We start from the raw sequence: 72,089 nt of genomic DNA on the forward strand, positions 1-72,089 counted from the left end.
CTCACAAGGCAGGCAATACGCTCGACCTCATCTTTACTAGATGCTGTTCTTCCACTAACCCCATTGCAACTCCCCTCCAAGTCTCCGACCACTACCTTGTATCCTTTTCCCTCTCGCTCTCATCCAACACTTCCCACACTGCCCCTACTCGGATGGTATCGCGCCGTCCCAACCTTCGCTCTCTCTCCCCCGCTACTCTCTCCTCTTCCATCCTATCATCTCTTCCCTCTGCTCAAACCTTCTCCAAACTATCTCCTGATTCTGCCTCCTCAACCCTCCTCTCCTCCTATTCTGCATCCTTTGACTCTCTATGTCCCCTATCCTCCAGGCCGGCTCGGTCCTCCCCTCCCGCTCCGTGGCTCGACGACTCATTGCGAGCTCACAGAACAGGGCTCCGGGCAGCCGAGCGGAAATGGAGGAAAACTCGCCTCCCTGCGGATCTGGCATCCTTTCACTCCCTCCTCTCTACATTTTCCTCCTCTGTCTCTGCTGCTAAAGCCACTTTCTACCACTCTAAATTCCAAGCATCTGCCTCTAACCCTAGGAAGCTCTTTGCCACCTTCTCCTCCCTCCTGAATCCTCCTCCCCCTCCCCCCTCTCTGCAGATGACTTCGTCAATCATTTTGAAAAGAAGGTCGACGACATCCGATCCTCGTTTGCTAAGTCAAACGACACCGCTGGTTCTGCTCACACTGCCCTACCCTGTGCTCTGACCTCTTTCTCCCCTCTCTCTCCAGATGAAATCTCGCGTCTCGTGACGGCCGGCCGCCCAACAACCTGCCCGCTTGACCCTATCCCCTCCTCTCTTCTCCAGACCATTTCCGGAGACCTCCTCCCTTACCTCACCTCGCTCATCAACTCATCCCTGACCGCTGGCTACGTCCCTTCCGTCCTCAAGAGAGCGAGAGTTGCGCCCCTTCTGAAAAAACCTACACTCGATCCCTCCGATGTCAACAACTACAGACCAGTATCCCTTCTTTCTTTTCTCTCCAAAACTCTTGAACGTGCCGTCCTTGGCCAGCTCTACCGCTATCTCTCTCAGAATGACCTTCTTGATCCAAATCAGTCAGGTTTCAAGACTAGTCATTCAACTGAGACTGCTCTTCTCTGCATCACAGAGGCGCTCCGCACTGCTAAAGCTAACTCTCTCTCCTCTGCTCTCATCCTTCTAGACCTATCGGCTGCCTTCGATACTGTGAACCATCAGATCCTCCTCTCCACCCTCTCCGAGTTGGGCATCTCCGGCGCGGCCCACGCTTGGATTGCGTCCTACCTGACAGGTCGCTCCTACCAGGTGGCGTGGCGAGAATCTGTCTCCTCACCACGCGCTCTCACCACTGGTGTCCCCCAGGGCTCTGTTCTAGGCCCTCTCCTATTCTCGCTATACACCAAGTCACTTGGCTCTGTCATAACCTCACATGGTCTCTCCTATCATTGCTATGCAGACGACACACAATTAATCTTCTCCTTTCCCCCTTCTGATGACCAGGTGGCGAATCGCATCTCTGCATGTCTGGCAGACATATCAGTGTGGATGACGGATCACCACCTCAAGCTGAACCTCGTCAAGACGGAGCTGCTCTTCCTCCCGGGAAGGACTGCCCGTTCCATGATCTCGCCATCACGGTTGACAACTCCATTGTGTCCTCCTCCCAGAGCGCTAAGAACCTTGGCGTGATCCTGGACAACACCCTGTCGTTCTCAACTAACGTCAAGGCGGTGGCCCGTTCCTGTAGGTTCATGCTCTACAACATCCGCAGAGTACGACCCTGCCTCACACAGGAAGCGGCGCAGGTCCTAATCCAGGCACTTGTCATCTCCCGTCTGGATTACTGCAACTCGCTGTTGGCTGGGCTCCCTGCCTGTGCCATTAAACCCCTACAACTCATCCAGAACGCCGCAGCCCGTCTGGTGTTCAACCTTCCCAAGTTCTCTCACGTCACCCCGCTCCTCCGCTCTCTCCACTGGCTTCCAGTTGAAGCTCGCATCCGCTACAAGACCATGGTGCTTGCCTACGGAGCTGTGAGGGGAACGGCACCTCAGTACCTCCAGGCTCTGGTCAGGCCCTACACCCAAACAAGGGCACTGCGTTCATCCACCTCTGGCCTGCTCGCCTCCCTACCACTGAGGAAGTACAGTTCCCGCTCAGCCCAGTCAAAACTGTTCGCTGCTCTGGCCCCCCAATGGTGGAACAAACTCCCTCACGACGCCAGGACAGCGGAGTCAATCACCACCTTCCGGAGACACCTGAAACCCCACCTCTTTAAGGAATACCTAGGATAGGATAAGTAATCCTTCTCACTCCCCCCCCCCCTAAAAGATTTAGATGCACTATTGTAAAGTGGCTGTTCCACTGGATGTCATAAGGTAATGCACCAATTTGTAAGTCGCTCTGGATAAGAGCGTCTGCTAAATGACTTAAATGTAAATGTAATGTAAAATGTAATGAGTCAGAGGTTATGTAAATAGTGCTTGAAGATGAGGTTTTGTGTTTAATGTTTTCAGGAAATGGAGCAAGCTTTCAGAAATGGTGTTTTAGCAATTGAGAAAAACTGTATTACAATATTATTAGATGTCAGATATCCCTGTGGCAGAACCCATTTGGGTTCCAAGTTTAACCCTCTGTGGAAAGGGTTCTACATGGAACCCAAAATGGTTCAAGGGGTTCTCCCATGGGGATAGCCCAGTTGGGAACAGTGAGGCCTAAGGATTTATCTTTTCAATAATATTTCAATGATATTCTAATAATATTATTATTTTCAATGATATTCAGATTTAATCTCTTTAGTTTGTGTTGGAAAGGGTTAACACCGAAGAGAAAAAAAAGATCCAATCAGGATTTTTATTTGACGGTCTCCGGGGAGATAAAGTAAGTGATTTGAAGGAGACGGAGGTTCACTCCAAAAAACTCTGCAGATTGTGGCCTACTGCAGCCGCTAGCTAGCTCGACCGTGAGAAAACTGCTACTCGCTATTGCGCACAGACCTGTCGGCCTTCTAGAAGGCAGACGATTCCATACGTTTTTGTAAAAACGGTCCCACCCATAGGTCAAACTGTGATTGGTTGATTCCACTGTCACTCAGAAATCCTGTCCTAATAAAGTTGAATGTAGGATGCCTTCTATCGACAGTGTCTTCAGAAAGTATTGATACACCTTGACTTGTTCCACAATTTGTTGTGTTACAGCCTGATTTTTCTCTCTCACCCATCTACACACAATACCCCATAGTGACAAAATGAAAACATTTTTTGCAAATGTACTAATAATTGCTCAAATATTGCTAGACAGACATTTTCAAGCCTTGCCATAGGTTTTCAAGCGTCACCATGCTCAAAGGGATATTCAATGTCTGCTTTTTTTGCCCATTTACCAATAGGGGTCCTTCTTTGCGAGGTATTGGAAAACCTCCCTGGTCTTTGTGGTTGAATCTGTGTTTGAAATTCACTGCTCAACTGAGGGATCTTACAGATAATTGTATGTGTGGGGTACAGAGATGAGGTAGTCATTCAAAAATCATGGAAAACACTATTATTGCACACAGAGTGAGTCCATGCAGCTTATTATGTGACTTGTTAATCAAATATTTTCTCCTGATATTATTTAGACTTGCCATAACAAAGGGGTTGAAAACTTATTGACTCAAGACATTTCAGCTTTTCATTTTTTATTAATTAGCAAAAATGTCTAAAAACATAATTCCACTTTGACATTATGGGGCATTGTGTGTAGGCCAGTGACACAAAATCTCAACGTAATAAATGCTTTAATTCAGGCTGTAACATAACAACATGTGGAAAAGGTCAATACTATTTGAAGGCACTGTAGCTTCTGAGGCCCTAGCCAATGGCTGTTTTTGTATTCTTATGATTGGGACCTACTTGCTTTGGGTAGATTTTTTTTGTTTTGTTTGGTATTACGTGTTGGAAGATTTTTTTCCCACACTGAAGGCCTACGTCCAATAGCCATGGTTCGCCACTGCGTAAAACCCTTTTAGGTTTTAGGTATAACCTTTTTTCTAAGAGTGTACAGTCTGTCTTGATGTTATGTTGCTTCCAAGGTCTCTGCTAATGCTCTTCTACATTTGTACAAAATTACATTACATTTTGCCCATACAGCGCATTTAGCTCATTTAATTATGCTGCAGTAGTTTGTGTCGGGGGGCTAGGGTCAGTTTGTTATAACTGGAGTACTTCTCCTGTCTTATCCGGTGTCCTGTGCGAATTTAAGTATTCTCTCTTTATACTCTTGATACTCTTAATGATTGGCTATGAAAAGCCAACTGACATTTACTCCTGAGGTGCTGACTTGCTGCACCCTCAACAACTACTGTTATTATTATTATTTGACCATGCTGGTCATTTATGAACATTTGAACATCTTGGTCATGTTCTGTTATAATCTCCAAACGGCACAGCCAGAAGAGGACTGGCCACCCCTCATAGCCTGGTTCCTCTCTAGGTTTCTTCCTAGGTTTTGGCCTTTCTAGGGAGTTTTTCCTAGCCACCGTGCTTCTACACCTGCATTGCTTGCTGTTTGGGGTTTTAGGCTGGGTTTCTGTACAGCACTTTGAGGTATCAGCTGATGTACGAAGGCCTATATAAATACATTTGATTTGATTTGAATAGGAACCACCAAACTAGATCACAATGAAGCAGGCATAAATAATTAAGCAATTTATATTGCTGGCTAAAGGTTTCATTCTAACATGTCATATTAAATAGAAAAATACATATTCTGCTATATGTACAGTACCAGTAAAAAGTTTGGACACACCTACTCATTCAAAGGTTTTTCTTTATTTTTTACTATTTTCTACATTGAAGAATAACAGTGAAGACATCAAAACTATGAAATAACACATATGGAATCATGTAGTAACCAAAAAGTGTTAAACAAATCAAACTATATTTTCTATTTTAGATTCTTCAAAGTAGTCACCCTTTGCCTTGAAGACAGGTTTGCACACTCTTGGCATTCTCTCAACCAGCTTCATGAGGAATGCTTTTCCAACAGTCTTGAAGGAGTTCCCACATATGCTGAGCACTTGCTGGCTGCTTTTCCTTCACTCTGCGGTCCAACTCATCCACAACCATCCAAATTTGCTTGAGGTCGGGTGATTGTGGAAGCCAGGTCATCTGATGCAGCACACCATCACTCTCCTTCTTGTTCAATATCGCCCTTACACAGCCTGGAGGTGTGTTTTGGGTCATTGTCCTGTTGAAAAACAAATGATAGTCCCACTAAGCGCAAACCAGATAGGATGGCGTATCGTTGCAGAATGCTGTGGTAGCCATGCTGGTTGTGCTTTGACTTCTAAATAAATCACAGACAGTGTCACCAGCAAAGCCCCTCTACACCATCACACCTCCTCCATGCTTCACAGTGGGAACCAAACATACTCTGCGTCTCACAAAGACACAGAGGTTGGAACCAAAAAATCTCAAATTTGGACTCATCAGATCAAAGGATACATTTCCTCTGGTCTAATGTCCGTTGCTCGTGTTTCTTGGCCCAAGCAAGTATCTTTTTCTTATTGGTGTCACTTAATAGTGGTTTCTTTGCAGCAATTTGACCATGAAGGCCTGATACACACAGGCTCCTCTGAACAGTTGATGTTGAGATGTGTTTGTTACTTGAACTCTGTGAAGCATTTATTTGGGCTGCAATTTCTGAGGCTTGTAACACTAATGAACTTATCCTCTACAGCAGAGGTAACTTTGGGTCTTCCTTTCCTGTGGCGGTCCTCATGAGAGCCAGTTTCATCATAGCGCTTGATGATTTTTTGACTGCACTTGAAGAAACTTTCAAAGTTCTTGAAATGTTCTGCATTGACTGACCTTCATGTCTTGATGGACTGTCCTTCATGTAATGATGGACTGTCCTTTCTCTTTGCTTATTTGACCTGGTCTTGCCATAATATGGAGTTGTTTTTTATGCAAATAGAGCTATCTTCTGTATACCACCCCTACCTTGTCACAACACAACTAATAGGCTCAAACATTTTGAAGGAAATAAATTCCACAAATTAACTTTTAACAAGGCCCATCTGTTAATTGAAATACATTCCGGGTGACTACTTCATGAAGCTGGTTGAGATAATGCCAAGAGTGTGCAAAGCTGTCATCAAGGCAAAGGGTGGAGAATCTCAAATATAACAGATATTTTGATTTATTTAACACTTTTTTGGTTACTACATGATTCCATGTGTGTTATTACATCGTTTTGATGTCTTCTGTTATTCTACAATGTAGAAAATAGTACAAATAAAGAAAAACCCTGGAATGAGTAGGTGTATCCAAACTTTTGACTGGTACTGTGAATATTTTATACTTAAAATTATTCCACATTTCAGTTATGTAAAGAGAAGGTATTCTAGTTGGATATCAGATTTCATGGAATGGATATGAACATGAAACCTTCGATGAAATGAATGGACATCTGTTGAAAACAACAGTTTCCATAAATACGGGACTGTTATCTTTTGCCAGAATCCTCTCAACAGCACGTGTCAGGAACCAAAACTCTGGAGTATATTGATGTGTGAGACTCAAGCCACATTTTTGTTTTACAGAGGATACCACAAAATACTGTGGTAAAGAAGATGATGATTGTGTGAATGAAAACGCCAGCACAATGAGATAGTAATTACATAAGAGGTTATTTGTAGCTCTGCCTGAAAATTCACAGTATCACACGTCACTGCTTTCAATGTATTCACTGTGTATCATTGTGATAGAATAAACAGTATCTTACTGTACCATACAAATGAATGTGTTCATTTGGGTAAAAGCTTACAGTAATTTCAAGCTTGGGTTCATCAGCGAGTAATATAGTATACCAATGATCATTTGCATGACAATCCAATCCAATTTGCATGACAGTAGTAATGCACGAAAAAGGTCATTACTCACAGTGTTAGTTATTTCTGATTGGTGTAGGACAATTGGGGCACACTAACACCTTGTCTTATCACGGGGGATATCAATCAAACGAAATGCCTCGAGATAGTTTCTCTTATTTTGTGTCAGTGTCAAGCCAGTGATTTGGTTTGTGGGAAACGTCAGAGGAAATTTCAGTTCATAATGAACATGGGTTTATGATGCTAATGAATTAGCAAGGGAAAGCCTTGTTTCTGCAGTTTGTGTTTTATCTGTAGGTTGGCAGGATGTATTGGAGAGACCTGTTTTTGGTAAGATGCAGTGTGATTTGTTTCCGCAGATTCTTAGCGGTGCTCACTAAAGCAAAGTGTGGGCTGTCATGCTAAGATTACACAAGCGTAATAATGGAGAAAGGACTGTTTTGGTTACAGCATGGCCATTATTATATCTGATTAAGAGCCCTACGCCAACAGCAACAACAAACATCAGTGGGCTAGGGCTGTGATATTTCACTGGTCGTTCTTACCCAGAGTATTTCTGTGACAAGACCTCCTTCAGAAATAACATTTTCTACAGACTCCAGGCAAACCTAGTGTATGTCACTTGTTTAATCCTCCTCCTGAAGCTGCCACAATTAGGTGATTCAGAATCCATTTGAAGAAATAACTTCATCTAATTCAAATACTCATTCGTATTTCCATATTGTCATAACAAAGTAGGTCACGAGGCTCGCTTTAAATCCCTGAATATCAATGAAAACATAACCTGCCTCTCGGAGATAAGAAGCCCATTGTATTTGAACTATTGACCTTGATCCTTTCCATGTCATTGAGCAACAGCCTTAACCCATGGAGGCAGAGAGAGAGGCTGCAGATGGCCCCAATCTGATCTGGGAAACATTTTACAGGCAGAGCTGTGATCACATCTGATTAGGAATCTCACTGGCTCATTAGTGGTGATGAGGGTGATAGCTGCCTTGCCCTGCTTACTTTAAATAGGCACATCATGCAGGACTTGCAATGCCAATGTAGTGTGGACCCAGATCACACTGCACTGTTTTCATTGGGAGGAGTTGTCTCCCTGACATCTCAAGAACTACCACCCTGGAACAATGTGACAGTCCCATCGACACACCATCAATATCGTGGTCCGTCAGCCACAGGGCGGAGGGAAAACAATTACCCCCAGTGGAATTACCCATCATCCTCATTATCACATCAGTGAATGCTGTGATAAGCGGTGTGAAAGTCATTTGGAGTATTATGTCTGATTTTCGGATATGACAGACAAGACCCAAGAAATGTTGATGGGGACATTAATAAGTGTTTGTTATTCTATCTATTCAAATAGGCACCAACTGCAAGACAACCTACAGTAGTTTCAGTAGTATGACAATGAACATTGAAGATGGACACAACACTATTATCAGGTCCATGGTCAACACACTAATGCCTTTCACGGCAACACATCAACCATAAAGTTGACCCCCCTCGGTTTCCTGACATTATATTTGTTCAAAGTACTGTTACAGCAGACACAACACAATTGAAACAATGATATAATTTATTTCCCAGGGAAATTGTCGAACAAAACAAGTATTATTGTGCTTCACTCTCCGGCTGACAGAACACATTTGGGATTTTTGGAGCTGTTACGAGGCATCTGGAGCTCATTGAAAGAGAAATGTAAACATGTTGAATCCATGGTTAGATAACCTTGTCCCAACTAGAACACAAAACCTGCTATAGATAACGAGGAGGAGAAAGAAACCGTTTGATGGCAAACATCCTTTGTTTCACATTGCATCACATCTATGCAACTGAACATAGTATAGTCTTTCTTACGGTTGTCACAATGTGCCCATGGTCCATCTTGATTTGATTATATTTGTCTATATCAAACACATTTCAATCACAGTTTACCATATGAGGTACATAATATGAGGTGTCATCCCCAAAACTAATAAAACAGCTAAAACATTACACATAATAAAACCTCTCCCATTTTCTATGCAACATAAACTGACCCACTTCCTCATAGTCTTGGGTTTTTCTCATGGCGGATCAGGATGGCTGTTCATTTCTTAACACTGAGTATGGTCATCTGAAGACACTCCTCTTTGAGGGCCACCAGCTCTGTCTTGTAGGTGCTGGCCTTGACCTCGCTGTACAGGCCCAGCTGCTTTTTGGTGGACAGTGGTGTCTCCAAGGTGAAAGATCCGGCTGCCAGTGCATCAGCTGGCGCGGGCGAGTTCCGCTTGAAGACACCCAGCAGGGTGGTGAGCGCGTGACCGACGTCATGTCGTGCGCCCTCGTTAACAAAACAGTAGAGGATGGGGTCAGCCACACAGTTCAGACTGGTGAGCGCCAGCGCCACATGGTAGGCTGCAAACAGGTCCTCCTCTGCGCCACAGTCGCAGGGCTTCTGGAGGAAGAGGATGCTGCGACACAGCAGGAGCAAGTGGTATGGCCCGAAGCACAGCAACACGATCAGGATTAGACTCAGCGCCAGGCGCTTGATCTTCGCCTTCTCGTGACACTCCGTGGACACATTGCCGTGCACCGCCCGCAGAATGCCCCGGTACGCACCCAGCATGATCAGCCAGGGCACCAGGAAACCCAGAAAGGTCCGGTAAAGGTTCATGCCCGCAACCCAGTCTTGCATGGGGTACTTCTCAAAGCAGAAGGTGTGGTTGAAACGGTCCTGGAAGAGCTCGTCATGGAAGAGTGGTGCAGAATTGGCCACTATCTCGATGGTCCACACCACGGAACTGACCAGCACGGCAGTTTTCACCCGCCGGACCTTGGCGAACTTGAGTGGGTAGGCCACGGCCAGGTATCGGTCGATGGAAATGCAGCAGAGGAAGGCGATGCTGACGTAGATGTTGGTGTAGAAGATGAAGCCGAAGAGCTTGCAGGAATTCTGGCCATGAATCCAGTCGTCGTGCTGGAGGAAGTAGTCGATCCATAGGGGCAGCGTGCCGATGTAGAGGAGGTCAGCCAAGGAGAGGTTGATCAAGTAGATGCCCAGCTCGTTTTTCTGCTTCACCTGCAAGTAAGCTGCCCACAGAGCCATGCAGTTGGTCGGCAGGCCCAGGACAATGACAATGATGTACAGCGTAGGCTGGAAGTACTGGTCGATCTTCGAGTCCACATTACAGAAGGAAATGTTGCACATTGTCCTCATATTCTGTAGGTGCATTGTTTATTTTGTGACTAAGCGTTTAAAGGGACGGGACAATCCTACATGTTGTTGTTAATGAGAAGGAAAGAGGGAAAACGACATTCCGTTAAGTGACGTTTCCTTTTTGTTGTTGAGTAATTCCTTAAATCCAGGCCTGAAAGCACACTTTCTCTCCAGATGGGCTTCACATGTAAAACAGACGTTTCCCATTTCACGGCTGGTCCCACACCTTTTTCGAATGAGGAAGAAGATGAGAGAAAAAAAAAAGTGGTGAAATAAAACCCCTCTTATGAACAAAGAGCCAGGCCTCCACTCCGGCACAAGGACATCATAAATCTTGGAGAGATTATTGTCCAAGGTCTGTCGCTAGCTGTGGAGAGGGAGGTGGGGAGGTTGATGGGGTGTAGGGGGATGAGAGCTCTTCTGCTGGATGAGAGCTCTTCAAACGCCAAAGAACACACCCTTCCTCCAAGACTGTCACTGACGATCCGTGCCACGCACACAGCAGCAGCAGGCGATCTGTTAACAGGCCTCTTCGGCACTGCCCATCTAAAACAGAAGAAAGGAGAGTGTGTGAGAGTGTGTATTGCCCATTTCAATTCGTTTCAGTTTTCCAACCCAGTTAGTTGTTCCCATACAGTTGATGTTAATGCACTTGGATTGAATGGTCAGATCCTTACTCTATATCAGCTTTCTGTACCTACTGTTTCTGGTATGTACTCTAACCTTGAACTTACAATACTCCTCGCCTCTGCTTGTTTTCATGTTGAAGCCATAATTATTTATTCTTAGATCATTCCAGTCTGACCAACAGTCTCTCACACTCGTATGTTTTTACTCATAGTGTATGCATTACACAAGAGCATAAAAACACATTTGATACGAAAGTGTTTACTTTCCTATTGAAAACACAGCAATCACCGTAACCACAGTCCAAGGTTCTCCTTCTTGAACAGAAATACAGACGGACACAAGGGACAGCCCTTTCTAATCCACCTGTCATGATTGGTCCAATTAGTCCAAATTCTGATGGAAACTACACCAATCCCTAGTAGTATAATATTCAGTGGTTTTGAACAGTAATTACGACCATGAAAGATACCATGCTAGTGTTTGTTGTGAAAGGAAGGATGGGCCACTCCTATGGTGACCTTGTCAAATGCAGTTCAATGGGAACGACCCTTCTGATATTCAGCAGAATAACTGGGTTACAAAACACGTAGTCAGCAAGCCATAATAAAAAGTGCTTAGCGTTACGGCTCCTGTTAGTACCCACAGTAGGAGAGATCAAATGACACAGTCATGGTGGCGAGGGACCAATAATGTAAATCATTCTCATCGGTTCACAAGTACGCCCATGTGTACGTGTGTGTGTTTGTATGGGTCCTGGCAAGTCGAGATGCACCCAGAGGATCGTTGAAAAACTTATTTTGTGAAAGTACAAAGTGAGGGCTTTTTGAATTCCAGGACATGGGGTTTGGGTTGACAAATGCTCCAAGCAGCTTCCAGCGTCTCATGGACCTGGTGTTGTCTGACTTAGGGTGGACAACATGTTTGGTGTACTTAGATGACTTCATAGTGTTTGGTCGTACATTCCAAGAGCATGTGAAGCGTTTAGACAAGATTTTCAGCAGATTGGAGCAGGCAGGACTTAAGGGGAAGCCATCAAAGTGCCACATGTTCAGGTCGCAGGTGAGCTACCTGGGACACATCATCTCGGGCTGAGGGAGGGTCCACTGACCCCATGGAAAACAGAGACAGTCAGGTCATGGCCTAGCCTCAAGTCGCTGACAGAGGCAAGAAGTTTCTAGGCCTGGCATCATTCTACAAGAGGTTCATAACAGATTTTGCAGCTATGGCGGAGGCTTTGTACAGGTTAACAGACAAGGGGAAAAGTCCAAGCTTACCACATCCCCCATACTGGCTTTCCCGGGACACAAATCTAGATTTCATCATGGATACCAACACATGTGACACAGGCATAGGGGGCAGTCCTCTCCCAGAAATACAAGGGTAGAGAGAGAGAGAGTAGTAGCATATGCCAGTCGTGCACTGTCAAAACAGGAGATGAAGTATTCAAATACGAAGAAGGAGCTTCTTGCTGTGGCAGTGTTTCCAACACTTTTTTGCTGGAGAGGAAATTTCTACTGAAAATTGATCACAGCTCACTGAGGTTGGCTCGGGACAGTTGGCGAGATGGTTGGAGAAACTGGGTCAGTTTGACTATGATATTGTCAACAGGCCAGGGAGACTGCACAGTAATGCTGATGGTGTGTCACGCCGACACACACAGACAGAGTGTGGACACAGCTGTCTCACAGGAGGCCACTGTCAATCTGAGAGCCATCGTAAACAAGCCTCAGGATGTCACCATTGAGCCTGTAGCTGGAGCTCAAACAAGCCAGGCAGGATTCAGAAATGCAGCTTTCCTTTTGGAAGCACAGGATAGAGACCCAGTGGTCTCCCAGTTAAAGACATGGAAAAAAAGAAGGTAGAGCAAAGCTCCCTGTGGAGTTGCAATCGGAGCCAAAGTTTAGGCCTTTCAAACAAGTGTGGGGGGCATTACATGTGAATAATAAGGTGTTATGCCTTAAGAGTCAAAACTATGAGACAGATGACACCTGCCCGCCCATCCAACATCACTACTCTGGACGGTTCTGACTTAGAATATGTGGACAACTACAAATACCTAGGTCTCTGGTTAGACTGTAAACTCTCCTTCCAGACTCACATCAAACAACTCCAATCCAAAATGAAATCTAGAATTGGCTTCCTATTTCGCAACAAAGCATCCTTCACTCATGCTGCCAAACATACCCTTGTAAAACTGACCATCCTACCGATCCTCGACTTCGGCGATGTCATTACAAAATAGCCTCCAATACCCTACTCAACAAATTGGATGCAGTCTATCACAGTGCCATCCATTTTGTCACCAAAGCCCCATATACTACCCACCATTGCGACCTGTACGCTCTCGTTGGCTGGCCCTCGCTTCATACTCGTCGCCAAACCTACTGGCTCCATGTCATCTACAAGACCCTGCTAGGTAAAGTCCCCCCTTATCTCAGCTCGCTGGTCACCATAGCAGCACCCAACTGTAGCACACGCTCCAGCAGGTATATCTCTATGGTCACCCCCAAAACCAATTCTTCATTTGGATGCCTCTCCTTCAAGTTCTCTGCTGCCAATGGCTGGAACGAACTACACAAATCTCTGAAACTGGAAACACATCCCCCTCACTAGCTTTAAGCACCAGCTAGCTGTCAGAGCAGCTCACAGATTACTGCACCTGTACATAGCCCATCTGTAATTTAGCCCAAACAACAACCTCTCCCCCTACTGTATTTATTTATTTATTTTGCTCCTTTGCACCCCATTATTTCTATCTCTACTTTGCACATTCTTCCACTGCAAATCTACCATTCCAGTGTTTTACTTGCGATATTGTATTTACTTCGACACCATGGCTTTTTTTACCTTTACCTCCCTTATCTCACCTCATTTGCTCACATTGTATATAGACTTATTTTAATACTGTATTATTGACTGTATGGTTGTTTTACTCCATGTGTAACTCTGTGTTGTCGAACTGCTTTGCTTTATCTTGGCCAGGTCGCAATTGTAAATGAGAACATGTTCTCAACTTGCCTACCTGGTTAAATAAAGGTGAAATAAAACAAATAAAACATCTGGAGAGGGTTTGTACCCTGAGATACTTACAGTTGAAGTCGGAAGTTTACATACACTTATGTTGGAGTCATTAAAAAGTTGTTTTTCAACCACTCCACAAATTTCTTGTTAACAAACTATAGTTTTGGCAAGTCGGTTAGGACATCTACTTTGTGCATGACACAAGTCATTTTTCCAACAATTGTTTACAGATTATTTAACTTATAATTCACTGTATCACAATTCCAGTACATACACTAAGTTGACTGTGCCTTTAAATAGCTTGGAAAATTCCAGAAAATTATGTAATGGCTTTAGAAGCTTCTGATAGGCTAATTGACATTTTTGAGTCAATTGGAGGTGTACCTGTGGATGTATTTCAAGGCCTACCTTCAAACGCAGTTCCTCTTTGCTTAACATCGTGGGAAAATCAAAAGAAATCAGCCAAGACCTCAGAAACAAAATTGTAGGTCTACAATTTTGCTTCTGAGGTCTTTGCTGATTTCTTTTGACAAGTCTGGTTCATCCTTGGGAGCAATTTCCTAATGCCTGAAGGTACCGCGTTCATCTGAACAAACAATAGTACGCAAGTATAAACACCATGGGACCACGCAGCCGTCATACCGGTCAGGAAGGAGGAGCGTTCTGTCTCTTAGAGATGAACGTACTTTGGTGCGGAAAGTGCAAATCAATCCCAGAACAACAGCAAAGGACCTTTTTATTTATTTCATCTTTATTTAACCAGGTAAGCTAGTTGAGAACAAGTTCTCATTTACAACTGCAACCTGGCCAAGATAAAGCAAAGCAGTGCGACACAAACAACAGCACAGAGTTACACATGGAATAAACAAGCGTACAATCAATAACACAATAGAAAAAAGAAAGTCTATATAGTGTGTGCAAATAATAATAAAAAAGAGTGAGGTGGTAAGGCAATAAATAGGCCATAGGAGCAAAGTAAAATTAAGCAGATTAATACGGGAGTGATAGATGAGCAGATGATGATGTGCAAGTAGTGAAACTGGTGCAAAAGAGCAGAAAAGTTCATAAAAACAATATGGGGATGAGGTAGGTAGATTGGGTGGGCTATTTAGAGATGGACTATGTACAGCTGCAATGATCGGTTAGCTGCTCAGATAGCTGATGTTTAAAGTTAGTGAGGGAAATGCTTCAGCGATTTTTGCAATTCATTTCAGTCACCGGCAGCAGAGAACTGGAAGGAACGGCCGCCAAACGAGGTGTTGGTTTTGGGGATGACCAGTGAGATATTCCTGCTGGAGCACGTGCTACACGTGGGTGTTGTTATCGTGACCAGTGAGCTGAGATAAGGCGGAGCTTTACCTCGCATAGACTTATAGATGACCTGGAGCCAGTGGGTCTGGCGACGAATATGTAGCGAGGGCCAGCCGACTAGAGCATACAGGTCGCAGTGGTGGGTGGTATAAGGGGCTTTGGTAACAAAACAGATGGCACTATGATAGACTGCATCCAGTTTGCTGAGTAGAGTATTGGAAGCTATTTTGTAGATGCAGAAGTCGAGGATCGGTAGGATAGTCAGTTTTACTAGGGTAAGTTTGGCGGCGTGAGTGAAGGAGGCTTTGTTGCAAAATAGAAAGCCGATTCTAGATTTGATTTTGGATTGGAGATGTTTGATATGAGTCTGGAAGGAGAGTTTACAGTCTAGCTAGACACCTAGGTATTTGGAGTTGTCCGCGTATTCTAGGTCATAACCGTCCAGAGTAGCAATGCTAGTCGGACGGGCGCGGGTAGCGAACAGTTGAAAAGCATGCATTTGGTTTTACTAACGTTTAAGAGCAGTTGGAGGCCACGGAATGAGTGTTGTATGGCATTGAAGCACATTTGGAAGTTAGTTAACTTCTCTAGGGTAGGGGGCAGCATTTGGAATTTTGAATGAAAAGCGTGCCCAAATTAAACTGCTTTCTACTCAGGCCCAGAAGATAGGATATGCATATAATTGGTAGATTTGGATAGAAAACACTTGAATGTTTCCAAAACTGTTAAAATAGTGTCTGTGAGTATAACAAAACTGATATGGCAGGCGAAAACCTGAGAAAAATACATTCAGGAAGTAGGATTTGTTTTTCTGTTGTAGTTTTCTATTCAATGCCATTACAGTATCTATTGACAAATTGCAGTTCCTATACCTTCCACTAGATGTCAACAGTCTTTAGAAATTGTTTCAGGCTTATATTCTGAAAAATGAGGGAGTAAGAGCAGTCTGAATGAGTGGACCCTGCTGTGTCAGAGCTTTTTCATGCTCTCGACCGAGAAAGTGCCTTTCTTGTTTACCTTTTATATTGACGACGTTATTGTCCGGTTGAAATATTATTGATTATTTAGGCTAAAAACAACCTGAAGATTGAATATAAACATCGTTTGACATGTTTCTATGAACTTTACGGACACAATTTTGATTTTTTTGTCTGCCTGTTGTGACTGTGTTTGAGCCTGTGGATTACTGAAGTAAACGCGCGAACAAAACTGAGGTTTTCGGATATAAAGACACTTTATCGAACATAAGGAACACTTATTGAATAAATGAATGTCTTCTGAGTGCAACCATATGAAGATCATCAAAGGTAAGTGATTAATTTTATCTCTATTTCTGACTTGTGTAACTCTTCTACTTGGCTGGTTACTGTTTGTAATGATTTGTCTGCTGGGCTATGTTCTCAAATAATTGTAATGTATGCTTTTGCCGTAATGAATTTTTTAAATCTGACACCGTGGTTGGATTCACAAGAAGTTCATCTTTAAACCTATGTAAAATAGTTGTATCTTTTCTGAAATTTTATAAAGAGTATTTCTGTATTTGAATTTGGTGCTCTGCAATCTCACTGGATGTTGGCCAGGTGGGCTAGCGTCCCACATACCCTAGAGAGGTTAACACAGTGTACAAAGAAGGGCCAGATGTATACAGAATGGTGTCGTCTGCGTAGAGGTGGATCAGGGAATCACCCACAGCAAGAGCGACATCGTTGATAAATACAGAGAAGAGTCGGCCCGAGAATTGAACCCTGTGGTACCCCCATGGAGACTGCAAGAGGTCCGGATAACAGGCCCTCCGATTTGACACACTGAACTCTGTCTGCGAAGTAGTTGGTGAACCAGGCGAGGCAGTCATTTGAGATACCAAGGCTATTGAGTCTGCCGATAAGAATACGGTGATTGACAGAGTCGAAAGCATTGGCCAGGTCGATGAAGACGGCTGCACAGTCTTTTATCGATGGCGGTTATGATATCATTTAATACCTTGAGCATGGCTGAGGTGCACCCATGACCAGCTCGGAAACCGGATTGCACAGCAGAGAAGTTACGGTGGGATTCAAAATGGTCAGTGATCTGTTTATTAACCTGTTGCGACGAGCAATCACGTATCCTGGAGTGTAATTATAGCCTCAAGCTCATTACCATAACGCAACGTTAACTATTCATGAAAATCGCAAATGAAATTAATTGAATATATTGGCTCACAAGCTTAGCCTTTTGTTAACAACACTGTCATCTCAGATTTTCAAAAAATGCTTTTCAACCATAGCTACACAAGCATTTGTGTAAGAGTATTGATAGCTAGCATAGCATTAAGCCTAGCATTCAGCAGGCAACATTTTCACAAAAACAAGAAAAGCATTCAAATAAAATCATTTACCTTTGAAGAACTTCGGATGTTTTCAATGAGGAGACTCTCAGTTAGATAGCAAATGTTCAGTTTTTCCAAAAATATTATTTGTGTAGGAGAAATCGCTCCGTTTTGGTCATAACGTTTGGATAAGAAAAAAACCCGAAAATTCAGTCATTACAACGGCGAACCTTTTTCCAAATTAACTCCATAATATCGACAGAAATGGCAAATGTTGTTGAGAATCAATCCTCAAGGTGTTTTTCACATATCTATTTGATGATAAATCACTCGTGGCAGATTGGTTTCTCCTCTGAACAAAATGGAAAAATGCACGCACCTGGAGATTACGCAATAGTTTTGACGGAGGACACAGAGCGGACACCTGGTAAATGTAGTCTCTTATGGTCAATTTTCCAATGATATGCCTACAAATACGTCACAATGTTGCAGACACCTTGGGGAAACGACAGAAAGTGTAGGCTCATTCCTTGCACATTCACAGCCATATAAGGAGACATTGGAACACAGCGTATTCAAAATCTGGCTCACTTCCTGTATGAAATTTCATCTTGGTTTCACCTGTAGCATTAGTTCTGTGGCACTCACAGACAATATCTTTGCAGTTGTGGAAACGTCAGAGTATTTTCTTTCCAAAGCTGTCAATTATATGCATAGTCAAGCATCTTTTCATGACAAAATATCTTGTTTAAAACGGGAACGTTTTTCATCCAAAAATGAAATACTGCCCCCAGAGGTTCAAGAGGTTAACTTAGCTTTCGAAGACTTTAGAAAGGCAGGGCAGGATGGATATAGGTCTATAACAATTTGGGTCTAGAGTGTCACCCCCTTTGAATAGGGGGATGACTGCGGCAGCTGTCCAATATTTAGGGATCCCGGACGATACGAAAAAGATATTGAACAGATTGGTAATAGGGGTTGCAACAATGGCGGCTAATTCAAAGGCAATGTTACCAAATACTAATTGAGTGTATGTAAACTTCTGACCCACTGGGAATGTGATGAAAGAAATAAAAGCTGGAATAAATCATTCACTCTACTATTATTCTGACATTTCACATTCTTAAAATAAAATGGTGAGCCTAACTGACCTAAAACAGGGATTTGTTATTTGGATCAAATGTCGGGCATTGTGAAAAACTCATTTTAAATGTATTTGACAAAGGTGTATGTAAACTTCCGATTTCAACTGTAGCTAAATCAGGAGGCCATTTAGGAGTTGACAAACTCACCAGTAAAATTAGAGCAAGATTTTATAGGCCAGGATGGTAAGAGAGCCATAAAGCAGGGGTGTAAGGGCTACATGGCGTGCGCTGCATGCAAGTTACAGGTCTGTCACAGGCCGCCCTTTTGAGAGGATAGCTGTAGACTTAATGGGTCCGTTTACAGAGACGGAACGAGGTAACAAACAAATTATGGTTGTGTCAGATTACTTTACCCGGTGGTCAGAGGCATATGCCATACCCAATCCAGAAGCAGTAACAACGGCCAAGAAACTGGTACAGGAATTTGTGTTGAAGCTAGGTGTTCCTCTCTCTATCCATAGAGACAAGGGGCGAACTTTTGAATCTACTCTTTTTCGAGAGATGTGCAATCTTTTACAAATGAACAAAACACGAACCACTCCGTATTAACCCACAATCAGATGGTTTGGTATAAAGAATGAACAGAGCTCAATATCCTGTCACTTTTTGTTGATGACAATCAAAGAAATTGGGATGAGATACTCCCATATGTGATGATGGAATACAAGAGTAGTGTTCAATCTTCCACGGGGTTCACACCATACAGGAGGATGCTGTTTGGTACTGAAATTACTTTACCGGTTGATGTGGTTATGGGAACACAACAAAATGAAGGGAAACAGTATGTTTTTCAGTATGTGCAAAAGGTGCAAGGGTATTTTAGCACTGTAAGGGAAGCTGTAAAGAGAAATCATCTAAAAGCCACAGGTAAAAAAAATCAATACATGGATCTGAATGTGACACCCCAGAGGTACGAGGAAAATGAATGTGTTTGACTTAGAGATAACCAGAGGACAAAGGGGTTGTCACCCAAACTGATAAAGAAACTCAAAGATCCTTTCAAAATTGCAAAGAAACTGTCAGATGTGCTGTATGAAGTAGCACAGTGTAATGGACCTTATCATGCCGTGGTACAGTACAACAGGCTCAAAACTTACTTTGGGGTTGTTTCAGAGCATGAGCTCCCTGGCACGGGACAAGATACTAAGTTGAGCATTGACTCATTTGTGCCTAGTCAGTCGTACTAGCTCTCAAGGAAACCGGATGCTCTGAGGAAAAAGCAACCAATGTTGCCTAGGTTACCCTTCAGGAGAAGGACGGTGGACATTGTGAGAGTGTGGGCTCCAAGGGATATTAATACCTCAGTGGAACGGGACACCGTCAGGACCGAAAGCTCAGTCAACGACAGAGAGACTCATACCACACAAACGGACGTGAACACCGTGTTGCCCTGTGCACCTGCAAGAGAAAGTGTCTCCTTTGAGAAGATCACATGGGTCATGGTGGTTAGACCCAAAATAACTATTAGGAGGCCTTTTTTGAGATGTCACACGGTCAAAGCCTTCTGAATGTGTTTGGTTACTGGATACTTCTCAGAGGGTATTTTCTGTGTGTTTGTCCAGGTTATTAAACAGGGTGTGTTCAGTTTAAGAAGGGGGTAACATCATGTTTTACATCATTTAAAAGTCTCTCAGCCTATCACACAATGTTCAGGGATGATAACTGCTAAAAAGGTGACACTTTATTGTTGTTGCACTGAAACGTGCAAAAAAATCCCTGCGAGGGGGAAATGCAGACTTGTACTAATTCAACAACAAAGAGTATTATCTACATGATCAGTCTCTGTGTGTAAAATAAAAAGTGGTTCATGTGAACCTAAGTCACAGCTAAAAGAAAATGTAAAGAAAGCAATCCAATGGTATTTGTTGATTAGACTTTACTGCAAATGACACTCAAGTCTTGAGAAAAAAAACAATAGACTAATATTGCATTTAGCCATGACAGCCTTTATAACAGAACACTAGTGACCACACACGTGAATATTGCACTTGGGGGAAAAACATATTAAAGTAGAAATATAATTAAACAAACAGGCATTCTATTTTTGCTCTATTATACTGGCCACTATAGACATCGATCAAGTGCACAAGGCTACATGTGTGCAAAAATAACGCTCACAGAGTTAAAAAAATATGTACCCCCCCACACACACACACACACACACACACAACACACACACACACACACACACACACACACACACACACACACACACACACACACACACACACACACACACACACACACACACACACACACACACACACACACACACACACACACTTGTTACTGTCAAGTTCAACACAACAAAAAATAATATATTTGGGCTACACTACACTTTATTACATTGTACACTTTCTGCCTGTGGACATCTGTTCTACAATGTGCCAGCAAAAGTGAGAAAGAGGGAAAGTGTGTGGTGTTCCTTTCACCTCTGTAGTGACATCCATCTGAAGCCAGGCCCAGCTCCAGCTACACTTGTTTATTAACAAGCAACGCCTCATTTACACCTAATTCTCTCATTCTGAAAATGAACCACATACTGTAGAGGGAAAACATTAGTTAACAGGTTAGTTGGTTTGCTAGTTAACATTTCACACAGATTGCCAGGATCCAGTAAGCAACTAACGTAACGCGTTAGTTATAGTTAACACTATAGTGAATTGGTTATGTTCCCAATGTTAGCTCATCTGATGTTGTAACGTTAGCTAGCTGTCTGACTTTATTAGCAAGCTCATTTTTACACCATGAACTCAATTATTTGATCATATAGGTTGGCTAATGTTGCTTAACATTTCTCTGGCTAGCTAACAAAGAATCTGATCCAGCTAAGAAGATACTTAACAATGTTAATACTTGTTCCACCACACTTTCTCCCTCACCTCAAACTTTCAAAATACCAGTAGTTTTTCATTTACAGCTCATGAAGTACGCTTAATCACATTCTCACCCCCACCTCTGTGGTCAGGCTTCTCACTTAATGTTACACCTTCGTTATCGTTCAGGGAACAGGCTGCTGTAACTGGCAAGCTTCATTTCCAGAGCGCGCGCTGATGCTGTAACTAATACATTTGTTGTCTCTTCTTTCTGCAGTCGTGTGCTGCATTATGTTGTTATGTTAAGCCAGCATTGCTCCAAACATGCATCACTCGCTCGTTTACAGCCAGTAGTGATCCAAATCCCCAACTCACCCAAACATTTCTCATCGGATCTACATGAATCACGTAGGTCATCTATTTTGGAATCAAAACGGCGAATTTTGCAGAAAGGTGACTAGTGAGCATCCCTGGATGTTATGCAAATTAGTTACTGTATGTGCGGTTTTTGGGAAGTCATTGTGTACACTGTCTGTCTGTTCATCCAATTAAAATACAGCTTGATTATTCCATGGGAAATCAGTGTCCTAGAATGTTTATGCTAGTCAACATGCGAGTTTCGTTGGCCTTACAGGTTCGATTCATTATTTTAGGTTAATTTTAGGTCTTGTTTCAAAATTTTCACAGATTTAAAGCTTACGTTGATCTGGTTTATTTCTGGGAAACAAATATGAACACTGACACTAAAGAATGTGGTTTGTACCTACAGTCAATTTCAAATGCTTATCTCAGTTTTTGCATGCGAGGGAGGAATCGTAACACTGCAATGTCAACTACAATATAATGTAGTTGTGACCTCTACCTGACCCTGGGACAAACTGGACTTAACATGTTTAGTGTTTGGTTGACTTTGAAGTTAATCATGCACAGGTTATTCTATTAATGTTCTTTAATGAAGCCAGTAGGTTACACACCCTGGTGATTATTATTGTATTTTAGACTGTGTTATTATTATATTACTTAGACTGTGTTGACAACTCTTCCTTCATGGCTCAGTGACCACACTGATGTTATCAGCACACCTGCGATAGTCTTTTGAAGGTTGCAGGCGTACTGATGACATTCATCAGGTTCAACATCTGCCAACAGCTCGCTTTTGGCTTATGAGCCTCAGCCTGTATGACGTAACTCATCAGAAGGGTGTTTTGTCCTGTGTCCTCATACCTGGTCAGTCAAGCCCAGAGACCTGATTGGCTGGATGACACATGGAATTGTGCTCTGGATAAACCTGTGCTATATTGGATGTTACACTAGCCAGTAGTTTGTGAGGACCGGACATTATTGGCCATGCAGCCTTTAGATTCCAGTGAGAGCAGCAGGGAGAACTAGGGGAGCCTGTGCTAACCTGGAACACATCGTGCAAAAAAGCGTGGCGTTTGATTATCGAAGCCCCGCCACACGAAGCCCGCCACATTGGCTGTCGCACCCAGCAGCCACGCACAACGCATTTGCCCTCCGCTCCCATAAATGTGCTTAGCTCACACTTTTTGCTCACTCTTACAAATGTAATTTCCGTTCAACTGATTTTAGTCTGTAGCTCGTTTGTTTACTTTTGTGTCACAGGTGTCCATTGTCAAGTGGGTATATGTAGGATGTCTTTCCCTGTGTATATTCAGCTATAGTTTGTGTGAGAGTGTGTTCTCACACCATAATACAGTGTGTAACTGAAACTAATTGAAAACATTCATGTGGATCCTTGATGAACGATGGATCCCAACTTAACTAAGTCTAATTTCACAATGTCATTGGGAGCCCCACCACGATCTTGGTGTCACCTTTGTGTAGAAGTTATCATGATGTCCTAACTCACACAGAGTGCTGTTGGTCTGTGCCATTGTACACTGGTAATTGGGACACATGAAGGTCACCCTGTATAATGAATGAATAACAGTCCAGACTTTTCCATAGAACCACATGTCTCACACTGTGATTAAGTACTCTAACAAAGAGTGCTCTAACAAAGAGTGCTCTAACAAAGAGTGCTCTAACAAAGAGTGCTCTAACAAAGAGTGCTCTAACAAAGAGTTCAAACGTTACAGGAACTTCCCAGTGAGCATTTCTGGATGTAGAGTGGTTTAACCATGAAAACAAAAGTTGATGGACCTAACATAGGGAGAAAGCTCTCACTCAGACACACGATTACAATGTTTTCTGGAGCATCAGAAACTAGGTGGTGGTTAGCCAAACAATCATGTTGACAGTGAAACACTGGAGTAAAAGTACTATTCCTCAGTGGCGAAGTGTCATTTCATGTTTTGCATGTTATTTTGGTAATAATACGTGTCACATATAAGTTTGCAAGCAATGTATTTAGTTAATAAAGCCGCATACAAACATGGTCTCTTTTTTGCTATCTTGAGTAAGGCAACTCCAAAATGCAGGTGTTTCAGCCTAGCTCTGTCACGCCCTGGCCACCGCAGAGAAATGCCCACCCAGACCCTCCCCTATAGGTTCAGGTTTTGCGGCTGGAGTCCGCACCTTTTTGGTGCGTCACGCCCTGACCTTAGAGCTTTTTATGTCTCTATTTTGGTTTAGTCAGGGTGTGATTTGGGCGGGCATTCTATGTTCTTTTTTCTATGTTTTTGTATTTCTTTGTTTTGGCCGGGTATGGGTTCTCAATCATGGGCAGCTGTCTATCGTTGTCTCTGATTGGGAACCATACTTAGGTAGCATTTTCCCACATGTTTTTTGTGGGTAGTTAATTTCTGTTTAGTGTTTTGTAGCTTACAGGATGGCTTCGGTTATTCTCTTTGTTATTTTTGTTATAGTGTTCAGTTCCAATAAAATGCATGAACACTTACCATGCTGCGCTTTGGTCCGATGAGTCCTCTTCCTCTTCTTCAGACGACGAATACCGTTACAAGCTAAATGCTTTCTGTGGTGATGGGGCAGCCAGCGGAAATACAGAGCGTAGGTTTGGTAATGTTCTAGTTGCGCCGTGATTGGCTCAGTGTTCTGTCACTCATGGGGACACTACGTCACCGCAAAATCTGCGGGGAGAGCTCAAAAATTCAAGCCCTTTGGGTGCTGCCAGAGAGTTACATTAGTTGTGCCCATCCAAGAAGGCATTAGTTGTGCCCATCCAAGAATTATATCTACAATATATCAATCTTAGCTAGCAAGCTAGCTGTCATCATCAAGAATCAAGTCGACAATCTACTGGCAAATCCTTTTCAATCCTTGTCATATGAAGTGAAATTAGATATAAAATGTCTCGGGGGTCATCGGCCATTGGACATAAACATTACACAACTAGTCAGAAATCTCAAATTCAACAATGAGTGGTTTGGAAGGAAGCCGTGGCTAACTGCAAGCATCTTAAAGTATATAGACACTGCATATAAACGAGCCATCAACCTTCACAACCAACAAACGGAGGAGAATAGGTGCTTGACAGAATTCTAGCATGCATTAAATTGTGTGGCAATTACGGTGCCATGACGAGTCGGCCGGCTCCTTGAGCCCAGGCGTTTTCAGGTGTATTTTTGAGACCATGCGTGCAGGAGATTACAGGCTACAAAGGCATTATGACTACCAACCAATTTCTAAGGTTACATCAAGCACGATCCAAAACACACTTTTGGATTGTATGTATGAAGTGTACAGAGAAGCTATAGCTAAGGAGGTGTCTGAGACTCATTTTGCGTCTGTACAGGCAGTCGAGACCACTGATGTCTCCTGTAAATCATAGATGGTAATAGTGCTGCACTACATGTTACCAGACCACAGTGTGTGTGGAGAGGTTTTTGGAGTTTGTAGAGGTGAAGGACAAAACTGGTATTGGCTTCTCCAACACTATCAAACAAGTCCTAGCACCACTGAATGTCAAGGAGAAGCTGGTTGCACAAATGTACGTGGTGTCCAAATGCTACTGGAGACTTATCCAAACACGTAATTTGTGCACTGTTTCGGCACACCAACGGAATCTAACACTTCAGCAACTTTGTGCAGGGAGAGTGAGTGTGCTTAGTGTTTTTGGCAGACCAATCCTCCTTTTCCACCCAAAAGACTCTCTGCTCTCACTGAATCAACGAACAGGTCACCAGACCACTGGGTACACGATGGAACTTCAAAAGCAGAACCGTCAACGCTGTGTGGGAGGACCGTGGGGCACTGGCCCAGTGCATGGAGGACATCCACACGCAGCCTGGATGGGATGAGATCATCATCAGCGAGGCTTATGGCCTGCCCATGAAACTCAAGAATCCCACATTTCTGCAACTGCTCGAGTTCTTTTCCTTGGTCATGCCAGAGATGGATGTTTTGTACAACTTAATGAAGAAACGAACCATTGCTGCAGAAGGAATCGCCAGAGCAATCAACAACTTCAAGGTGAACATTCAAAATATTTGCGAGCAAACTAATGCACTGGTCAGAGGACATGTTGATGCCACTGAACCAAGGCGGAGCAAACTTAACCCTGTACCCGTGATGAAGGAGACATGCGACACAACCGCTGCTCATGTGTAAGAAAGGTTCTCTGAAAATAACTACTTAATTGCAGCAAAGTTGGTGGACAGCTCATTTTTCTCCCAGTATGTTTATTGCTTTCTGACGGCAGAACTCCAGTGTGCTACCAAACTATGGCCTTTGGGCAACCAGGAGAAGTTGAAAACGGAGCTGTCCACTCTCTACCGGCATCCTGAGCTGCACACTGGAAAGACAGCACTTTCTTTACTTAAATCACTCAACGAGAACAACCTGCAGGAGGCCTTGTCTGAGATGGGTCTCTCTTCTCAAAATCATCATCACCACTCCGATGACAACCGCCGAGTCAGAGAGAAACCTTTCCCCCCTTATAAAGATCAAAACAACTCGCAAGTCCATGGGCGAGAAAAGGTTAAATGCATTGGGCCATGCTGTCAAACCAACTAATTGAGAAGTTTGCCCACAAGAAGGACCGCCTTGCCAACTTCCTGTTCAAGACAGCACAGCACAACAATGATGAGTCCATAAATATGTCTAGTATGCTGCTACATGAGCCAGGGAGATATGTATACTGTAGCTAAGAAAGTAATACTAAGTATGTTGTGTAGTATGTAGTTAGTAGCCTATGTGTCTCACCTTAAGAATTTGGTCCCTTCCCTCCTTCGAACTTAGCCTACTGTTCTGACTTGGTGGTGCACATCTAGCCTATAGCCAGTTTTAGAGAAATGTCATCATTGAATATTGCAACAGATTTCATTGCCTGCTTACCTGCCCCCATTGTAATAGCTTTCATTGTCTGCCCTATGTGCCCCCGTTATTTATCCTACGGTTCGGACTTGGTGTACATTCAGAATACTCTAAGAACAGCCCATATTCAGAATTATATCGCTGTCCATTTCAAAAGTGCTGAACAAATAGGTGGCATATAGGCTACATCCTTCTCAGCTTGCGCACGTCTTAATCGAAATTACGGCTTGCCTCTTAATCACTTATCGTCATAGTTTGTACATCGGCATTGTTATATTGCTTATATAGGTCTATCTCATTACTATCTGATTAATAATTTTAGGCAATGTTAGAATGATGCATTTCATTGTTTTTCTTACTTTGTGTGTTATAGTTAGCTCTGGTGCTTTTCTCCGTGAGGAGGGTGGTAAGTTATAGACCCAACAGCATTATATTACAGTATCCCCTCCCCGTAACCATGGTTGCCAGTGACAGTCTCTTCCCATTCAAATACTTTTGTTCAGCAAAAAGTTCAGTAATAGACCCATGTCATTCCAGTTCATATTGCGAGGGCTGTTTTGTTTCCGCAATACGCTGTCAGTGCGTCTATATGTTGTCTACAAAAGTGGATCCTTGTGATTGTATTGTCCTTCCTTTTGACCACATAGGACTAATAAAATACTTCAAATGGTAGGCTAATAGCCGAGTCTGGGTCTCTCTCTCTCTCTCTCTCTCTCTCTCTCTCTCTCTCTCTCTCTCTCTCTCTCTCTCTCTCTCTCTCTCTCTCTCTCTCTCTCTCTCTCTCTCTCTCTCTCTCTCTCTCTCTCTCTCTCTCTCTGGTGACTTAAAGAAGAGTAAAGTTAAGGCCTCAATATCTATCTGAATTTTTCTCGCTGTCCATTTCGAAATTGCTGAACAAATAGGCCTAACTCTTCGCAGCTCGTTTGCTTTGCACTTGCTTATACTTAGAGCTAAGTGTTAATTATATCAGAACGAACACTGTGAACATGAATGTAATAATGTTTGAGTATGGTTCAAAAGTCAAAACTCATGTCGACATTCATTATTATTGAAGGAGAATGCGGCTTTTATCCATATTTTTTGAAGCAAGTCAGCCAGAAGCTCCACTCTTGGGACAGCTTGATGTAGACCCTAAAAGTTTGTGGTCGCTGTTTGTAACAGTTATAATGCATTTCATGTATTATATTGTTTGGAGTTGTGCAGTGGCTTTGCTGGCACACATCTTCAAAAATGGGTTGTTTGCCCCACCAAGCCCGACATGCTAAAATCACCACTGCTACTCCTAATAATTCAATGCATAAACACAACAACACAAGTAAATCCAGGACGAAGGGACCTAGACATTGTCTTCTTAATCTTAACTCATTAGACTCAATACTGTGCCATCATGAAAGAGTTCAAAATGATATGTAGCCATAGGAAAAACACTAGGATACATCTATTGAGATTAGCATCTATTTGGTTAGCTTAGTTGAACTAATCCTTAATGCCAATGAAAACAGAGATTGCACAGTATTGAACTCACTAAACACATTGGCCTTTCTTTGTTTCCTTGGTTAATTTAGGTTAGTGGAGCATTAGCTTCAGGTTAGTCAGGGTTCACACAGCGGAAGAACAGCAACCTCCAAACACCTGTGAGTTATTTATTTGAAACATATCAGATAACTGTGATTTATTGTTCACAGTTACTGTATATCTATTTGACCAACCTTTAAATGTTTCATAATGGTGACTTGCGATCTTTAGATTCAACAACAATCACCATTTTACCGCACATGAATACTGTAGGTGCATTTGTTCAACTGAATTAGCAGGGTCCCCTGGCCAATGTTCAAAAGGCACACATACTTAAAACTACCTAACACTGTTAAGCCTGAAAACCAGTTACCATAATATCATCATTTGATCTATTTCAGCCCGGGAGAAATTGTCAGTGTTGCTTGGATTGAGATGGGAAGCACACGATGATGTGAGCCTCTTTCAGACATGTCTATCTCCCATGGTGATGGCTGTCCAAGTCGCACAGCAACCACTCAAACAATTATTTTTCTGACAGACAGAAGAGTAATAACCCTTTTGGTGAACCCTATGGTGAACGGACAATTGAGAAGCTAGCGCCACAATAGACAGTTCATAAACAATTTATTTTGCTTATGACTTGTTTTTATAGGGAAACTTTGAGATTGTGATAAACTTCTGTACTGTCTAAAGAATAATTGCTTTGACACAAGTGACATGGTGAATACACTCCAGGTAATATATGATTCTATGATCAGATTTCTCCGAGTCCAATCCTTACCTCAAAAGTAGATAGACCTCACTCCAAATAAGTGCCGATAGGCAATCTATACCGTCACCATAATGACCCAACATCACTTAATATTAGCAATGGTAAGGAGGGTTGTTCCCTTCCTGTAACACAGCCAGTTGGACAAGTGACATTACAAGTTGGACAGTGTCGCAGACATTCGCAAGTCTGTGTTTTGGACAGGCGTCCCAGTGGACGGCCCAGTTGGTCCCAGTTTAATAATGAGTCTAAACACATAGGCTTCCCGATGGCCTCTGCGAGGACCCTTCTCTGTCAACTCCCTTAGGTCTGGTGGGAAAGACCCTGAGTTATTGAATCAGTTTCATAACAATAAACACAGTGGGGGTGGTGAGCACGAACCTGGCATCCTTTTAATCAGCCACCAGCAATGCCCGGGAGAGAGAGAGGCGCTTCTGTTTCCCCCTCACTTTAACGAGAGAGAGAGCGAGAGAGAGAGCGAGAGCGAAATAGGATGACGGGTCTAAAATTGAGCTGCATGATTATTCATTCATTGGGGCAGATTAGTGAGAGGATACTACAGTACGAGAGGGCTTGGCAGGTCTCCTAAACAGGCAACAAACAGAGGGGTCAGCTAAGGTGTATTTGTATTCAACTGAATGCATAAGGCACAGGGAAAGGTCAACGGGATAAAGGGATCATGTTGACTGCACCTCCCTGACTCTGGTCTCTGAATAACTTTGACTTTGTATTCTAATGGGAATGCATTCATTCCACAGCTGTGATTAAGACATGGGTTCATCAGATAGTTATGATTGTGAGATGATGAGCATTCAAATAATCAATCAAAGTGCAAAAAATATCAATCTTAAAAACATGAAATGTACATTATTCTGGTATGTGTAATTTCATCCCCCAAATATATACTTGATTACCCACTTGTTAGGCAGGGGGTCTGGGGGACCAAAAAATGATTTTGAAAAAAAAACGTTTTGATGACTAGATTACTAATCCTTCCCTGAAAATCCCACCCTCAATAATTAATTGACAGGTCTGAAACTCTACCAACCCTGTGACTCACAAATATCCTGCTCCTTCCCTGACAATCCCACCCACAGTAATAGATTGACAGTCCAAACTGTTCAAATGTGGTCAGGATAACGCAAGACAATGAGGAAATTAAATTGAAAATGGGAGTAATAACATTGTTTTACCCAATAAGAATTTTTTTGTTGTTGTAAAGGTTTCACTTTATTAAAGATGTGGAATTATATGCCTGCTGCGCCTTGGCTCATCTATGACAGGGAGTTTGAAGACAGTAAAAGTGACACAGTGTTATCTGGTCGGGCATTGAACAAGAACTGTCAACTTGAAAATGCAAACTAGAGGGTTGCATTTAAATGTGGTCACATAGTAATATTATTTTTAACGTATTATGAATTTATCATTATAAAATGTGATTTTTTAAAAACAGCTATATATATGTATATATATACATAAATTGCTGCCCTGAATCTGCAATAGAAATAATAAAGTTCTGGCAATATGGGTCATTTTTTAACAGTTTGGGTTAGAGCAGGGGTCTCCAACCAACCTCATACCAAAACATTTTTTACCATGCTACTCATATACAGCCTGCATATTTTGTTATTGTGTGGGCCCGATTTGATGAATAGAAACAATGAACAGCACTGCATACTGTAATTGTGTTTTGGTTCTTAAAACCACACAATTTGAACAAAAATAATTTTACTGTAGCCTACCTTATAAATATTTCAATTTTAAGATGAGGAAATTAAAGGGTTTTATATTTGAACAAATATGTAGCATGCAGTTACAGGACTAGACTACTATAATTTATTCTCCAATTATTTTTCAATTGTAATTCTGTTTAATAAAGGCCTTTCAAACAACACAGTAGCCTACATAGTTGACAACAAATCGTGAAGAAACAGAATAATCATGAAAAGTATGAGGAATAACCAAAGGGTAGTCGTCGTCCCCCCACATCGTTTTTTTGTGCTGTTGTTTGAAGTGCTGTCACATTACAGTGTCACCATGACAATGTTTCAAATTAACTTGTCTCAGCAGCATACACATTTCATGCAACGAGAGTAGAAATGGCTAATTTGGTCGATATTACTTACCAAGCCAAGAAGAGCTGTTTTATAGAGATACAAATATCCTGTAATTTTCCCTTTTGTGCATAGGCGCATACAGACACCAACTACTGAGCATGCAGTTTTCTGGTAGGCTGATGGAAGGGCAGGCTACCCAGAGTCAGAGGCAGCGATACAGCGAAGCCTAATCAGACATGCCAGGCTGCCAAGGCTCATCATAGTTCTTACAGGCGAAGTGAAACGATACAATGAATTTGCTTTTGGTGCACGCTACTAAAATGACATGTAACAACACCCTGAGTGCATCGGAAAATTAAACAACGATACAACAGCACAACAAAATATATATGTAGGCAGGTGCCTTTTCATTTTAAACACCCGGGATGAAACTAGTGCTTTCTAACTGCACTGAACTTAAACAGTGGCGCGCTGGAGCGAAGCAAAACTTTAGAATGGTCTATGCACCCGTCGTCGCCTTAAGATGAATGGTTTAACCATTCATCTTAAGGCGACGACGGGTGCATAATGCAATCTATTCATTATTACATCATATATAATAAGGACATATCTATTGTAAAAACAGATTAGCTCAAAACATTACTAATCATTGAAAATAACAAATTACCCACTGGATCATGTTCATTTTGAAAGTGGGGGTGCAGCTGCTTCGTTTGCTCCATTGCTCAGGCGCCTGTCCCACTGGGCACACACTGGTCGAATCAACGTTGTTTCAATGTCATTTGTCAACCTATTGTTAAGTGGGGTCAACGCGGAAAATACATTGATTTAAAAAAAATATATCAGGCAGTACTGTTTTCATTTCAACCAGCGTTGTAAACATTGAAATTAGGGTAAAACTTCAACTTAAATACATTGACTTAACCTGGCTAACAGGTTGTAATTTCAGCATAATAATCAGAATGATATATATGTTTAAACTCCAATGAAAATTCACCATATAAATATTTTTCACCCTACTGTATATTGAAAATAGCCTATATTGGGGTGGTTGAGATTGTGTTACATTTTTTTTTTTGATTCGACACATTTTTGATCTTGTTTCGATGTTGATAGTAAAATGCTATGTTTGAATCAACGTCATTGTTTTAACATCATGCCATCAACCTAAATAAAAAGGTACTGTATATTGACATAAAATGTAAAGACACAGTTCAACGATTCCAGCCTGAACATTGACTCCTACTGGCAATGCAGTTCAATGGGAACTAGTCCACCATCCAGATGCCTTCCTCTATGTACCCTGCTTATCTATGGAAACAAGGTGTGTTTGATTAAGATGAGCTATCATGTCAACACATTTAGAAATTGATCAGCTTCCATACTCATTTGCATAGACTACTTAAATAACATTGAATTGTTGAAAGTTACTCCTCTAACTTAAATAAAATATGTCTAATAAAATGTGAAATTCTACATACTTCCAACCATCTCATTATACACGGAGTATACCAAACATCAGGAACACCTTCCTAATATTGAGCTGCACCCCCCTTTTGTACTCAGAACAACCTCAATTCGTCGGGGCATGAACACTACGAAGTGTCGAAAGCGTTCCACAGGGAGGCTGGCCCATGTTGACTCCAATGCTTCCCACAGTTGGCTGGATGTCCTTTGGTGGTGGACCGTTCTTGATGCACACGGGAAACTCTTGAGTGTGAAAAAAACAGCAGCATTGCAATTCTTGACACAAACCAGTGCGCCTGCACCTACTAGCATACCTCATTCAAATATTTTGTCTTGCCCATCCACCTTCTAAATGGCACACATACATGATCCATGTCTCAATTGTGTCAAGACTTAAAAATCATTCTTTAACTACATTGATTGAGGTGGATTTAACAAGTGACATCAATAAGGAGATCATAGCATTCACCTGGGTTCACCTGGTGTCATGGAAAGAGCGGGTGTTCTTAATGTTTTGTATACGCAGTGTATATTGAATATAGGATGTACAATATTTTGTACGTTTCTACATGGAATTTCAACGTAGACATAGTTCTGATGATTATGTTGAAATTAGAATGATGTAACAACATGTTAGTCAGGTTAAGTCAATATACAATATAATATATGTTAGTCAGGTTAAGTCAAGTTGACGTTTTACTCTAATTTCAACGTTTACAACGCAGGTTGAAATCAGATGAAAACAGTGCTGGTTGTAACTTTTTTCAAATCCAATGTATTTTCCACATTGATTCCACATCACAAGACATTGACAAATTACGTTGAAACGACGTTGATTCAACCAGTGTGTGCCGGGTGGGTAGGTAATGACATTAGATATCTCAAGCTAGCAGCGGCTGCTGACAAAATAACTGGTGGGGTGGAAAAATAATATTTAACCAACATAATACAGATGCTGCCACTCATACATCTAGCTATGAATCACACATATTATTCAACAAAAGAAATGAAAGTCGTAAGATAATAATTGTCTTCAGAGGGATTACTTGCTTCACTGATTCTAAACCCACAGGATGCAGCTGTATACTAGGGCAACACATGGCCATCTCAAGTCCAACTGCCATTGGAAATAGTTCTTGTGACATCACAACATATACTGTACAAGATGAAACCCTGATGAGGGAAGCATGCCTGTCAAACTGTTGGTATCTATTACATGTATTGTATAGGAGCCATAAGAATGTGTGGGTGGGTGTCCGGGGATATCATCGGATGGGGCCACAGTGTTTCCTGACCCCTCCTGTCTCAGCCTCCAGTATTTATGCTGCAGTAGTTTATGTGTCGGGGGCTAGGGTCAGTTTGTTATATCTGGAGTACTTCTCCTGTCTTATCCGGTGTCCTGTGTGTATTTAAGTATGCTCTCTCTAATTCTCTCTTTCTTTCTCTCTCTCGGGAGGACCTGAGCCCTAGGACCATGCCTCAGGACTACCTGGCATGATGACTCCTTGCTGTCCCTAGTCCACCTGGCCGTGCTGCTGCTCCAGTTTCAACTGTTCTGCCTGCGGCTATGGAATCCTGACCTGTTCACCGGACATGCTACCTGTCCCAGACCAGCTGTTTTCAACTCTCTAGAGACAGCAGGAGTGGTAGAGATACTCTTAATGATCGGCTATGAAAAGCCAACTGACATTTACTCCTGAGGTGGTGACGTGCTTCTACACCTGCATTGCTTGCTGTTTGGGGTTTTAGGCTGGGTTTCTGTACAGCACTTTGAGATATCAGCTGATGTACGAAGGCCTATATAAATACATTTGATTGGATTTGTTATTTCCTTAATTTACTGTACCATAACACAGCAATGCTATCTACAGAATGTGGATAAGAGTTGAAAGCTTCTTTAGGTTCAACACATTTGAGTTCATATGTTGTTGTGCTCTCCGGGGAATCTTGCTCTTCCAGCTGGTGGAGAGGCCACACTGTGCTGAGTCTCTGGTGTCACACAATGTCCTGTACCGAACTCAACTGAACCGAGCTAGATGACTGTCGAGGGCATCTGTTTTCAAGAGTCCCTGTCACCACTGTTTGGAATATGTTTGCCAGAGGCCAAACTCAGATGTGAAGACACAGGCACTTTGTGTGGCCTCACTGGCCTGGTGATGGCTTTGAAGTGATCTAATGTTCTCCTTTTTGTAATGGTCAACACAACATCTGTTCAAATGAAGAACTGCTCACAGCACGTAGTCTGGTTTTTCACAAGGAATCAGAGCAGTGCACAACTATACAAGCCTTACAATGTTCACATTCAAACTATTCATGTAGTGACAAATTTGACTTTGCCTTTTTCAGAACTGTGCAAGGTAACAGGAAGTATATTAAATAATGCTTCATGTTTTCATTCTCAAAATAAGTCATTTAAAAGGCCCATGCAATCAAAAAATGTGGTTTCCTGGTGTTTATATATACTGTAAATATTTTGTTTTTATTTGTACTATTTTCTACATTGTAGAATAATAGTGAAGACATCAAAAGTATGAAATATCACATGAAATCATGTAGTAACCAAAAAAGTGTTAGACAAATCTAAATATGTTATATTTGAGATTCTTCAAAGTAGCCACCCTTTGCCTTGATGACAGCTTTGCACACTCTTGGCATTCTCTCAACCGGATCCATGAGTTAGTCACCTGGAATGTATTTCAATTAGCAAATATGCCTTGTTAAAAGTTCATTTGTGTAATTTCTTTCATTCTTAATGTGTTTGAGCCAATCAGTTGTGTTGTGACAAGGTAGACATGGTATACAGACGATAGCCCTATTTGGTAAAAGATCACGTCCATTTTATGGCAAGAACAGCTCAAATAAGCAAAGAGAAACAAAAGTCCATCATTACTTCAAGACATGAAGGTCAGTCAATCTGGAAAATTTGAAGAACTTTGAAAGCTTCAAGTGCAGTCGCAAAAACCATAAAGCGCTTTGAGGAAACTAGCTCTCATGAGGTCCGCCACAGGAATGGAAGACCCAGAGTTACCTCTGCTGCAGAGGATGAGTTACAAGCCTCAGAAATTGCAGCCAAAAGAAATTCATCACAGAGTTCAAGTAACGGACACAAATCAACATCAACAGTTCAGAGGAGACTGCGTGAATCATATCTTCATGGTCGAATTGCTGCTAAATAAATAACTACTAAAGAACACCAATAATAAGAAGAGACTTGCTTGGGCAAAGAAACACGAGCAATGGACGTTAGACCGGTGAAAATCAGTGTTTTTGATGAGTCCAAATTTGAGATTTTCTGTTCTAACCACTGTGTGTCTTTGTGAGATGCAGAGTGGGCGAACGGATTATCTCCGAATGTGTGGTTCCCACCATGAAGCATGGAGGAGGAAGTGTGATGGTGTGGGGGTGCTTTGCTGGTGACACTGTCTGTGATTTATTTCAAATTCAGGTCACACTTAACCAGCATAGCTACCACAGAATTCTTCAGCAATACCCCATGTCATCTGGTTTGTGCTTCGTGGGACTATCATTTGGTTTTCAACAGTGACCCAAAACATACCTACCGGCTGTGTAAAGGCTATTTGACCAAGAAGGAGGGTCTTGGAGTGCTGCATCAGATGACCTGACCTCCACAATCACCCAACCTCAACCCAATTGAGATGGTTTGGGATGAGTTGGACCACAGAGTGAAGGAAAAGCATCCAACAACTGCTCAGCATATGTGGGAACTCTTTCAAGACTGTTGGAAAAGTATTCTTCATGAAGCTGGTTGAGAGAATGCCAAGAGTGTGCAAAGCTGTCATCAAGGCAAAGGGTGGCTACTTTGAAGAATCTCAAATTATTATTTTGGGGGAATTCTTTAACACTTTTCAGGTTACTACATGATTCCATATGTGTTATTTCAAAGTTTTGATGTCTTCATCTACAATGTAGAAAATAGAACAAATAAAGAAAAACGTTGAGTAGGTGTTTCCAAATATTTGACTCGCACTGCATATACAAAACAATATACAGTGCATTCAGAAAGTATTCAGACCCATAGACTTTTTACACATTTTGTTACGTTACTGCCTTATTATAAAATTGATTTTTAAAAATCCTTATCAATCTACACACAAAACCCCATAATGACCAAGCCGAAAACAGGATTTTAAATTTTTTTGCGAATGTACTAAAAATAAAAAACAGAAATACCTTATTTACATAAGTGTTCAGACCCTTTCTAATGACACTCCAAATTGATCTCAGGTCCCACAGTTCACAGTGCATGTCAATGCAAAAACCAAGCCACGAGGTCGAAGGAATTGTCCGTAGAGCGCTGAGACATGATTGTGTCGAGGCACAGATCTGGGGAAGGGTGGCAAAAAATGTCTGCAGCATTGTAGGTCACCAAGAACACAGTCGCCTCCATCATTCTTAAATGGAAGAAGTTCGGAGCCACCAAAACTTTCTAGAGCTTGCCGCCAGGCCAAACTGAGCAATCGCGTAAGAAGGGCCTTGGTCAAGGAGGTGACCAAGAAACCGATGACCACTCTGACAGAGCACAGTTCCTCTGTGGAGATGGGAGAACCTTCCAGAAGGACAACCATCTCTGCAGCACTTCACCTATCAATCTCATAGCAACAATTAGGATGGTTCGCTAATATGGCTAGGATTATACCTTTGGCTTCTGGACAATGAAAGAAAGTTGATATGAAAACCAATAGAAAAGTAGAGAAATTATTTTTTTGGTTACTACATGATTCCATGTGATATTTCATAGTTTTGATGTTTTCACTATTATTCTACAATGTTGAAAATAGCAAATAATTTTTAAAAATCCTGGAATGAGTAGCTGTGTCCAAACTTTTGACTGGAACTGTATATAAAAGAGCATTGCTTATTTAATAACACTGTGAAATTGTGAAAATGATAATGCCCTTTTAGTGTAGGAGCTGTTTGAAAAGACCACCTGAAATTTCAACCTGCTTAGGTGGGATGGAGTTTTGGCCTGTCTGGTGACATCACCAGGGGGGTAAATTAGTTAATAGACTAATAAGAAAGAGAGTTCCAAACCTCTCTATCAATAACAGATAGTTTTCAGTTTCCCCTGCCCACTCAGACCACTCCCAGACAGTCCTAGCAAAATTCTTGCTTTAGAAATTGCTCTTTGCTAACATGCTGTCCAGACCGGACACGTCGCATGCGCGAGCATTGCAAAATACATTTAGAAATCCATGTTATTCAATTGCCAAGCACTAAAATAGAAGTCATTTCTATTTCTGACGAAGATCGCGTTGCAAGTCCTGCCTCTCCCATCTTCTCATTGGTTTATAGAAGCAGGTACCCATGTGCCATGTCCTCATTGGTTATACCCACGTGGGTGATTGAAAGACGAACTGTTTTGCCGGTCGTCGTGATAATACTATGAAAGTTTTGATGCCAATCACCAAATAAGTTCAAATATGAAAAGGCCTGGAAGGAGGAGAGATGACTAGAAACAATTTTGGTTGACCATTTTATGTGTGTATTAATTGTCGGAGTAGAGGACCTTGTGCATTTCATGTAACATAACAACTCAATGTTTATATCCCAGGACAAATTAGCTAGCAACAGGAAGCTAGGATGATCAGGATGATCGCATTTGGTGTGAGAGGACAAAATAAATGTATGCACGATGATGCACGATGGCGCACGCGCACAGCCGGTTTGGGTTCCGTGTTAAGAAGCTATTTCTATTTTTTTTTATCTCAATTTTAATTGAAAACAATTACACTAAGGTAATTAAGTGTTATCCAGAATTGTTTTCATATTTTTTTGTTTTATAGACAGTGATGGTCGGAAATGTAGGCTAAAAGGGAGACAGATACAGAGAGGAAGGACAGAGACAGGACCTGTACCCACATCGCCAGTGAATATATGGTTTAGAGTCTGGGGACTAACGACTAGGCCAGACTCCAGCACAAATGCATTCCTTTCTTAATGTATAGGTGATGACAGAGACTTATCACATCTAGTCTAACTGGATACCAGAGCTGACAAGCAATATATTTCAAGTGTTAGGCTACCATTTTTACATACTTGATTATGCATCCTTTAGATTACTGATAACTAGGTGTTTGGATACATCCTACATCCTACCAGCTGTGCTTGTATATAGATGTACAGTTTGGCCAAACTTTTTGAGAATGACACAAATATTAATTTCCACAAAGTTTGCTGCTACAGTGTCTTTAGACATTTTTTTCAGATGTTACTATGGAACACTGAAGTATAATTACAAGCATTTCATAAGTGTCAAAGACTGTTATTGACAATTACATGAAGTTGATGCAAAGAGTCAATATTTGCAGTGTTGACCCTCCTTTTTCAAGACCTCTGCAATCCGCCCTGGCATGCTGTCAATTAACTTCTGGGCCACATCCTGACTGATGGCAGCCCATTCTTGCGTAATCAATGTTTGGAGTTTGTCAGAATTTGTGGGTTTTTGTTTGTCCACCCGCCTCTTGAGGATTGACAAATTCTCAATGGGATTAAGGTCTGGGGAGTTTCCTGGCCATGGACCCAAAATATTGATGTTTTGTTCCCCGAGCCACTTAGTTATCAATTTTGCCTTATGGCAAGTTGCTTCATCATGCTGGAAAAGGCATTGTTCATCACCAAACTGTTCCTGGATGGTTTGGAGAAGTTGCTCTCGGAGGATGTGCTGGTATCATTCTTTATTCATGGCTGTGAGTGAGCCCACTCCCTTGGCTGAGAAGCAACCCCACACATGAGTGGTCTCAGGATGTTTTACTGTTGGCAAGACACAGGACTGATGGTAGCGCTCACCTTGTCTTCCCTGGACAAGCTTTTTTCCGGATGGCAATCGGAAAGGGGATTCATCAGAGAAAATTACTTTACCCCAGTCCTCAGCAGTCCAATCCCTGTATCTTTTGCAGAATATCAGCCTGTCCCTGATGTTTTTCCTGGAGAGAAGTGGCTACTTTGCTGCCCTTCTTGACACCAGACCATTCTCCAAAAGTATTCGCCTCACTGTGCATGCAGATGCACTCACACCTGCCTGCTGCCATTCCTGAGCAAGCTCTGTACTGGTGGTGCCCCGATCCCGCAGCTGAATCAACTTTAGCAGACGGTCCTGGCACTTGCTGGACTTTCTTGGGCGCCCTGAAGCCTTCTTCACAACAATTGAACCGCTCTCCTTGAAGTTCTTGATGATCCGATAAATGGTTGATTTAGGTGCAATCTTACTGGCAGCAATATCCTTCCCTGTGAAGCCCTTTTTGTGCAAAGCAATGATGACGGCACGTGTTTCCTTGCAGGTAACCATGATTGAAAGAGGAAGAACAATGATTCCAAGCACCACCCTCCTTTTGAAGCTTCCAGTCTGTTATTTGAACCCAATCAGCATGACAAAGTGATTTCCAGCCTTGTCCTCGTCAACACTGTGGATATGTGGAAATGTTTTTGGGGGATTCAGTTCATTTGCATGGCAAAGAGGGACTTTGCAATTAATTGCAATTCATCTAATCACTCTTCATAACATTCTGGAGTATATGCAAATTGCCATCATACAAACTGAGGCAGCAGACTTTGTGAAAATTAATATTTGTGTCATTCTCAAAACCTTTGGCCACAACTGTACACTAGCTGGAACTGAAAAAATGCACTCATAAGAGAGATTGTTGAAAATGTACAGTACATGGCCAAACAAAACCACAAGCATGACAATAGAGTCATGACCAAAATATAAGTAGCAAAACCAGCAATCCAAACCCAGTACGGTGGGCAAGAGATAGTTATCACGCTTGATATATGATAATCATAATTATCGTCACTCACTCTGACCGCACTGTCTTTAAGTATGAGTTGTTGACTGTCATAAGACCAAGGCTTTGTGTGTGTGTGTGTGTGTGTGTGTGTGTGTGTGTGTGTGTGTGTGTGTGTGTGTGTGTGTGTGTGTGTGTGTGTGTGTGTGTGTGTGTGTGTGTGTGTGTGTGTGTGTGTGTATTTGAAATTTCAATCAAAGATGATGTGGTTGGTGAAATTATCAAGATAAGAAGTGCCCCAACCCAACCAGGAGCGAGAAAATTCAATTTATCGAGGAACAGAGGGAGATGGATAAGAGGCGCTAAGACCAAGTCAGGGACACATTCATTACCCAGCCAGTCTCTAATCTTCTGACAAAAACAACGCCCCGCTCTACTTTACAGAGGCTGGCTTTTGATCATGGTCTCATCTGTTTCTTTTTGTTTCATCCGACTAACTGGTCAGCTGAAACGTGGGCTCAATAGGGTCAGCATAAGTGTTTCAGGTGCAAGAGATCCTGTTTCTCTGTTATAAGATCTCAGAAAGCAATGTGCTTGCTGCTCAACAGACACCCTGGTTTCAGTTCCTAGTTCATCGATGTAAAGCAGCTCAGAATGGGAGTTGGAGGCATGACCACACAGTAGACCATTACAGCCTTGCTAACCATAGGGGTAGTCGAGGTGTCACGGGCAGTTATCACCGTCTAGACTATGTGGTGTGCTCAGTCGCCGACATGCACCTACCCCCCTAATTAGGATTATGTCGGGATTTTGTCTTGGTAAAGGTCTTAAGAGCAAACATAAACATCTCCTATGCAGAGCGCACACACACACTCAAGCACACAAACTTACTTCACCATTGTCGCAATTTGTCTCTCCTAGGCTACTACCGTACCTACGAAACAGAATTCATTTGAATGCAGGGAAACCGAAATCTGTCTTACCCAATTTCTACCAGCATGCCACCTTTGCAACTAGAGGTCGACGAAACTCTAGATCACCTTTACTCCACACACAGAAACGCATACAAAGCTCCCCGTTGTCCTCCATTTGGCAAATGGTTACAAGGAAAAACTCAAACAGGAAGTACAGTCCCAGCTCAATACAGAAGTGGTCAGATGAAGCCGAAGCTAAGCTACAGGAGTAACACTGTAAGTTATTTATTTGATCATATCAAATATAACTGTGATTTATTGTTCACAGTTATATCTATTTGACCAACCTTTATACGTCCATAATGGTGACTTGTGATTTAAATATGCTGACCCTCAACACGGGGGCCCCTCAGGTTTGCGTGCTTAGTCCCCTCCTGTACTCCCTACTCACCCACGACTGCATGGCCGTGCTAGACTCCAACACCATCATTAAGTTTGCTGACGACACGATGGTGGTAGACCTGATCACAGACAACGATGAGACAGCCTACAGGGAGAAGGACAACAACCTCTCCCTCAACCTCAGGAAGACAAAGGAACTGATCATGGACTACAGGAAACGGAGGACCGAGCATGCCCACATTCACATCGATGGGGCTGTAGTGGAGCGGATCGAGAGCTTCAAGTTCCACAGATTTCACATCACTAAGGATATATCATGGTCCACACAAATTGGTGTAATTATTTGTTTATTAGCTAACTAAATAATAACACAGAATAAACATACACCCTTTACATGAGACAAAGGTCCCTAGTGGAGTGATAAAATATGGCGGCTTGTATACAACGAATGAAAAAGGGTGGGGAAGATAGAGAGAGAGAAAAAGGGACACGAATCGTGGATACATTTTAGAACTATTCTCACATTAATCATATACTTTGCACATGAACTGCTGCCCATTTGGAATAAGAAATCATGAATGTATTTACGTGTGAGTGCCTTGTTTGCCATTTATCTCTGGTGGAACCAGGCCTTCTTAGGAAAGATGTGGGTTGGCCTTTCAGAGGCACGCTTGTAAAGCTCTGATTGTCCGGAATGGTCCGGCCCGTCTCTTCTACTGTTGTTCACTCTGGAAGATAGCCAGCCGTGAGATAGCCAGCCGTGTCGACGGTTCCCATTGGTGATGAGCGTAGTAGGATAGTCTTACTTAAATGAGCTTTTCTTGGTATCTGACTTAGGACAGCTAATCCGCCGTACCAGTGATTGTCTGGGAGGTGAGCTTCTCACCTACACCTCATGTTGATTATTGAGGGTTCAGGATTCAGACCACTTTACATGCACAGCTACAACCTGGCAATGTTCTGGTCTAAAGGAAGGTGAGTTCATTTCTAGTGATGCACCGATATTACATGTTTGGCCGATACTGATATCCAATATTTTCCTTGCCCAAAAAAACGTTACCGATAATCAATATTTAAAATATTAGCGGCCTTTTAAGCATTCTAGTATAGTTAAATAGTTAACACACACATGGACACAGCTGTCTAAGACACTGCATCTCAGTGCAAGAGGCATCACTAACATCCCTGGTTAGAATCCAGGCTGTATTACATCCGGCCGTGATTGGGAGTCCCACAGGGCAGCACACAATTGGCCCAGCATTGTCCGGGCCGGCATTGTAAATAAGAATTTGTTCTTTAACTGACTTGCCTAGTTAAATAAAGGTTGTACACACACACACACACAGACACACACACACACACACACACACACACACACACACACACACACACACACACACACACACACACACACACACACACACACACACACACACACACACACACAGACACATACACGTGTATGTCCCCATTACCAGTAAAACATCATCAAAATCAATTTCTTTCACTTACTTGCTGGGCTGTTTCATTGTTCATTTGTTCAGTCGTTTCATTCTCAACCAGGACTTCTATTGGAACGCCATTGGGTCTTTGCGTGTCAAAAAAGCTAGCCAGCTAGCCCCGAATAGCAGCACTGTAGAAATTATTACACTCAACGGAACTTGATTAGTGTAGTGCCAACAACGCAGCTACTGCCAGCTTACTTTAGCAGTACTGTATCATTTTAATCATTTTAGTCAATAAGATTCTTGCTACGTAAAACTTTCTGAACATTCGGACGTGTAGTCCACTTGTCATTCCAATTTCCTTGCATTAGCGTAGCCTTTTCTGTAGCCTGTCAACTATGTGTCTGTCTATCCCTGTTCTCTCCTCTCTGCACAGACCATACAAACGCTCCACACCGCGTGGCCGCGACCACCCTAATCTGGTGGTCCCAGCGCGTACCACGTGGAGTTCCAGGTCTCCGGTAGCCTCTGGAACTGCCGATCTGGTTCATCTCAGCCTATGCCTCCCTCCAGTCCCTTGACTTCTTGGCACTGACGGAAACATGGATCACCACAGATAACACTGCTACTCCTACTGCTCTCTCCTCGTCCGCCAACGTGTTCTCGCACACCCCGAGAGCTTCTGGTCAGCGGGGTGGTGGCACATCCTCATCTCTCCCAAGTGGTCTTTCTCTCTTCTCCCCTTACCCATCTGTCTATTGCCTCCTTTGAATTCCATGCTGTCACAGTTACCAGCCCTTTCAAGCTTAACATCCTTATCATTTATCGCCCTCCAGGTTCCCTCGGAGAGTTCATCAATGAGCTTGATGCCTTGATAAGCTCCTTTCCTGAGGACGGCTCACCTCTCACAGTTCTGGGCGACTTTAACCTCCCCACGTCTACCTTTGACTCATTCCTCTCTGCCTCCTTCTTTCCACTCCTCTCCTCTTTTGACCTCACCCTCTCACCTTCCCCCTACTCACAAGGCAGGCAATACGCTTGACCTCATCTTTACTAGATGCTGTTCTTCCACTAACCTCATTTGCAACTCCCCTCCAAGTCTCCGACCACTACCTTGTATCCTTTTCCCTCTCGCTCTCATCCAACACTTCCCACACTGCCCCTACTCGGATGGTATCACTCTCTCCTCTTCCATCCTATCATCTCTTCCCTCTGCTCAAACTTTCTCCAACCTATCTCCTGATTCTGCCTCCTCAACCCTCCTCTCCTCCCTTACTGCATCCTTTGACTCTCTATGTCCCCTATCCTCCAGGCCGGCTCGGTCCTCCCCTCCCGCTCCGTGGCTCGACGACTCATTGCGAGCTCACAGAACAGGGCTCCGGGCAGCTGAGCGGAAATGGAGGAAAACTAGCGGACCTGGCATCCTTTCACTCCCTCCTCTCTACATTTTCCTCCTCTGTCTCTGCTGCTAAAGCCACTTTCTACCATTCTAAATTCCAAGCATCTGCCTCTAACCCTAGGAAGCTCTTTGCCACCTTCTCCTCCCTCCTGAATCCCCCTCCCTCCTCCCTCTCTGCAGATGACTTCGTCAACCATTTTGAAAAGAAGGTCGATGACATCCGATCCTCGTTTGCTAAGTCAAACGACACCGCTGGTTCTGCTCACACTGCCCTACCCTATGCTCTGACCTCTTTCTCCCCTCTCTCTCCAGATGAAATCTCGCCTCTCTTCTCCAGACCATTTCCGGAGACCTTCTCCCTTACCTCACCTCGCTCATCAACTCATCCCTGACCGCTGGCTACGTCCCTCCCGTCTTCAAGAGAGCGAGAGTTGCACCCCTTCTGAAAAAACCTACACTCGATCCCTCCGATGTCAACAACTACAGACCAGTATCCCTTCTCTCTTTTCTCTCCAAAACTCTTGAGCGTGCCGTCCTTGGCCAGCTCTACCGCTATCTCTCTCAGAATGACCTTCTTGATCCAAATCAGTCAGGTTTCAAGACTAGTCATTCAACTGAGACTGCTCTTCTCTGTATCACGGAGGCGCTCCGCACTGCTAAAGCTAACTCTCTCCCTCTGCTCTCATCCTTCTAGACCAGGGGTGTCAAACATACGGCCCGCGGGCCGGAACCGGCCCCCAAGGAGGTTCGATCAGGCCCGCAGGATAATTTGAAAGTGGAAAAAAATGCATAAAAGACATGGAATTAATATTTTTTTTTTAAAGACGAGCCGCATCACTGAGACAGACTGAAAACAGCAGACGGTATCAATGCGCCATCTGCTGCTTGTTACGACGTTGTTAAGATTGTTAATGTCTCTACCTCTCCACTACACCCTCATTAGCCAAAATTTCGTTATCCAAACGGAGAAAAGTAGATAAGGAGTGTAGAATTTTCAAAGAAAAATGGACCACGTCCTATTTATTTACAGAGATGCACGGAAAACCTTTGTGCTTGGTGTGTTTGCAACAAGTTTCGGTATTGAAGGAATATAATATTCGACGCCACTACGAGACTCATCACAGCGAAAAATATGACGGCTTGCAAGGACAACTGAGAAGAGATAAGATTAACGAATTGCTGGCGGGTCTGAGGAAACAGCAGTCAACTTTCATCCAGAGCCGAGAAGTCAGTGAAGCAGCGGTAAAAGCCAGCTACCTAATTGCTAGCGAAATAGCATTAGCATCGGCCGTATTCCGTGACTTTGTTAAACGATGCATGATGAAGGCGGCTGAACTTGTATGTCCCGAGAAGCGACAAGCTTTTTATTAGCATGACGAGGAATACTATAGCAGAGAGGATTTCGAACTATCGGCAGATTTAGACAGTCAATTGAAACAGAGAGTCAAGTCATTTATTGCATTTTCCGTGGCAATTGACGAGAGCACTGACATCACAGACGTGGCCCAACTGGCCATATTTATTCGAGGAGTTGATGAGACATTGACTGTTACTGAAGAGTTTCTTGAGTTGGTGCCAATGATGGACACCACAACAGCCGAGGACATTTTCGGCTCTGTCCTTGCTGCATTGGACAGAGTTGGAGTGGACTGGTCCCGCTGTCAGCCTGGCTACAGACGGCGCGCCATCCATGGTCGGAAAGAAAGCAGGTGTCGCGACAAAGTTCAAAGACAAAGTACAAGCCCTTAATGGAGGAGATCGTTTCTGGACATTTCACTGTATTTTTGCACCAGGAGGCATTGTGTTGCAAGTCGCTGAAAATGGACCACGTCATGGAGGTGGTTGTTCGCACTGTAAATTTCATCCGGTCCAGAGGTCTGAACCATCGTCAGTTTGACAAACTTCTCAGCGACAGCAACATTACCCACAGCCTGCCATACCACACTGAAGTGAGATGGTTAAGCCGAGGCGCTGTGCTGAGGCATTTCTTTGATCTACGAGAGGAAATCGGACAGTTCATGGAGAAAAAGGAAAACCGGTGTTGGAATTACAATCTCAGGAATGGCTACGGGACCTTGCATTCTTGGTTGATATTACTGAACACTTGAACAATCTGAACAAAATGTTGCAAGGCCGCAAAAAGTTGTCACACAGTTTTCTGACAACATACATGCATTTAAGTTGAAGCTGACTTTGTGGGAGATGCAACTGGCAAATGGCAACCCTGCCCTGATTTTATCAGTATCTACTACCAGGGTACCCCAAATTAACAGCCCTGGCTGCTAAAATTTTGTGCATGTTTGGGACAACCTACCTTTGTGAACAAATTTTCTCAGTGATGAATATCAATAAAACAAAAATGCGTTCAAGGCTCACAAACAAGCACTTAAATGACATTCTGAAAGTGACAGCTAGTCAGGACATGACACCTGGTGTTGATGCACTTGTACAGGCCAAAAGATGCCAAGTTTCAGGTACAAATACAAGTCCAGACTAGACTAACACCTTTAAAATGCTGCCTTAGATACTGTTTGCATTGAAAGAATACAGCTCTGTGAAGATGAATCCTTACTGTGGTGATTTAAAAAATGTGCACTTTAATGTTAGTCAGCAGCTTCAAAACAAAAACTGTGTGATGGAATTCTACTGTTCATACAACTCCATACATTTTCAGTATGTATTGTATGTGTATGTATGTTTCATGTATGAAGTTTACAGATTTACAGGACAGGCGAACACTTTCTTCATTACACATTTAAAATCACTCTCCTTAGTTTGTAAGGTGTACGCAGGGATTACATTTAGATTTTATATGCGTATGTGTAAGTGGTTTAAAAATTCCTTTCTTTAAAAGTCTAATTTAATCTTAAAGTGCATTACTATATTTTTCAGTACCAATTAAAGTTTTGTGCCTTTGTACAATCAGTGGGATCAGTTGCAATGCATATTTGTGAATGATAAAAGTAAATTGCACATTTGTCTAAGGAAATATGAGGTGTTTCATGAAATGTTTTGTAAAAGGATAGTTCATTAAATTTCAATATTTTCCTAATGTTCTTGTGCTTCTTTACACCAAAACAAAGGAAAGACATGATATTTTGGTTATTTATAGCAGAGTATGGTATAATTTTAATGGTCCGGCCCACTTGACATCTCCCTAGGCCGTATGTGGCCCACGATGCGAAATGAGTTTGACACCCCTGTTCTAGACCTATCGGCTGCCTTCGATACTGTGAACCATCAGATCCTCCTCTCCACCCTCTCCGAGTTGGGCATCTCCGGCGCGGCCCACGCTTGATTGCGTCCTACCTGACAGGTCGCTCCTACCAGGTGGCGTGGCGAGAATCTGTCTCCTCACCACGCGCTCTCACCACTGGTGTCCCCAGGGCTCTGTTCTAGGCCCTCTCTTATTCTCGCTATACACCAAGTCACTTGGCTCTGTCATAACCTCACATGGTCTCTCCTATCATTGCTATGCAGACGACACACAATTAATCTTCTCCTTTCCCCCTTCTGATGACCAGGTGGCGAATCGCATCTCTGCATGTCCGGCAGACATATCAGTGTGGATGACGGATCACCACCTCAAGCTGAACCTCAGCAAGACGGAGCTCCTCTTCCTCCCGGGAAGGACTGCCCGTTCCATGATCTCGCCATCACGGTTGACAACTCCATTGTGTCCTCCTCCCAGAGCGCTAAGAACCTTGGCGTGATCCTGGACAACACCCTGATGTTCTCAACTAACATCAAGGCGGTGTCCCGTTCCTGTAGGTTCATGCTCTACAACATCCGCAGAGTACGACCCTGCCTCACACAGGAAGCGGCGCAGGTCCTAATCCAGGCACTTGTCATCTCCCGTCTTGATTACTGCAACTCGCTGTTGGCTGGGCTCCCTGCCTGTGCCATTAAACCCCTACAACTCATCCAGAACGCCGCAGCCCGTCTGGTGTTCAACCTTCCCAAGTTCTCTCACGTCACCCCGCTCCTCCGCTCTCTCCACTGGCTTCCAGTTGAAGCTCGCATCCGCTACAAGACCATGGTGCTCGCCACGGAGCTGTGAGGGGAACGGCACCTCAGTACCTCCAGGCTCTGATCAGGCCCTACACCCAAACAAGGGCACTGCGTTCATCCACCTCTGGCCTGCTCGCCTCCCTACCACTGAGGAAGTACAGTTCCCGCTCAGCCCAGTCAAAACTGTTCGCTGCTCTGGCCCCCAATGGTGGAACAAACTCCCTCACGACGCCAGGACAGCGGAGTCAATCACCACCTTCCGGAGACACCTGAAACCCCACCTCTTCAAGGAATACCTAGGATAGGGTAAGTAAGGGTAAGTAATCCTTCTCACCCCCCTTCTCCCCCCCAACAAGATTTAGATGCAAGTGGCTGTTCCACTGGTTGTCATAAGGTGTATGCACCAATTTGTAAGTCGCTCTGGATAAGAGCGTCTGCTAAATGACTTAAATGTAAATGTAATGTAAATGTAAAAAAAGATATACATCAAATAACACTATTTGACGTGTCAAATAACATGGCATAATCTGTTTCGGTCGCTATAGTTAGCTAGCTAACTATAGAGCTAGGTGTCATCATCTAAAATAACCCTAATTTATAATAATAATATATGCCATTTAGCAGACGCTTTTATCCAGTTCTTATTTGATAAATGGTGGTCAGACCCATTTATGTGAAGCTAGCCACAATAAGGATTAGGTACAATAGTCAAATCATCAAATCAAATCAAAACACATAACCCGGTCTGGTCGAGCCTCACTAGACGGATGAAGCTAGCTGGATACTTATAATGTTAGCTTTAGGCAACTGGGTTAAGTAGCTGGCTAGCTGTTTATTTTCATGAACTGAAGTTCAATTTCAATAGGCGAACAACAAGTGGACACCTAGATAACACTTACTCACAATGATTCCTAAATCATTGCTAAGAATAATGAAAATGACTGCAGTTTCTACTGGTAATTGTTTTCAGGCTGGTTGTATTGGTGCTAGCTAGGTACTAGCTACCCCAGAAGTTGTAATCGAACAAATTGTGCTTTATTACCAACGCGGTATTGTAAAACACATAGTTCGTGGCCGGTGTTTGCTTGTTTGCAGACTTTTTTTGTACAGCTTTGACAGTGCTACCGTATCTTTTTTGACGCGCAAAGACCCAAACGGCGTTCCATAGTAGGTATGTCATGAAGCTAATAGCAGTGACGCTATTAATCGGTAGGGCAACATCTGAAAAATAGCGCACTCGGTAGTGTGTACCAGTGCTCGACCAGTCGGAGAAAGCCAACATCACCCACGAAAGAGAACGGTTGATTGTCAAGGGCAATGAATTCCATTATCTTGGCTTTAATGGATTTCGCCTTTGAGTTGTCTCACTGAAAATGTCTTACTCTTTCAAATGACTGCTCGACTTGTTGACTGCTCGATCCACACAGCAGACATTGTGGGTTAGGTTAGGAATGCTGTGTAGCATGTGTAGCGCAACTTTTTATGTGGCATTATTACGTCATGTACCTACGTTATATAGGTATGCATGGTAGCTTTGACATCAGTTTTTAACATCGGCGTTAAACTAAACATCGGGCCGATACTGATGTTGGCATTTTCAGCTAATATTGGCCGATTTCGATATGTTCTCCAATATATTGTGCATTCCTACTAATTTCATCAGCTCGTGTTGAGATTTAAAGTTCCAACCATTTCAAACGTGTAGCTCACGTTTCCTATTCTCTGAGATTCACAGTTTAAACCACTTCAGATGTGGGCTGCAACTCCTCTTCTTTCCTGGTCCGATGTTATTCTCTGTGGGCAATCCTTTTATGCACTCTGGCCAAATGGGACGGTTCCGTCAGTCTGACACACTCTTCGACCGCACTCGAGGCGTGGCTACTTACTATGCACAGTTTATAGGAGATAGATTCTCTTATACCTCCTAAAATCACATTCATAACTTAACTAAAATACTTTCATCATGTTTAATATTTCATATACAACGTTAAGGGTGGAGACTTCACAACTAGTGTTGTGAAAATACTTTTCAAGTTACAGTATTTCCTTCATAACCTTTTTAATGACATCACAAAATAAAAAACAACATGACATTAGTTTTAGTTAGCTCCCCACTGACCATTCCCCACATTTTTATGTTAGAATTATTGTTCCAGTATCCACATTTGAACGTGTTATAGTTTCGGTGGGAAAAGTTTGTTAACAAAGATATTCTTCTGGTGGATTTTACTGAAGGGGGAGAAAGAGCTCCCTTCTCCTGCAATTTATAACAGGGTGTGAACTATCAAACTGGCCCAGTTTCCTGGGCCTCTTCTGTGGGTGAGAGAATGTCTGGTTATTGTCAACCATTTCCATTCCTTGCCATGCTGATCTGACCTGTGATCCTCACAGGACAGTCATGACAATATCTACCTCAATTACCTCGTACCCCTGCACCTCGGTACTGGTACCCCATGTATATTGCCAAGTTATCATTACTCATTGTGTATTTATTATTACATGTTATTACTTTTCTATAATTTCTATATTTTCTTTCTCTCTGCATTGTTGAGAAGGGCCAGTGTAATCATTTCACTGTTAGTCTACACCTGTTGTTGACAAAGCACGTGACAAATAACATTTGGTTTTATTTGAATGCTGACCTGTATTTGGCTGGTGGCAATCTGTTCTTTCATACCATGACAAAGTCTGTCAATTTAAACTGAGTGACACATTGTGGAGGTCAACTACCTATACTAGCTCTAGCATCCCATTCGGCAGACATTATGATGTGAAATACTGTACTGTCCATGAGATGAAGGGCAAGGTCAGCTGCCATCGGCCTTGGCCTCCACGTCTGCACTGCAAATCATTGCAGCACACAGTGTCCTTAGCTCCCTGCATCACCCCTGTGACTTATACAGCCAGTGACTGATGTGGGGGAGACCAGCCCATGTACGGTGTCGGCCGCAGCAACCTTCACTTGGCCCTAAGCAAAGAGCAGGTATTTAATCATGGCCTAGCAGGCTGCTCATTTCACGCTCGGCTGGAAAGCCAACTTCGGGTCTCTATAATGCCCAGGGCAGGCGTCCTGCAGGGGAAATTAATGACTTCAATAAAAAGTGCCACATTTTCCACTCAAATTCCCACCGGAGGGTTTTATTGGCTGAGCCTTAATTTGGCCCAATCAGCTTGTTGCACCGGAAATGAATGAATGAGTGTTGAACAGTGGCCACACTGACCTGTCGACCCTTTCGAGGTTCCTACAAGACAACTGTATCACCCTCTCCCTCTGAGGTAGGATGCTGAAGTATCAGTCACCTCCAGGGACACACTGGGGCATTCAAGTTGCCATAGATAAACAAGGTCTGTGGGATTTTTGTAAACACCAGCACTTTATGACAGTCTGTTTTATTTCTGAGTCTGAATTCAGGCTTTGAAATCCTCCAGGAAGTTTTATGCAGAGTCCCAGAGCCAAAGTCCAACTGGTCACTGTTATCAGCCTGCTGGTTGACAAGCTTGAAGTGGCAGCAGACCCAGAGTACACAGGGGAAGAATGCCACGGACACTTCCTAAACAAAAAAAACAGCTGCCCTGCCAGAGGAAATACACGGTAGTGCTACAAGGTGAATGCCAGAGTGCAAATAGATCACTTCAATGAAGAGAGGTCTGTCTCTGGGTGGAGGAGGTATGGGTGCCGCTGGGATTTGTCAGTTCCTGTGTGACTTCCTGTTCTGTCAAACTTAGTTTATTTTACTTGATTAGTACTCTTCTGGTGGAAACACGCAGCTTGCCATGAGGTCATAAAAGGTCAAACCAAACTAAATTATTGCAGATCAAAGCTCTAATTCATACTGTTTGTGTGAAGACAGTCCTTTCTCATAATGCTGGTGACCAGTATTGTGAATGAAACCTAATGAGACACGACCATAATACACAGACTATGGTTCCGTTGTGAGTTGATGAGCATGGTGCTCCCTAGTTTGTATGTGTGTGTGTATGTATGTATTAGCAACAAGCTATGTGATCCCCATGAGAGCTCCGAAGCAGAATGAGATTGTATTACCAAATGCGGGACGGGTACCCAAATTAACCATACATTACTTTATTAACGGTCAAGAAAACAAGTCCCCAACAAGCTTTCCTCTATCCTCACAGTGTTAAAATAGGGGTGAGAAAGGGCACATTTTTTACTGCTTAAAAGGAGGAAAGAGGCCTAGCCCACCATAAAGGTTTTCTGGGAAGTGTAGAGGAATCTGAGGCAGTACTAACTCAAGTTGGCATGTTTTGTTCTGTGTGTTTTTCCCATCTGTTGTTTAAAACTCCACTCCAAGTCAGGAAATCCTCCAGTTTACAAGCAGCATTCCCCCTGCCAATTAATATTAAATAAAAACAACCTCTGACAGGAAGGATAGCCCTCGACTCTACAGAAATGGTCTCTAAATTCGATTTAGTTATTATTTGTTCACCTAAACTCAACCAACCATTTGCTATGCCAATCCAATGGCCCTCACATTCAAAATACAAACAATTTTGTATGTCACAACAGCGCTCATGGATAAAGTACCCTGGAGCTATGACTGCACTTTCCAAATACAGAAGAAGAAATCTTCCTCTTCTAACCCCAAGGCTTCCTTCCTATATGATATTTCATCCACATGCACTTACGTTTTCAGAGCGCTGAGTAATCGAAGGCCTGCAGATTAGGCAAAGTGCTGGTAACAGGTGCAGACAGAGTGCAGACCACTCAAAGGCTTGTATTCCCTCTGTGATGTATGTGTAAAAGTGCTGACAAGTGCTTGACTGACCTTCATGTCTTAAAGTAATGATGGACTGTCTTTGCTTATTTGAGCTGTTCTTGCCATAATATGGTCTTGGTCTTTTACCAAATAGGGCTATCTTCTGTATAGCACATCTACCTTTTCACAACACAACTGATTGGCTCAAATGCATTAAGAAGGAAAAAAATGGCACAAATCAACTTTTAACAAGGCACACCTGTTAATTAAAATGCATTCCAGGTGACTACCTCATGAAGCTGGTTGAGAGAATGCCATGAGTGTGCAAAGCTGTCATCAAGGCAAAGGGTGGCTACTTTGAAGAATCTCAAATATAAAATACATTTCGATTTCTTCAACACTTTTTTGGTTACTACATGATTCATATGTAGTAATAGTTTTGATGTCTTCAATATTATTCTACAATGTAAAAAATAGTACAAATAAAGAAAAACCTTGAGTAGGTGTGTCCAAACTTTTGACTGGCACTGCATATACAAACAATATACAGTGCATTCAGAAAGTATTCAGACCCTTTGACTTTTTCCACATTTTGTTACACTACTGCCTTATTCTAAAATTGATTAAAAAAATCCTTATCAATCTACACACAATACCTCATAATGACAAAGTGAAAACAGGATTTTTACATGTTTTGCAAATGCATTAAAAAAAAAAAAAACAGAAATACCTTATTTACATAAATGGCCCTTTGTAATAACACTCGAAATTGATCTCAGGTGTATCGATCATTGATCATCCCTGAGAAGTTTCTACAACTTGTTTGGAGTCCACCTGTGGTAAATTCAATTCATTGGACATGATTTGGAAAGGCATGCACCTGTAAGGTTTGTCCCACAAAGTAGCCACAAAGTGTGCCATAAGGTCCCACAGTTGACAGTGCATGTCAAAGCAAAAACCAAACCATGAGGTCGAAGGACTTGTCCGTAGAGCGCCGAGACATGATTTTGTCGAGGCACAGATCTGGGGAAGGGTACCAAAAAATGTCTGTGTAACGGATGTGAAACGGCTAGCTTAGTTAGCGGTGTGCGCTAAATAGCGTTTCAATCGGTTACGTCACTTGCTCTGAGACCTTGAAGTAGTAGTTCCCCTTGCTCTGCAAGGGACGTGGCTTTTGTGGAGCGATGGGTAACGATGCTTCGAGGGTGACTGTTGTTGATGCGTGCAGAAGGTCCCTGGTTCGCGCCCGGGTATGGGCGAGGGGACGGTTTAAAATTATACTGTTACATCTGCAGCATTGAAGGTCACTAGGATCACAGTGGCCTCCATCATTCTTAAATGGAAGAAGTTTGGAACCACCAAAACTTTCTAGAGCTTGCCCCCAGGCCAAACTGAGCAATCGGGTAAGATGGGCCTTGGTCAGGGAGGTGACCAAGAAACCAATGACCACTCTGACAGAGCACAGTTCCTCTGTGGAAATGGGAGAACCTTCCAGAAGGACAACCATCTCTGCAGCACCACCAGTCAATCTCATAGCAACAACTAGGATGGGTTGCTAATATGGCTAGGATTGTGCCTCTGGACAATGAAAGAAAGTTGATATGAAAACCAATAGAAGAGTAGAGAAATTCTGGTTAATGGCATGAGGAAGTCTTTATAAAATAATTGCCTCCAAGTTTCTATAGGTTTGATTTCCACTAGGCTACTTTGAAGCAAAGTAAGACATGCCTCATTCTTTGAAGTAAAGTAAATCGTTCAGGTTTCAAACAATTATACTGCAGATTGCTAGATTGGATTCCCGAGCTGACAAGGTAAACATCTGTCCTCCTGCCCCTGAGCAAGGCAGTTAAACCCAGCCTCACGCACCTCTCATTCAGAGGGTTTGGGTAAAATGCTGAAGACACATTTCAGTTGAATGCATTCAGTTGTACAACTGACTAGGTATCCCCCTTTCCTTTCCTCAAGCTCACGTAGCAAAGTGGTGGGTGACGCGCGGATAGCCTGCCTACTGTTGACTATACACTCGAATGGCGAATGGAAGGTGTGCTTGAATTACAAATAGCTCTTTTTAATACTGGCCATCAAAACAGTTTCTAACACAAGATTGCATTTACAATAGTTATTTGTTGCACAATGTACAATGACTGGGCTTATAAAAGCACGTTTCACTCCAGTACCATCTTTTTCAGAAGGTACTCTCGTGCTGTCTGGCAGGTGATAGGCTATTCCTCTCCGCAAACTAGGCTCTGTATTGTATGCCATATGTTGTGCGCGTGTGATGAATAAGATACATGACGACTAACTAAAATACAATTTAGTGGCCAATTTAATGACACTAAATGATGCAAATGAACCTATAAACCGATAAGCATGACCGGTCAAATGTATTTTCAGGCCGATTAACAGTTAACCGTTAACATCCCTAATCCCAATGTTAATTGAATCAGTTCTTAATGACTTTTCTAAACTGAGCGAGTTGAAATGCAATTGACCCCGACCAAGGTGTTAAACCAGGAATGTCAGAAACAGCAGCAAAGATCATGAAGACTGAAAACCAAGTGAAACCTAATAACTTATCTAAAATGAAAGATCTGATTTAAAAATGTCAAACATGGCATGGTATTGGTCACAGCTGCCATAATGCAAAAATGCACCTCAACCAGATGAGCATAAGAAGGCTAGTCCTTTGATATTTGAATAAACACACATTTGCTTGGTAGCCTTACCAATGTGACACAAATAAGCACAGGAGACATGAATAGATGGATTGTTGCAATGTAAATTTCAGTTAGCTTTATGAGGGTACAGCAAATATAGGGATATGAGCTCATAGTTAGGATGCCAAGTAGGCATGTGGATTGAAAGGTTTCAATGCATCATCATTAAACAGAAAATCCAACTTCTTCCACAAGAGAGCTAAAAACATGCCAAAAGCCTTTTCATGGCATATTCTCAGTGAAACGTCTACCTCAGTGACTTGCACAGCAAATTAGAGACTACAGTCCAATGACATCACCTTAGCAGGCAATCCAGCTCTACCTGGAAAACAATATCCAATTAGACCAAGCTGTCGTTGGGTCGGCTGAGGCTTCCCGCTCATTATTGGGCTATAACCACTTCACCTGTCAGGCTATTAAAGATGCACTGTGCAGAAATCGCTCCGCCATTTCCTGGTTGCTAAAATTCTAATAGTTTGCCTAATTTCAGTTTATGTGACTAAACAAGCAAGTATAGTGTAGAGTAGAAACATTGTACCATCTAAACCGCTGTGAAATATATTTTCCATTACTACAAATATTGGTGTACAAAATCTGGTGTACAAAACCTAAAGTAAACGACGAAAAAAACTAAACTTAAGAACGGGAAACCTAGAAATAGAAAATATCTACCACTTCTTAGTCTTGCTTTCAACGAGAATGACAGATCTATAAAACACATTTCTATGTGAAATTGGTTGTGTCGCCCAAAAAGTTACATATTGCAGCTTTAAGTGTCCATGCTTATCACACGTCCCCTGTGTGAGACCGTGAGCAATTACGCGGCGCTAGCTCGGCTAGATTAAACGTGCGAGCGCTTCCCCCTTCAGTGACCCTGGATACTGAGGACCCAGCCCCAGAGAGACAGGCGCGCAAGCTGGCATGCAGAGGCAGGAGGACTAGCTACTGAACCCTCATGAGTGGTTGACCTGGAAGAGATCATCCACCAGCCATTGTGTGTGGACATGATTTAATATGATGCCATGAAAATGTAGTCAATGAGACAGTAAAACCCTCCATAGCTCCCGTTCAGTAGGTCCAGTACACTACAGTAGATACGGTGGTGCCAGCATGCAACCCAATACACATTGAGTGTATAAGAATGGTACTGTACTTTAAAGGGATAGCATTTTTATATATTTATATATTTGTTTCCAGTCTATGGACAAGGAGTGACTGCAACATTAATCCCACAATGCTCATGTTGCTAATTGTTTGCATTGTGGATTGCAGTGATTCGTTGTCCATAGACCACTTTCAAGGTAAGGAAACAAATTTAAAAATGAGCAAAACCACTGATCTATCCCTGTGGTTTGAAAGGCTGTACTCGATTAAACAATGAGGTATTTCGGAAAGTATTAGTGGCGTGTATTCATGGATGCCCAGGGAAGCCAGGCTTTCCCACAAAATTGACCAAGATAACAGAAAAATTTAATAATTTATTGTTTGTCTCTCTGTGTTTCAAAATTGTCCTTCAATTCACAAGATGCTGAATGTATCCCACTGGAGAAAGCATCCGAATGAGCGAAACAGCACCCCTTTGTCTCTCTATGTTTATCTATTTGATGCTGTCTGGTCAAAAAGAGTATGATATTGTTGCTGCCCATAGCATTGAATGCAAGGGAAGCCAGCGAGCATTTGGCCTCTCTTGATAAGAAAATTATACAATAATAGCCCATCAGCATTCAGCTAAACTGAGTGAGTTCAACTGTGAAGTGTCCTGGCGCACCCCAAAAAAAATATTTCTCAATGGGATTAAGATCTGGGGAGTTTCCTGGCCATGGATCCAAAATATCGATGTTTTGTTCCTTGAGCCAATTAGTTATCACTTTTGCCTTATGGCAAGGTGCTCCATCATACTGGAAAAGGCATTGTTCATCACCAAACTGTTCCTGGATGGTTGGGAGAAGTTGCGCTCGGAGGATGTGTTGGTACCATTCTTTATTCATGGCTGTGTTCTTAGGCAAAATTGTGAGTGAGCCCACTCCCTTGGCTGAGAAGCAACCCCACACATGAATGTCCTCAGGATGCTTTACTGTTAGCATGACACAGGACTGATGGTAGTACTCACCTTGTCTTCTCCGGACAAAACCCCAGACCTCAGCAGTCCAATCCCTGTACCTTTTGCAGAATATCAGTCTGCCCCTGATGTTTTTCCTGGAGAGAAGTGGCATCTTTGCTGCCCTTCTTGACACCAGGCCATCCTCCAAAAGTCTTCACCTCACTGTGCGTGCAGATGCACTCACACCTGCCTGCTGCCATTCCTGAGCAAGCTCTGTACTGGTGGTGCCCCAATCCTGCAGCTGAATCAACTTTAGCAGACGGTCCTGGCGCTTGCTGGACTTTCTTGGGCGCCCTGAAGCCTTCTTCACGACAACTGAACTGCTCTCCTTGAAATTCTTGATAATCCGATAAATGGTTGATTTAGGTGCAATCTTACTGGCAGCAATATCCTTCCCTGTGAAGCCCTTTTTGTGCAAAGCAATGATGATGGCGCGTGTTTCCTTGCAGTTAACCATGATTGACAGAGGAAGAACAATGATTCCAAGCACCACCCTCCTTTTGAAGCTTTCAGTCTGTTATTCGAGCTCAATCAGAATGACGGAGTGATCTCCAGCCTTGTCCTCGTCAACACTCACTCCTGTGTTAACGAGAGAATCACTGACATGATGTCAGCTGGTCCTTTTGTGGCAGGGCTGAAATGCAGTGGAAATGTTTTTTGGGGGATTCAATACATTTGCATGGCAAAGAGGGACTTGCAATTAATTGCAATTCATCTGATCACTCTTCAGAACATTCTGGAGTATATGCAAACTGGCATCATACAAACTGAGGCAACCTGTAAATATTCCAATATTATGAATATGTCAAGAATGTGAAGTACTGTTTTCATTTAAATCTATGCCCTGGGTTCCACCCTGAAACCCTATCTTGGCTGTGATGGTAACAGCTGATGTGTGTCCATGTTCAGTTGTTTTTTTCTCTGTTTATTTGAGGATTTTGTTCAGGGAACTTAAGAACTGAAACAATCGATGGCAATATATTTTGCCGTATCGAGTCTTAGTGAAAATGAATATTTGTATCATTCTCAAAATGTTTGGCCACGACTGTAGTATGTTTTTGCAAATTTGTAACATATATTTTGAATTGTCATTCGTAACATATCATGTGAAATGGGCGATGGACATCCACAAATTAATACATACCATATGAAATGAAACAAAGCATACTAAATGTATTATCACAGATTTACGAACAGAATCATACAAAATGCTCTGAGACCAGGTTGCAGCAAGCTTCATGTAACAGATGAAACAAAGGTGTGGTTGAATCTATTCTGCCACTGTGTCTTTTTACTGTCTCTGCCTTAGGCCTGTATATCAAGGTGGCAACTTGCACGGCTTATGAACTAACAGGTTCTAGAGCAAACAACACAATTATCACAACACATAGGTTGTAATGTGGCTTTTTTTCTGGCTTGGCTTACCCACTGATTTTACACGCGCACCACTACTGGAGAGTATACCCTTCTACAGGACTAGAATGTTTTAATAAATGGCTTACAAAAAGCAAAGGAAGTGAGCAGTCGCAGTTAATTGCAGCGGTTTGGTAAGAAAACACTGTCTCAAAGACAGGGTACATAATTCCAGAGCTTTTAGCAAACCACATTGTAATTTGTGAGTCTTAAAGGTCAGCAGCTCAAACAGTTAAAGGGTGATCGTTCCTACTGGTTCAGAAATGGGGATTAGTTCAACACAATGCAGATAGTCTTTAAAGGGTGAGATTATGCTGTAAATACTACAACCATCAATGCAGCCAATGGGGGAAATTCTGAAAGGGGGAACATGTGTTCCATTGCGCTGAATGTTCACAGAAAACTCCCCCCAATGTGCATTGAATTGACTCAATTAATACTCATTGGAATCGTCCTTCTTATGAGCAGGAGAGCAATTCAATTATCTGCTTTGCTACTGTTAAATAAGTGGGCGCGGTAGAGATAGTAAAACCTTTAATTAAATGAAGTTACTATAAATGCTGCCAATTTCATTTTCACATTTCACTAGGCCCATCAACAATTGTAAATGTTATCTTATCAGGAATTCACACTTACGTACGTTACTTTCGATAGGTCTACTCTAAATAGATTAGATAGATAGATAGATAGATAGATAGATAGATAGATAGATAGATAGATAGATAGATAGATAGATAGATAGAAAACAGAGAGCTTAATAAAACAAGGCAATGATAAATGTAGTAGTTATGGTACAAAACATACGCCTAAAATACATGTTCATCCTTTGTCATGCAATGCAGGTGATAACAGGCGCGCTCACTTCTGAAGTCTAAATTGGCATTTATAGTTTACATGAAATACACGGTGAAACACTTACATTCGCGATATTGTCCATAGTACAACTGATTCGTTGAGTAAACTGTGTAATCCTCACTCCTCTGAGTACAGCGCTGTGTCGAATTCTCCTTTGCTCACTTCATGTGGATGGCGCCACTGGGACAGTGCACTGAAGGTACGCGTCTGCAATCGCCACACTGTAGTCTCTATCTGGCAGAATGCTTCATATTTTTCATCAGATGCTTATCATCGGACATGACATTTATTTTACTTCTGTGGAAAACCCCCAAAAGTTATTGACAGCGAGAATGGAGAGTGAAGAGAGAAAGAGCGCGAGAAAGAGTGCGTGCGTATATGAGAGAGCGTGGGTTCGAGTGTGTGTGTGTGCGTGTGTGTGTGTGTGAGAGAGAGAGAGAGAGAGAGAGAGAGAGAGAGAGAGAGAGAGAGAGAGAGAGAGAGAGAGATTGTGTGTGCGAGAGAGAGATTCAATTGCTGCCATGAAACGTGTTAAAATCATGGCCCCTCTGTCTGTACATCCCATCCTAGCAGTGGAGGTGAGAAATTACACTGTGATTTTTTTTAGAGAGCTGGAAATACCTTTTAGCTTTTATTTCTAACACTATAAAGTGTTTGGGTTGATTTTAAGACTCCATATGGCAAAATATATTGCCATCAATTGTTTCAGTTCTTAAGTTCCCTGAACAAAATCCTCAAATAAACAGAGAAAAAAACAACTAAACATGGACACACACCAGCTGTTACGATCACAGCCAAGATAGGGTTTCAGGGTGGAACCCAGGGCATAGATTTAAATGAAAACAGTACTTCACATTCTTGACATATTCATAATATTGGAATATTTACAGGTTCACTTCAACAGGAGGGGGGTACTTAAAATAAGCTGTTATCCCAAGACTTATGTAATGAGGTGGCGGGGAGAGAGAGAGAGATAGTGATTAAATTGCTGCCATGAACAAGACATCAATTATTGTAAAGTAATGGTCAACATCAAAAGAGGGATCCAATGTGAAACGAAACATGTTGAAATCACGGCCCCTCTTTCCGTACATCACACTAAAAGGCTTCTATCCTAGCAACAACAGTCATTAGAGTCCATTAAAAGAGCCATCTTCCTCATTTTACGGTGCATAGCTCCATTTCAGAGAAATTCATCATGTGCCACACCAGATGAACTCAAGAGATAAAGAGAGAGAGAGAGAGAGAGAGAGAGAGAGAGAGAGAGAGAGAGAGAGAGAGAGAGAGAGAGAGAGAGAGAGAGAGAGAGAGAGAGAGGGAGGTGTGTACCCCACGCTGCCCTGTTGACCCACTACTGTGGCAACTGGAATGTGTCAAATGCACAGCACAAACACCTCTGATACAACCAAACCTCCAAAGAGACACAGAGATAGATAGCCAGGGCCCAGAGAATTAGAATCTACAAGACAGACAACGACAAGGGGTTTGTCAAATGCAGTTCTGGTGTCATAGTAACCTACCCACAATAGCCTATGAAGAAATGCATTGTAGCCTATGCAGATTTCCACGTCAGATCAGATGCTTGTTTGCTCGATGGAAGTTTTTCCACCATAAAATATAAATGTCATTTTCCATATTCTATATGAGCTCCTCCCATCAACATTCCACTTCAAAAGCACACCTGTGCATTTATGGATCCCTGTAGTGTCAGTGATTTTTTGTTGTTTTGGACATACATTCCTAGCTGTCTCTTTTCGTTTCGGGCCTGGGGTTTGACTCAGGCCAAAAGCAGGCTTTTTTTGGGCATGTTAAAAGAGTACAGTTTTCCAGTAACACACTCAAATTGTAAACAACATGTTGGACAGCACACTGCTGCATTACCATGCTTTGATTCAGATCAGCCAGATGCCTTCAAGCATCTGTAATCATAAACAACAACAAACACATGTTGAAATGATGCTGTAGTCTCTTGTACAGAGATACAACAGCCTATACTGACCATGACTTCATACCATAATCTGACTGTCATGATTGATGAATAAAACGTTAGCATCATTAAAAAAGTAGCGCCAAGGCAGTGGCTACTCTTCTTGGGGTCCAGCAAAATTAAAGCAGTTTATACAATTTTAAAATGTTACAGTACTTCGCAACAGATTTCACAACACAAGTGTGTTCCCTCCGGCCACTACTCTACTACCACATATCCACAACACAAAATCCATGAGTACGTGTGTGTATGTTATCGTGTGTATGTATGCATGTGTCTATGTTTGTGTCTCTTTGTGTTTTAGGGGGTATGATCTTTGACCCTTGTAATCTTCTCACTCATCATTATTCGTGATTCATTCAGGATTATTCCTAATCATAGTAGCATCCACATTTATGTAGAAGTGTTTAGTAACACATTCTATTCTTATTTACAATGACAATGACTTCAAAATAACACACTATATTATTTAGCATGTATTTCTATTGAGCAGAAAATCATTTGAAATACAACCAAAATGAACTGCAAATGCATCCAACAAGTTAGAGTCACAATCTTGATGTAGTCATTGCGTGGGGATATGGGACGAAATACTAAACTTTTGACTGCTTTATTTTATAAGAATGTTTAGGGGTGTCAATAATTTTGACCCCTACCTTTTTAAGAAAAACAATATATTACTTGTTAAAACCTCTTAAGGATCTGTCCCCCCCCCCCCCTTTTTTCAATTGTCGCCTAAAATGACATACCCAAATCTAACTGCCTATAGCTTAGGACCTGAAGCAAGGATAAAAGCATATTCTTGATACCATTTGCAAGGAAACACTTTGAAGTTGTGGAAATGTGAAATTAATGTAGGAGAATATAACACATTAGATCTGGTAAAAGATAAAATAAAGATTTTTTTTTTTTTACCATCATCTTTGAAATGCAAAAGAAAGGCCATAATTAATTATTCAGGAGCAATTTAGACTTTGACCACTCGATGGTAGCTATGTATGTGCAAGTTTTAGACTGATCCAATGATCTATTGCATAGCTATTCAAAATGTTGTATCAAGACTGCCCAAATGTGCCTAATTGGTTTATTCATACATTTTCCAGTTCATGATTGTGCACTCTCCTCAAACAATAGCATGGTATTCTTTCACTGTATTAGCTACTGTAAATTGGACAGTGCAGTTAGATTAACAATCATTTAGAGGTTAAAGGTTAAACAAAATCTCTTTCTCTGCACAATTGTATTAGTATAGAATTATATAATCCCAAATATTTTTGAGGATATTACTCAGTATTTGAATGATGTCTTTTAAACAGTCATTTTTGCCCATCTATAACAAGGACCCCACTGTAGACTTTCCATATCAGTGGTCACTAAGGTGTGTTGTAGAACCTACATCCCTGCATCTGTCCACATGAGTTTATGCTGTGATTGTGTGAGATCCAATTTGTCTTTCATCCAGTCTGATGGGATGTCAGGGCTATAAGTGAGTGAGCACCTACAGTAAGTGAGTGCGTATCTACAATTCTCATGCAAGCCACAAATGGAAAAGGAATCACAGTGTATCTCTTCTGCATATCCAGCTGGAGATTGATTCATGCTGGCCAACATAAATACTACACACAAGACCAGAGAGAAAGACATGCAGTATCAGCCTTCCCAGTCTTGTGTATTGGAAAGTGATCAATTAAATGGTCCTTGTTGAGAGGAGAAAGGGGGATGGCTTCTCTCCATGTGGTGGGCTAAGGGAACAGTGTGATCAGAAGTATGGTAAACAGACTCAGCACAGGCTAGACGTGTCAGAGAATCAAATAACGTCTAGCGTCATTTTATGTTCTGTGGGAGACCGGAGTCAAACTCTTCCACCCGCTGCGGTTTTACTTGGAATCTGTTTTGGACCATCTGCTTATTTTCTGTCCTGAATCACCATCTCTAAGGGGTAAACATCAAAACAGTTATTCCCAATATAAAATGTACTTTGTTTTAAGAGGATTCATTTCATTCTAATTCTATTTATACAGGGATATAAATCATTTATATAGAGATATAAATCAGAAATATTCTGGTCTTGAATGTTTCAAGAGACAACCTGATCAATGACTCCTTCAAATTGGCTATTGACTTGAATTACTACTGGATATCCTACAGGCACCACACTTTATACATATTGGACTGGAGATATAACCCCCTTGTGGCCATTCTTAGGTCTACCAATGTTAATCCATCAATTCTTCATCAACAGGCACCTTGAGGTGTAATTGTAAATACACTTTTTCAAAATAATTGAAAAGAAACATGGACAAGCCAATTGCAGTGAATTGAGACAAAAAGGCGATAGCATTACATTTGCATTCTTATATTTGTATTCCTCTGTTAGTTTTTAAGATTTGGATTCATGCCTAAACCTGGAATATTTTATGTTTATCAGAGACTGTTTAGAGCTTAATATGGATAAATATTTGTTGCTAATGAATCTTTGAGCCCATGGTCCTGACAGTAGAGAAAAGCAACTCAGATTTATTTACACTGCAAAAAGTTAAATGTAAGCAATCTTATATAGAGCAATACATCACTTGTTTTTTTGTGTGTTTGTTTTTTCTTTTCTTGCCAAGCCAAATTATCTAAACGTCATTGGTCGATCATTTAGCTTATTTTAACCTTAAAAAGGCTTAATACAAGTCATTTAAATCTTATTTCAATGTATTTTACCTTCATGGTCTCGATTTACTTGATTCTGACAAGCAAAAAAACATTTAGACCTACTTTATGGTAACCAAATTACTCGTAATTGCTCAAATCATCCTTTATACCACAAAGAATTACATTTTTGTCAGGGAATTTCAAGGGGAAGAGGTGGGGTAAAAGATCTAGACCTCCTATTACTAAAGTGGTTCTACTTCGAGCTTGGGCTTTAATCTTGGAGTGAAAACACACAAAAAAGCCACTCAACAAGTGGCTGCTTGGCACAGCTGCTGGGAGTCTCATCTGCCTAATTCCACTCTAAAAATGTTAGTAATTTTGTATAACTTTTGATATCCCCCGAGAAGTCGATATTATTACCCCCACCCCCCAACCTCAGTGACTGTGAGTACCAGGGAGGGAGCAGCTTGAGGCGGCCTGGAAAGAGGCAGATTAGTGTTCCCACACACCAGGGCTTCAACACAGCAGCATCAACCCAGCTGTTGCCCAGCAACCAATTACCCAAGATATGCACTTCCTCTTTGAAGATTAAAATCCACTAACCTCCCTGCTTGAGCTTGGCTTTGTAGAGAGCTGTTTTACATAATACAGTACGGCAGCATTTGCTATATGTAGACAGTCAACCCACTTGCACCACCATTTTCGTGTTTGTTTTCAGTAACACACAATGTTTGTTAAAATGATGAGTGAGGTATTCTGAATAGCTGACAGATTAATTTTAAGCGGGACAGCAATTACTTTGATGCGTAAGTAGGAGTGCAGAGGTTTTTGGTGCAAAACACACCACAGAGTACCTGAACGTGTATTCACCAACTATGACTAAGTTTTTTGAAGTACTGTGTAAAATAGGATTGCAAATGGACAACTATCAAGGACATTGTCTGTTTACCTAAGATTTACAGGAAAAAAACATGACTTCAGCCACATGATTGAACCCCAGAGGGCAAAACAATAGGACGTTAATGCTGTTTTAGGTTTACAATGACCTTCTTCCTTGCTAATCAGGCACGTGTTGACAGGTCACCTCCACAGCAGCCTCATGACCAATAACAACAGGTTAGGCCTTGAGCCTTCAAACAAATAGGTTAAAAGGGGTGTTATGGTCGTCAGCATGTCGACAGTCTACAGAGAACAGGAAGTGATATGAGTATACTGTAGTGGATGATCGTACCGGTAGCTCCAAAGCAAGTCAGAAAACCCAAAATGTTTGCAATTCTACATTACATTCAACATGATTATTTTAGCACTACTTTTTAAAGTCGCAGTACACCGTTTGAGTCACTGCCTCTGATAGATAGCTCTTACAGTACAGTATCAGAGAATATTCAAACATGATCGGGTTAGAAACTTTATTAAACAAATGAAGGCAAAGCACAGCTTAAACTCAGTCCTAAATATGTTTCAAGTGCTACTGTAGGTGCCACACCACATTACAGTTAATATTAGAATACCACAGCCACTCATATATACTTCTATATACCTTTGCAACATAAATAGCAGCTACAACTGTGTTTAAATAGTCTTAAATAGGCTCGACATGCTTATTCTCTGAAGTCAGTGCCCCACCTAGTGGCACCTCAAGACAGTACCATCAGACAAACAGGAGTGCAGAGAGGAGAGGGTTAAAGTGGGTGTTTTTATAGGCACGGAAGTGCTGCCCTCTTGTGGGCAGGAGGCGACGGTGGAGACTGATGCAGCAGGGTTGTCTAGGCGACCACCCACTGGAGGATGCTGGTGTCCTTCCCGCCGGTGGAGATCAGGTGACTGTCATCGTGGAGAAAGGCAACGTTGGTCACATGGCTGCTGTGGCCACTGTAGGTATGGCTCGGGGCCTGCATGGCGTGACAAGGAAGGGAGACAAACAAAGAGAAGGTTAATAATTCATCCACTTCTGTCAAAAATGTCCCCTGAATGATTAACTTTGTTTAGATGCAAACAAGTTTATTTAAGTGGATGAGAAAACACTAATATAAAAGCATATAAGATGTAAATGACAACAAGCGTACCCTTGGCTGGGAGCAGGGGTTGGAGAACAAGTGCACTTTGCCAAAGTCATCAGCAGAGGCCAGCAGGGAGGAGTCATGTGACCTGCACACGGCGTTGATGTCTGTGCCGTCAGCACCGTCGGGCCAAACACCTAAATTGAACCAGCGATGAAGTGGTAAAGAAACAATAGCTGGGTAAACTGTGATTGCCAGTCGTGGTGAAGAAAAAAAAAAAAAGTGTCACGCTTAAGTGTTTATACTTTCAAAGCATTCTTCCGCAAAAGGTGGGTAGACGGTAAACGCAAGTAAACACTCTACTACTCCACCAGATAGAACCAAACCAGAGGCAGGAAACAATATCGACTCCCACTTGATACAACTGCAAAGACTAACAGCTCCATTTTAAAATGATTGACTGCTGTCACAATCACCAATTGCTAGTGACCTGAACCGACTGTTTAAAGAACTCCGTTACAGATGACGCATAGAAGTTTCATAAAGCTACAGTCTGGCTTTGCCAACAGTCTGGCTTTGCCATCATTACCCCATATCACAAGTGAAAACAGGAAGTGGTGACTCACCAAAGACGCTGAAGCCTAGTACACAAGTGGAGGTTGCCCACTCCACATTACGAACTAGGTCCATGCTCGTCACGTGTTTGCCGCTGGAAGCTTCCCCTTTACCACAAACAGAAGATAAGCTAGAATGTACCACAACCCTACAGTTACAGACAAGAGTTACCCGTTTGGACAAAACAGACTCACAGAATAGGATCTCGTAGTCTCCTGAGTTGGTTACAATGTATTGGCTGTCGACGGACCAATCCAGGTGGGTGACAAAACTGGAGTGTCCCTAGGAGGAAAATAAATAAAAATGTTAGTGTAATAGTTTTTAAAACAGGAATTTAATTTCCCATCAATGGGATTGTCTTTATTACTTACAGTGCATTTCCCCACGCGGCTGTACTTCTTGCCATTCTCCGTCACGGCATAGATGTAAACAAAGTTGTCATGGGAACCCACGGCTAGGAAGTTGCCGTCTGAGAGCAGGAGAGTTAGGTTATTTGTGATTGTAGGAGGAGGTGGATAAGAACGGTACAATCCTGTACCGTTCAGTTCAGACAGATGTTCAGCCATTTTCTGAGATTTCACTTATTGGCGCCATTAAACAACGTGTATATTTAAGGCGGGATTTGTAATATCGGAAATGACTCTTGCACGGTACCTGGGGAGTACTTGACATTAGAGATGATCTCGTTGCCATCCGTGTGCATGTACACCAGGTCTTGTGTGTCCGTGTCCAGCACCAACCACCTACAGACAGGATGAGGAAAGTATAGGGAGGGAGAGGTTATTGGATGGAGTCATTGCACTGACACCATGTAATCAAATTACATAGCCAATCCTTCATCCTGTCCATCTGAATTGTGCCGTTAGCGTTTCACTGATGATTCACAGAGATGATCGTCAAGCCAGTGCCTGAGGATCTGAAGTACCTTCCTGTCATGGTCCCCACTGCCAGCACAGCTCCACTGGGATGGAACCCTGCAGAGCGCCCTGGGTCCTGGAGGAACGGAGGGAGACATGGAGGGTCAACAGGGCTGCATGGTGCCCATCGCATACAAGACAACTACAATGGACTGATGTAAATTCACTAAGCTAGATGTTTCAAGTGCCTTTGTCATTACAGCAAGGTAACCAAGTGTGGATCTGGACCAAGTACAACTCTTCTTGAAGCTGGTGTATATTCAAAAGGAGAGTAGCTACAGAGAAGAGCTGGAAGATTGAGCACCTCGGTGGTCTTGCTCCAGAGAGGCTGATGGGAGTTGGTGTCCCATAGGTGGACCTGCTTGTCCTGGCCACAAGTCACAAACTGCTCCATGGAAGGATGGATGTCCAGGCCCCACAGCTCATCTGTGTGACCCTGAGAGATTAAGAGGAGGCGAGAGAGTTGAGATGATAGAGAAAGTACAGAAAAAGCAAAATGGAGACAGACGAGGGTGAACGGTAAAAGAGGAAGGGAGAGAAGAGAAATATGGGAGGTAAAACAGGTAAAAACCATACTTCCTACTGATATGTTCCATTGGCAATTGACAGGTGGTGTACCTGTACTATAGGGTTGAGTGTGTCAGGGAAAGAGCCTGTAAGGACGGTGTTCTTGGTGGTCCCCACTAACAGCTCCCCCTGCTTCCCCTCAGTCACGGCTCTCACTGGCCCAAACGCCTCAGGCACCTGAGAGAGAGGACACACGACAGCAACAAGAATAAAACTATACATCTCATGGGTCATTCTCAAGTAGAATTACGGCTGCCCAAAGGACACCTATACAGTTAAACGCTTGGTCTTGCTAACCGTTATGTGCTAAAGGGGAAAAGTCGAGGGAAGCTATGAGCTCAGCAGTCTCGATTTTGGGTCATAAAGAGTACAGCGTGTCCTTAGCTGCATAAGGTTTACTCATCCTTCGGAGTCATCCACACCCTCTTCTCTCACCTCCATCTCACTCTGCTTGTTATAGTCGTGGTCCCAGAGCACCATCCTGCGGTCCTTCCCTCCACCGGACACCAGTGTACCATCCTTCAGCACACATAGGGAGAAGATCCCGCCCTCGTGGGCCTTTGCCACCACCTGGCTGATCCGGTTCCCACCTGTCAATCACAAACCACTGGTCAATCACAAACCACATCAAATAATATGCTTCAAGGAGGGACGTGAGGTGGACTTCTGCGATGTGTGCTTTATTTCTTAATAAATTGCTTTCATATAAGAAATGGATGCGTGAACTGAACGACTGGTTGCAGAGCACTGAGTTACAGTGGCTGAGAAGGCTAAGGTCTTCAAACAGACCTTTGGCCCAGACGTAGATGTTTCCACTGGAGTCTCCTGTGATGGCGTCTCCGTTCTCAGCAAAGGCCACACACAGCACGTACTTGGGCTTCTCGTTTTTCTGGGAGAAAAGGTTTAACAGTTTCATTATAATTTTAAAAAGTTAACAGGAGGCAGAAGTTAAGTTGTCTTTCGCTCATCCACTGACCTCGAACAGCCCCTGGCGCTTGGTGAGAGTGTTTCCTTCCATGGTCCAGAAGTTCAAGTGGGACTTCCCACAGGTGACGATCAGGTTGGCGTCCATGGGGTGGAAGGCTGCAGCCAGCACTGAGTCATTAGAGCACTGGAGGGGATGACAGCAGGAATTAGACCCCTGAACTGGCAGACGATGGTGACTGATTGCGCCAGACTACGACACTTATTCATACCTAGGCCTACACTGCTGACGCCTTCACTTTTCTTTATTTATGATCAGTGATCAATCATGACTCGTCTTTATTGCAGTGATATGCCATACAATATCAAGGAAAGCAGCTCTCCTCATGCATACTGTAGTTTAGTCTGAGGCCTCGTCACCTTCACATCCGCTAGCTGTTTCTCCTTCTGCCAGTTCCACACAGACAGGATGTGGTCATTGGCATCGTCGACAGCACAGAGATGAGCACCACCATTCTGTTGAAGGACAGGTGTTAGTCAGAGGCATACGTGCCATGTAAATAAATAGCTCTATTAGTTTCAGACAATTTATAGATATTTAACATAAACATGCCGGCTATTGTCATGGAACATGTTTTCAAAGTACTAATGAATGACTGACTTTCTCTTCTCAAAGTTCAGTCTGTAAGCAGGTTGGGGAGGGCTTACCGACTTGGAGAAGGCCACACAGGTGACTGCCCGGTCAAACACGCCCATCCCAATGACATGCAGGGTATTGAGACTGACCGAATCCCACACACGCACATGAGGAGGCAACATCTGAGAGAGAGCGTGGGTTTGAGAAAGAAATTGGATACAGTGCAGTCATGCGCTATAATTAAATATAAATATTATACAATATAAGATGGCCATAAGAGGATATAACAGGTCATTTCTTCAGAAATTGTTGATTTTAAATGTACCTTGCCCTCTAACAGCTGATAATGAAATGAATGAAAGAGAGAAAGAGTGGGTCTGAGAGAGAGAAATTGGAACCACTGCAGTCATACATACTACTGTGAACCACAATACGATTCCCGTAAGATGTCATTCCTCCAGAATTGAAGAAGATTGTTGATTTTAAAAATGTACCTTGCCATCTTTGGAGGTTCCGGCGACTTGTCCAGTGGCTATGGTGACCATGTCTGGATGGATGCCTAAGCTGTCGGGAAGACAGAACAGTCACAGTGATGTGGCGAGTCATAAGGCCAAGCTAACCTTTCCCACTGTCCTCTGGGGAATTCTTGTTGTTTGTTCCCCCCAGTCTCTGTATACAACAGGCTAAAATGCCATCAAAGTCAACTCATTTATTCAGCACTTTAATGACTCATGAAATAAACAAACAGTCAATGATACTTCAAAAAGCAAATAAAAGGCCCTACAACAAATACACTGGTATGAAAAGCCCTTGAAGCATTAGTGTTGTGATGATAAGTAATACTTTCATGAACACATTTGCACATTTTAAAGATAATGTAGAATTTATAGCCACAATGAAAACAGTCCACAATACAAATGAATGAGTATTCCGGTCAGGTATGTCAAAGAGTTAGCTATAGCCCAACATGTATGAAAGTGACACTGTGCAAGTAGGATATTAACATATACCAGCCCAACCTTTGTTTGCACAGGAGACACCGAGCCTCGAACAGGACCTCGTTTAAATAACGTTTATTCTGAATCAATGTGTCATTCAAGGAAGTTCTCTTGGCACAGTAAGCCTTTGGAAAATGCAAAACTATCTTGCCCCGATTTAAATCAAGTGATAGCTGATGATTATCAGACAAAACTGTGAATGCGATCTAGTGTGCAATCACATTTAGCTAAATAAATTCCAGATGACACATCTTGCCCTTTGCAAAGCTTATGACGTGCATTGCTGCACTAAATGCAGTGGGGTGTCACCATCTGGAGTCAAAGCTAAGGCTAAGAAGAAGAAGAAAATAAAAATTCCAGAAGAAAAGTTGTATGCCAACACCAGTCATCTAAAAAGCTTATGGTAGTGGGAGCTGCTGAACCAAGCACACCAACTAGCCTTACCATTTGACATCGTCGTTGTGGCCCAGGTAATGTCTCTGCTGCTGTTCCTCCACATTGTAGAGCACCACCACGGAGGCATTGAAGTAGACTATCTCCCCTGTGGGGAGCAGGTAGAGGTTGGAACGGCAGTCTCTGCCCCTGTACCCATACCTGGACAACCAAGGGTTAAGGACCACAACAGTAATCCTGTCTGAACAATTATACTGTTGAACAGTAGGAGGCTGATGCCATCTCAGAACTTATGGGAGGTAAGTACAATACAAATCAAAGAAGTTACTCTCCAGAGGCCACACACACA

At 42.5% G+C, this 72,089-nt stretch overlaps 2 protein-coding genes across 5 annotated transcripts in view; both read right to left on the reverse strand.

Moving 5' to 3' along the window:
- Window positions 1-8,424: 8,424 nt before the first annotated feature.
- LOC118397189 (G-protein coupled receptor 4-like) lies at window positions 8,425-60,453 on the reverse strand. Of its 2 annotated transcripts, none has more exons than XM_035791709.1 (2): window positions 60,127-60,453; window positions 8,425-10,611 (listed from the first exon to the last, which is right to left on the reverse strand). In XM_035791709.1, the coding sequence occupies exon 2, from the start codon at window positions 10,078-10,080 to the stop codon at window positions 8,956-8,958; it is 1,125 nt and encodes a 374-aa protein (XP_035647602.1). In that variant the 5' UTR covers window positions 10,081-10,611; window positions 60,127-60,453; the 3' UTR covers window positions 8,425-8,955. The 2 variants fall into 2 exon arrangements, with proteins under 2 accessions (XP_035647602.1, XP_035647604.1); XM_035791711.2 differs by lacking the exon at window positions 60,127-60,453 and adding an exon at window positions 30,945-31,031.
- Window positions 60,454-66,084: 5,631 nt separating this feature from the next.
- LOC118397190 (echinoderm microtubule-associated protein-like 1) overlaps window positions 66,085-72,089 on the reverse strand; it is a 22,720-nt gene continuing 16,715 nt past the window's right edge. For all 3 annotated transcript variants that reach the window (XM_035791713.2, XM_052467351.1, XM_035791715.2), the window contains 16 exons: window positions 71,792-71,941; window positions 70,844-70,913; window positions 70,421-70,531; window positions 70,133-70,228; window positions 69,765-69,899; window positions 69,578-69,677; window positions 69,224-69,378; window positions 68,840-68,965; window positions 68,526-68,657; window positions 68,230-68,297; window positions 67,959-68,047; window positions 67,676-67,773; window positions 67,499-67,586; window positions 67,316-67,411; window positions 66,756-66,886; window positions 66,085-66,581 (listed from right to left, as the gene is read on the reverse strand). In XM_035791713.2, coding sequence (XP_035647606.1) covers window positions 66,456-66,581; window positions 66,756-66,886; window positions 67,316-67,411; window positions 67,499-67,586; window positions 67,676-67,773; window positions 67,959-68,047; window positions 68,230-68,297; window positions 68,526-68,657; window positions 68,840-68,965; window positions 69,224-69,378; window positions 69,578-69,677; window positions 69,765-69,899; window positions 70,133-70,228; window positions 70,421-70,531; window positions 70,844-70,913; window positions 71,792-71,941 — 1,771 coding nt within the window. In that variant the 3' untranslated portion in view covers window positions 66,085-66,455. The remainder of the gene's footprint in view (window positions 66,582-66,755; window positions 66,887-67,315; window positions 67,412-67,498; window positions 67,587-67,675; window positions 67,774-67,958; window positions 68,048-68,229; window positions 68,298-68,525; window positions 68,658-68,839; window positions 68,966-69,223; window positions 69,379-69,577; window positions 69,678-69,764; window positions 69,900-70,132; window positions 70,229-70,420; window positions 70,532-70,843; window positions 70,914-71,791; window positions 71,942-72,089) is intronic.

The sequence above is a fragment of the Oncorhynchus keta genome, chromosome 18 (genome assembly GCF_023373465.1).
Source record: "Oncorhynchus keta strain PuntledgeMale-10-30-2019 chromosome 18, Oket_V2, whole genome shotgun sequence".
NCBI classification, from domain to species: Eukaryota; Metazoa; Chordata; class Actinopteri; order Salmoniformes; family Salmonidae; genus Oncorhynchus; species Oncorhynchus keta.

Coding starts and splice junctions, on each gene's coding strand:
- LOC118397189 (XM_035791709.1), bottom strand. CDS start 10,080: ATGCACCTACAGAATATGAGGACAATGTGCAACATTTCCTTCTGTAAT.